This window comes from Cibotium barometz, chromosome 10 (assembly GCF_041138505.1).
Source record: "Cibotium barometz isolate CiBa-2024 chromosome 10, ASM4113850v1, whole genome shotgun sequence".
Lineage (NCBI taxonomy): Eukaryota > Viridiplantae > Streptophyta > Polypodiopsida > Cyatheales > Cibotiaceae > Cibotium > Cibotium barometz.
The window spans coordinates 33451214-33523302 of NC_141055.1; the positions used below are offsets into that span (position 1 = coordinate 33451214).

General features: G+C 41.9%; 1 protein-coding gene across 2 annotated transcripts; it reads right to left on the reverse strand.

Annotated features, from left to right (window-relative positions):
- Nucleotides 1-5765: 5765 nt before the first annotated feature.
- On the reverse strand, nucleotides 5766-35877 carry LOC147634810 (uncharacterized). Of its 2 annotated transcripts, none has more exons than XM_086803988.1 (20): nucleotides 32527-35877; nucleotides 32384-32439; nucleotides 32076-32289; nucleotides 27516-27598; nucleotides 27286-27378; nucleotides 27001-27139; nucleotides 26728-26833; nucleotides 23600-23699; nucleotides 23387-23505; nucleotides 23153-23298; nucleotides 22893-22997; nucleotides 22668-22735; nucleotides 8678-8885; nucleotides 8479-8556; nucleotides 8289-8345; nucleotides 8075-8164; nucleotides 7283-7369; nucleotides 6989-7063; nucleotides 6573-6676; nucleotides 5766-6447 (listed from the first exon to the last, which is right to left on the reverse strand). In XM_086803988.1, the coding sequence occupies exons 1-20, from the start codon at nucleotides 35374-35376 to the stop codon at nucleotides 6366-6368; spliced, it is 4860 nt and encodes a 1619-aa protein (XP_086660114.1). In that variant the 5' UTR covers nucleotides 35377-35877; the 3' UTR covers nucleotides 5766-6365. The 2 variants fall into 2 exon arrangements, with proteins under 2 accessions (XP_086660114.1, XP_086660113.1); XM_086803987.1 differs by having other exon boundaries at nucleotides 8289-8348.
- Nucleotides 35878-72089: the final 36212 nt, after the last annotated feature.

Here is a 72089-nt window from a genome sequence, read left to right on the forward strand (position 1 = left end):
GGTGGATTTACTTTATCTTGGTGAGGAATTTCACAAGGTGCATGGCAAAGGCAAAGGGGTGATGATTGAAGAACTGATTGCCAATGGTACTTGGGATAGAAGACCAACCAATGCTCGTGTGAATTTGGATAACCCAAGGGACAATGATGAATTCAAAGGAGTGAAAGACAAAGTTAACTTTTCCAAGCTTGATGGTGTCCAACGAATATTTTGAAGAATGGGCCAACAAATTGGACATGTACTTCGGGATTAGTCCAAGAAGTGAGAAGGCCAATGTTTACTTCGCCACCTTACATTTGGAAGATTATGCCCATACTTGGTGGCAAAAATTACAAAGTGATGGTTATGTGGTCAATTCTTGGGATGCTTTTAAGGAAGAGATGAGAGAGACCTTCACTTCTACACTTCAAAAGGACAAGCTCATTTGCGAATGGGATGATTTAGAACAAACGAGGACTAGACCCATTGGTGATGGGAAAGCTTCTAATAGGGTGAATAAAAGAAAATTTATTAAAGAGGATCATATCAATGATTTGAGAAGTAAGGACTTATGCTATAAGTGTGGAGAAAAATGGAGCAAAATGCACCCAAAGTCATGCAAAGCAAGGAATACAACACTCAACATGGTGCTCTCTGAAGTTGTTGAGGATGAGCACGAGGACGAAGTAGAGATATTTGATAAGTACATTGACTCTTTGGGTGTGATGAGGGTCATGAGCCCAATGGCGAGTCTCCTTTTGATCTGGGGGGATCAAATGAAGACATCTATGATGATGGATATCCTACAACCATGTGTGTTACGAGAGCAACAAGGTATGATGCAAAGTTGTGCACTCTTTCTTATGATGCTTATGCAGGATGAAAGGGTTCCATGACTCTGAGGATTAATTCCATGATCAATGGAAGAGTTGCTCATGTGCTTGTGATAGCGGTAGCACACATAGCTTTGTGAACAAGCATTCATTGGGAAATTTAAAATTGTATCCCAAAGCCTTGTCCGAATTGCATATGGTGCAAGTGGCTAATGGATCAATTATGGATTGTACAATAACATGCAAGGATGTAAAAGTCATGCTTTATAAGGAATACACATGCCATGTGGATTTGCTTGCATTGGGCATGAGTCCGAATTGCATATGGTGCAAGTGGCTAATGGATCAATTATGGATTGTACAATAACATGCAAGGATGTAAAAGTCATGCTTTATAAGGAATACACATGCCATGTGGATTTGCTTGCATTGGGCATGAGTCCGATTGACATTGTACTTAGATGTGATTGGATGTCCACACTTGGGACCTTCTCAATGAATTTACATAATGGATTCATGAGATTTGTGTGTGGGTATCGAGAGGTTGTATTGCATGGTTCTTGTTTCTCAAAGGTCTCTTTGATGAATGCCACTAAGCTTAAGAAGGAGCTCAAGCACATGGGGTGCATGTATGTACTACAACTTTGTCATCAAGAGAAGGACAATGTAGTAAAGGAAGGTGATTCAAATGAAGGCATGAAAAGACTCTTGGAAGAGCTCAAGAATGTGTTTCAAATGCCTAAGAGTCTACTACCTACTAGGAGAGAAGTGATAGAATGTTGCAATTCTTCGTTTTGTAAATGTCACTTCAAATTTTATGCCGCACATGCAGGACTTACTGGATGATGAAGCCATGCTTGATGCAATTGATGAGGAAAAGGAGTTCCAAGCTTATATGGTATCCCATTTCGTTTTGGAAGCTGGATGAAGTTTATATACGTGCACAGAATTTTACTCTAGAAAGAAAATTTGATAACTTTCATGTATGCTTTTTCAGGAGGACAGCATAATGGATGAAGAGATGAAGTTGCCAAGCAAGTGAAGGAACTTATATACATGGGATAAATTGAACCAAGTCAATCACCATTTGCATCTCTCGTACTTTTGGTGAAAAATAAAGATGGTTCATTTCGAATGTACGTAGATTACCGTGACCTCAACAAGATTACCCGTGAAGAATCGATACCCAATACCTATTGATGACCTCTTAGATGAGTTGAAGGATGCTCTCTGTTTTTCAAAGATAGATTTGAGGTCAGGATACCACCAAATAAGGATGAAAGAAGGGGATGAGTTTAAAACAGCTTTTAGGACAAAAAGAGGGTTGTTTCAATTCATAGTTATGCCATTTGGCCTTTACCCTGCACTTGCTACTTTCCAAGCCTCGATGAACAAGATGTTGCAAACCATTCCCTTACACGTTTGTGTTGGTATTCTTTGATGATATCCTCATCTATAGTAAGACAGAGGATGAGAATATTATGCACGTGAGGAAGGTACTTGAGGTGTTTAGGAGCAATCAATTGTTTGCCAAGGAAATCAACTGCACACTCATGGCAAGTGAAGTTGCTTATCTTAGTCGTATTGTAAGCAAGGATGGCATAATAAGGGTTTATCCCAAGAGAAGGTGGAGTGTGTGAAGAAGTGGCCAAAACCTTAAAGTACCACTCAACTTAGAGGGTTTTTCGGTCTATCCTCTTTCTATAGGAGGTTTATTGAGAAGTATGCTCAAGTGGTAGCACCACTTGAGGTTTATTGAGAAGTATGCTCAAGTGGTAGCACCACTCACTTATAGCCTAAAGATCGACAAAAGCTTTGAAGAGCTGAAAAGATTACTCACTTCCGATCCTATCTTGGTGTGTCTGCATTTCTCAAAGCCATTCACTATTCTTGCGGATGCTTGTGGAAGGGGAATTGGTGTCATTCTTTATCAAGATCATGCTGTCATTGCATTTGAAAACCGAAAGATTAATGAGAAGAAAATATCTATGTATGTATATGAACAAGAAATGATTTCCATATTGCATGTAATCATCGAAACTTGAGATCCACCAAACACGATCAATTTTATTCCACATTGAGTTAGATTTCGAGGATTCGTGAGATTCGAGTTCAGAAATGGCATCACTATCTCTATGAAAGCCGATTCTATGTGAGGAGTGTTCATAGGGTATTCAAGTATTTTATGTCTCAAGCCACTCTCACACCCAAGTAAAGGTGGTTGGCTACACTTCAAGGGCATGATTTTGAGATCACATACACCAAGGGGAAAGAAAATGTGGTGGCAGCTGCACTCTCAAGAATGTGGGCATGGTCGATTTCAAAACCCATTAGTGAGGTGCATAATGATTGGAGTGTAGACATACAAGAGGAGTACTTGTTGGATAAGGAGATGTCTTAGATTTTTCAAAAATTACAGCAAGGTACTCATGAGTTGTCACATTTCCGACTTCAAAATGGTCTCATATACTATAAGGAAAAGGTCTACTTGGTACCTCATTTATCATACTAGCAAAAGGTTTTGGAAGAAATGCATGCAACCCCTATGGCAGATCACTTGGGAATTTCCAAAACCTATGACAAGATTATAAAGAGCTTCTATTAGAAGGGAATGTGGAAGGACATACATGCATTTGTGTCAAAATGTATGCCTTGTTAACTTAACAAATATCCTACTCATAAGCTGAATGGTTTATTGCAACCTTTGCCTTTTCCCGAAGGCATATGACTCACATTTCTATGGACTTTGTTAGGGAATTACCTTCTACAAAGACCACTCAACTTGTGGGAAACATGGCCACTAATAATCTAGTGCATGCTTTACAACAATGCAAGTCGTGCCACTCAACATGTTGAGCACCTCCAAAAGTAAACTCGGCAAACATGGCCACCATGATTGAGAATTTAGAAAATACGCAAAAAGTTTTAAGGGTGTGGCTAGAGCTTCTAACCAACAAAGGCATATACATATGGCAAGATAAGGGTCAAGCTACAAGATTATGTTTCTTGAAGCATAGAAAAGTAGCTCATGTCACAATGTCCAGCAATGAAATGGAGATTACAAAAAAGTGTTAAATTCTTTGAGATAGTGTAACCCTCTTTGGAGTGTAAATTCTTTGTAGCTAAAGCAGGTACACTCTAAGAGGAGATAATCCTTAGAAAAGAGTGGTTTTTTTTGTCACTATGCATCATCAATTGGCAACAGTATATTAGTCCTCATTGGTCAATAATGGTATTGCTTTGTATTGAAGAACCTGCCATGGAACCTATCTCCATGACCACAACTTGAACTTCTAAAGCCTCAACAACCAAATTTGAGCTCCTACCTCATCTTTGATGCTTCAATCCAACACCTCACCTAAAGAAAATAATGCCACATCCACAATAGAAGCCTTGACCTCAAATACCTCATACCTCACCATGGATGACACCTAAAACAAAATGAATCGAAATCCACAATACAAACAAGTTCATTCCAAAGGTATCAACGATCCAACCTCCATTAAGAAATGTAACAATCATGAAGAACCTCTTCACACGGAACATTATAAACATTCAAAGGCAGATAGAGGAGAACCTGTTGCAACCCTCACACTAACATTGCTAGAGGCTCAGGAGAAGGAACCAGAGAAGGGCTAACAAGAAGAGCCAATTTGTGAAGGTAACACTATCACTTAATACACTATCGTGTAATAGAAATGTTTAATAAGAAGACACATTAAATGTAATAAGAAGGTGGTCTCTTGTGCATTGAATGGAAATTAATTGACTTCATGCATTGCACACTTTTTTGCAAGGAATGAGGAGACCTTTCCTTGACTAATCAGTACTCAAACAGGGAGGTGCACCATTCTTGTGGAAAATTTCCTTGACTAATCAGTACTCTACACAAGTTCCAATAGACATCATGCAATGATATGATGATAGCATTTCTAAATTGAGTCGCCAAGGACCCCAAACCTCTGCTATGCTTTCAAGAAACACCAGAAGGTGAAAACCAATTCTCCTGGTAAAGGCTCCATGGTCTTGAGAATAATCGTGAAAGCAAATAAATGGAGATCTTAGATGTTATTACTAGTAGCCATGCGTAGTGGGACTCTTAACAAAGTGGAGTAGATTGTCCCTACATGTCTTGGTACATCTAGCAGGATTTCTTGGCATTGTTCCTACATGCCTTGGTATTTCTAGCAAGATGTGTCGAGAGAGTTGCAACCTAGAACTCTCTCAACACATCTTGCTCCCTTTCATTTCAGTCTGGTTACAACACTGGAATAGAACAAAGCTTTTTTCCCTTGCGCTCTCTTTGTTGTTTGCTTGAGTGACTATATTTATGTTTGCCTTCATGGTGCTAGCTAAATGCATGTTTGAAATGCTCTCTCTATTGTTTTCATGAAAGTCATCATGGTGTATGCTTAATATGAACCATAAAATAGGTTCATGACTAACCAAACAATTTGTCATGCCAATAACAGAACTTACACAAATCAAAACAGCAATTAAAACCCTTTTAAGGCCCACAATAAACAGAAACCTCACATGATTTTGACACTAGGCACAGATCATCCATTGGTGGAGGGGGAAATCCAGAGAGCTTGCACAGAGCGTGACTTTTTAATTGTTTGCACAAGAGATCCCGCATTGTTTACATCGCCAAGGGACGGTTCAACATGTAAATTTGCTTTTCAGCTTGAGTTGAGGGTTTTCAACAAAATGAGCTAGCTCTAGGTAGAGTCAATCGTTCCAACCTAGAGACTATGCCTGTTTCCTAGCTATATACTTGTCTGATATTAAACCTAGTGTGCTTGTTTTCTAGCTACATACTTGTCTGATACTAAACATATACCTTCCAAAAGCATGTATCTGCAATGAGAATTTGCAAAAGCAACTAGCCAAAAGGATCAAAGCACATAAAAAGGATGATAAACTTGAGCTACCTCCTCACGTACAGAATGAGGACACCAAACCAATCACTTCATTCACTAACAATATACAATCCAGTGAGCAACCCTCCCGAATCTGAAGTAAAGAGCTTGAGATCGAAGAATCTCAGACATCAACGAGTCCACCCTTCGAAAGGCAAGCTTAATAATGTACATTTTGCATATGGAGTCCGAAATCTGTATCAAAGAATACAAAATTCTGCGTATAGCTGTCCTATGTTACAATATTACAAGTAAGAGAAATCAATGATGGAATCCTCTCCCTCTAGACAACTCGAAGCAGATTATCCATGCCTTCCAGATGACTAGAAGCAAGAACCCCGTGTAAATCCAAAACTTCTTTGGATCTTTACATCATTACGTATTGAGAATAACAATGAAACCTGTAAATATTACAGAGCACTGGACGCAAACTATTTGAAATAGCCGGCCGCATATATGACAGGGTGTGTAAAAGCCGCACAAAAGCCTCGTTGAAGAATCAACTTCCATCTCTTCCTTTTTTGGGAGGGTATGCATGTATACAAGTTCCTGTTTTCTGCTTTTCACAGCAGTGTACATCAATTGATAATTTAAAACGAGGTGGCAAGCATGATGCCCACAAGGCCAAACCTCAGCACATGAACTTCCTACATGTGTCCACTCCACAAAGGCATGGAACCTCCTTGTTCTCTGGGTCGAATAAGTAATCATAACTTCAAAACCACAACATTTTTTATTTTAGAAAAAATTCAAACGAAAATGTACATTACTAAATTGTCAGGACTCTTTTATAAGAGTTGGTCAGGAGTATTACTTGAATCTAAATGAATATACTTACGTTAATTCTTCTCCTGCCTTCAGAAACCTGCGGGCAATCAGTACAATACAAGTCTCTCCTACTCCATTCATAGAGAAGATCCGGGCATAGCAGTTGGGCGCACACTACAAAATCCAAGGTAATTGTTGGAACTTTTTTTTTTCCAATGCACATAAAACGTCTACACAGCTTTGCCAGTGAGGTGATAGCTCAAGTGGTGAAGGTGTTAGCCTAGGACCTGGAGATCCTAGGTTCAAAACCCCACTAGGTGTTTCATCTCGGCACCATCACCTATGGGTGGATAAAAAAGCGCCTTCGGGCAGTGAAAAATGGTAACTACAGGAGGATCTTGGGCCTAAGGCTAGTCGGAAAAAAGAAACATCTACACAGCTTCATGAATTCTGTGAGTTTTTGAGAGATTTAGATAGTTGTCTCACCGAATGATTGATAAGGCGTGCCACATTGCCTTTGTCAGTTGCATCGATAATAACTTCATCACTTATTTTGAAAAACTGCACAAGTAGCAGAATGTTTATGCATGGCCCGATCAACAGCAATACATCTCAATCAATCTATGGCACCACACAAAAATACCTCCCCCGCTCCCCCAAAACCCAAAACATAAAAAATGGTCAGAGGGCTTGGATAGGTAAGATTGCCCCTGCAAGACTCGTGACAGGAAGCAAAGATGGGTCACCCAGGCATGCCTGTAATAAGAAATTAGCACTTACATAGCAGCCTTTGCCCTGCAGATGGTATCTTTTTTCGCGCAGGTCTGCGATACTCCTCCTCACTAACTCTCCACAATATTCCACAACCTGTCAAAGAACAGCATCATTTGAGACTTTCTTCCAAAAGTGAGGCTGGTTACACAACATTACCACCCATGCAATGAGCAGGTAGTTCAAGCCAGCTAACGCATTTCCCGCCCATGCGACAAGCAGGGAGTTGAAATGGGCTGGGTACACAGCATTTCCCACCCATGGGATGAGCGGGGAGCTTGACCAGGCCGGGTACACAGCATTCCCGGTGGTCGGGCAATTTTGCCCATCCAACTCCCCATCCGCGTTGCATGGGCGGGTAACATTATGTACCCGGTCGTTCAGCCTCCTACTCATCGCATGGCTGGGGAAAGCTGTGTACCCCATGTGAGGAGCAGGGAGCTGGAATGGGCCAGGTGCACAGCAATCGCCACCTATGCGATGAGTGGGAAGTTGAACAGCTGGGTACACAGCTTTTCCAGCCCATGCGATGAGCGGAGAGCTAGAACGGGCTAGGTACACAGCATTCCCTGCCCATGCAATTAGCGGGGGGCCGCGGGGGGGGGGGGGGGGGGGGGGGGGTGGGGACAGGCCAGGTAAACAGCATTCCTCGCCCATGCGATGAGTGGGGAGTTAGAACAGGCCAGGGACACAGCATTCCCCGCCTCATGTACAGGCGGCCTGGATGGGGCCTTGCTGACGGGGAGGGGTGGTCCCGTAACCAGCCTGAATCCTGCATAGCTCCATTATTTTACAGCTTACCATCTCTCCCTCCTGAATAGGATGCCGGGCAAAAAGCCCCCATCCGTGTATAGCAGATCTTCCGCAGCACACTCTGCTCTTTTCAGTTCTCTGTATAGTAAACAAAAACACCGTAATAACAAAAATGTTGTTTAGTCACCATAATGACAAATAATGTTGTTTAGACAGAAAAGGGCTTAAATGAAACATGTCTGATACAGAAGGCTGAAATAACCTGGAGTTGAACCAAACGGTTATGCAAAGATGCCTTCTCTCTAATATGTAGCTCTTCCTGCTGTTAACAACCAACCATCAGAACTGTGAGAAGCTCCAGAGTCACACCTGAATCACCATAGGATTAATGTCCATAAAGAGAACCAGTCTAACCCATATGCAGGTTAGCAAACATAGTAGAAACTGCATACTCTTAAGCTGTTTATCACTTCCAGGGGATGCCAGCTATAGCCTGATACCGTGTGCGCAATAGCTTGTTCTTCTGACTTCTGCAAACATAAGATCAGAAAACTGAAGCTCCATGGATTGCTCTGAGATGATAGTTAATCTTGATCCCAACTCTTCATCATGATGAATGTAGATTAGGAGCTAAGCCACAAGCATCATTACCTTGATACTAGGAAGCTTCATCTGAACACTGTATTCTTGACATCTAGATGCGTGTGATGTCTCACTGGCAAGCAAGTTTTCAGAACTGCTGGACACATCGTTAGTTATAGATAACACTTCGTTGTTGTCTTTGCCCTCCAAATTGTTTCCTACTTGATGTTTCCCCTCAGATGAGGCAAGAAACAGCTTTGCATCGGGGTCAGGAGCTCTGCAGTGAAACCGTTATACAAGGATGGGCACCATCATAAATATTATTGTAGCTTTCAAAATGTTACAACCATAAATATTTCCATTTAAATAATAAAACTATACCCATGGAAAGTTTGGGTTAATTCCAGACCTAACAAAAAACTAAGTGCGATCTTCACTCCACGAGAGTCTACTCATAAAGCTTCAAATCACGTGCTGCGACATCCACTCACTAGAGTCCAAAGGTTCATGCATAACCATATGTCCGCCTTACTAGAAAATCCTTCACAGATAAACCACCGTACTGAGTTTCTGTAGTTCTCCCGAGGTAATGGACAGACTCAGCCATGATGAAGGCTAACACTAAAGAGAGAACACACACACACCCCTGATATATGCCCCTCTCAAGATTCCTGAAACATACAGAATGTGCCATATGGTGCGTACCATATAGGGGGGATGAATTTCCAAAATCTACTATGCCCATTCATGATATTCCTTCTTCTGCCAGTAGCTCAGATTTCTTTACTTGTGTTCCACCTTCCTCTGGGCTCAGCTGTAGACCTTATCAAATTAAGCCTTACATGAACCACTATTCTCTCCCCCTCCCTCCCTCCCTCCCTGCCTGGCTCCCTTGGTTCCTTGTAAAAGTATTACTACTGTCTTGGAACCTCTAAACTATTCTACAACACATTTCCTATGTATCAAGGTTTAAGGTGCTTAATCCTCATCCACATTGCTGGGGGACTCCACCCCACACTAATACTTGTATCAAATTACAAGGCAGAAATCCCTGAATAACAGATTGAGAGAGCTGGATCCCCCTCTAGCCCATAATGTGTGTGTAAACCCCCCCACACACACCCCACCTCTTCTGCACCAACCCTCACTTTTTCTTGCATCCATCGCCTTACTGCAGACCACAGTTGACGTTGTAGTAAGATCCTCCCATGATGCAGCCACATCACCACACCTTAAGTGAGCGGCATCATCTTCATCCACGCTCAGTTATGTTTGGTGACTCCCGTATCAACCTCCTCAGCATATGGCAAACTCTACAAGTAGTAGATACTTCTCCAATGCGGTCTTTTGATCTGCAACATAGCACTCGAGAAGATCCAACATGGCTGAATTTGCAACCTCACTTCGCTCATCCGTTTGTGGGTGATAAGCTGATGACAAGTTCAACTTTGAAGTTTGTGACCATGTTATCAAAGAGAGTCCTCCAAAAGAGGCTCGTAATCTCGAGGTCTCTATCACCTGCAATGGACTTCGGCATACCATACACTTGTGCCAGAAAGATTTTCACCATATGCTCATCAGGTTTAATGGTCTTCTTGATCGTCGGCAAGAAGTGTGCTTGCATGCTAAATCTATCCATAATTGTTGTCCTTGTAGTATCATTCCCCCACTCAGTTTTAGGAAAATCCATGATGAAGTCCATATTCATGCTTTCCCATGACTACGAGCAATGGCTAAAGCAAACCTAGAGCCTCATGCCTATCAAACTTCACTTTCAGACAAGTGATATAAACACGTACATATGTCTCTATGTCCTTGTGCATGCCTAGCCAAAAAAAGTACCGCTCAATAAAGTGTAGTGGGCAAGATGTCTCTATGACCTGCATAAGGAGGAGATGGTACTCATCCATAACCTTTTGCCTCATGTCAGAAACAACACAGGAACTTATCCTTCATGAGATATCCCTCTTTGATCACATATGAGGCATGTGCATAACCAGCCATTAAATCAGCCCATAAATAGCCAAAATCAGCATCCATATGGTACATATCACACAAGACAAACAAGTCCTCATGTGAAGCAACCAAAATTGCAACCACATACAATCTCTTGGACAATGCATCTGCCACTACATTCGTCTTACCTAGAGTGTGCACAATCTGAAAATAAAACACACACAGGAAATTTGGTATCCTCGCCTCTTTCTTAGATAGCTTTGTTTGCGTAAGAAAATGGTGTGGCAGTTTGAAGGGTGGAAAGAGAGTTGGATAGTGGATTTGTTCTTTGGCTGAGTTTGAAGCCATGATCATGGAACAACCAGATGCGTGCTCAAAGCTTCCCTCTTGCATTGTCTTAGTTGATTAGAGGAGACAGCAGTGTGTTGCTTTTGTGGGACACAGCTCTGTGTGGTGTATCGTCACTATCCTCTATGCTAAGAGGTCTTGAGGGTTGCCAAATTGGACATGCAGGTTTATTTTCCTTGATTGGCTTTGTTGTACTTAGTTAAACTTTTCGATTGAAATTGAATAAATAAATACCGAAAGGGGCGCCAAGCTTTGGGGCCAACAGGTGTCGTTTTCCTTTTTGTTCTGGAGCATTCTAGCTCTTGTTCATTTGTTAATTGTCTGGACTACAATTGGATAGGTGATTGCTAGTCTACCGCACTTTGGTTTCTACCAGAGGCCAGTTTCAAGGTTCCGTTGTTGCCAGGACCCATCATCAACTTTTTTAAGGGAGTGAGATCGTGGTTGTCTCGAGGAAGGCCATTGCTGAAAAATTCAGCAACATGTCACACACAGAAGATGAATATTTTTATGATGAAGAGGAAGAGCAAGAGACCTCTCCTGAGAGAAATGAATCTGAGGATATTCTTGCAGGAGAACAAGCTGCAGAAGATGCACAATATGAGGATGTAAAACAGCCAGAAGACATGCCTAGTAAAGAGGAAGATGATGCTCAGTTTAAAAATCGTTTGGCAGGGGTAATGGATGTGTTTATGCAGCTCACTCAAAGTGAGAAATTTGCTGAATTTATGAGATCCGGTTCTGAGCCTAAGAAGAAGAAGAAAGTGCGTTCTAGGAACCCCACCTCAGGGCAAAAGTGGTGCCTTCCCACAGGATCCTTCTTTTGGACAGTTTCCGAACATGCAAAACACTTTTGGTGCAAACTCGCAGAGTTCCTTTTTCGGACAGCCACCTATTCCGTAGCAGTCTATGCATCCAGGCTATTTTGGTGGTGGCTCTGTGTTCCAATCTATGACTGGGGGTTACCCTCAGGGAGGCATGGGTATGCCAGGGAATTTTGGAGCTAATTTTTGGCCTGGTATGCAAGGGAATATGTATGGTGGTATACAACCGGAATGCAAGGAAACATGTATGGGGACTTGCAGCCTGGAATGCAAGGAAACATGTATGGGGGCATGCAGCCCGGTATGCATAATGGTATGTTTGGAAACATGGGAGGAATGTATGGTATGCCAAGTATGGGAACTGGCAATGTTGACCCTATGATGGGCATCAATGCTGGGGGTACCAATCTTGTGAAGCCACTTCCTTACGATAATCTAACGCCTATGGGTAAGGCAAAGGATTATAAGGAAGGGGGAGCTGCAGTGAAATTTGACACGTTCAGCGGGGCCAAAGACAAGCTAAAGGCACTTACCTTTTTACAACAATTTGATGCTACTTTTTCTGGTGGAAATTACACGGAATCCTCTAAGGTGAGAAAAGCTGCGACTTTTCTCAAGGGCAATGCATTGCAGTGGTGGTCAACTCTTCTTTTACAGGGCATAGCACCATCTACTTGGATACAGTTTAAACAGGTGTTCTCTTCCGTATGGCTCACATCTACTTTTGAGGTGGATGTAATGACAGCATGGCACAAGTTGGATGCATCGAAGTGTAAAAATCTTGAGGATTATAATAAGAAGTTTTGGGAAGCTTTACTCCCAGTTACTTCTTATCGTGCACTGCCTTTGTCTGAGCAGGTGGAGAAGTATTGTTGTGGGCTGCCCAAGGAAGTGTGTGACTATTGCATAAAGACTCGAGTAACAAATATGCCGCAAATGATAGAGAGTGCTATGACAGCAAATGCGTTACTCACTGGAGTCTCATCTGGATTAAAAGGAAGTAAAAGCTTAAGCAAGAAATTTGAAAAGTCAGGGCATGCTTCGCGTGATGCAAAAGAGTCTACAGAGAAGCGGTATAAGAAGTTACCAATGCCCAAGAGAACTCCTGAGGAGAGACAGGCTTTGATGGATGCTCGGAAGTGCTTTTTCTGTACTGAGGAGGGACATATGTCTTTTAATTGTCCCAAACGTACATCCCAAAAGGACTCTGACACTAAAGAGGAGCCCAAGTCTAAGAAACCAAAACCTTCTGCAGGATTAGTTCCTGATCTTGTTAGGGAACAGCCAAGTGGTGAAGAGCCTGAGTTGTGCAGGGCATGGGACAAAGTGAGAGATCAGAATGCCTTGATTTTCTTTGACACAGATGCTAGAGTCAACTTTATCTCACCGGATTTGACTGGCCGATTGGGGATCCGCGCAGAGGAGATGGGGCCTTTGTATGAGGCTAATATGGCTTGTCTTGGGTATGTAGAGCCCGTTACCCCTATTATTGGGAAGCTCAGGCTTCATGTGCACGGTTATGTGGACAGTGAGGAGTTCTTTATCATGCCACTTGATGGGTGTGATGTTTTGTTGGGTATGCCATGGTGCGTATAACAGGAAAATTACTTTGACTCATAGAGGGAAAGAGCATATTTTGGATGTACGGCTTAAAGGGGAATCTGTTCCTATTGTATCAGCTTTGGCCATTTCATCAGTAATGAAAAAGCATCTTTCCGCGTACTTGGTTTTTGTAAAGGATACAAAAGATGATGAGTCTAAATCTAATTTGTCTATGTTAGATAAAGACAGGACTGATTTCTTACCTGAGTTCCAGGATTGTTTTTCCGAGTCATTGCCAGGAGAACTTTCTCCGGAAAGGCCAGAAGATCATGCTATTGATCTAATTCTGGGGAGTACCCCACCAAATAGACCGCCGTACCGTCTTAGTGCAGCCCAACAAGAGGAAATTATGAGCCAGGTATAGAAGTTATTAAAAAAGGAGTTGATCCAGCCTAGCTCATCACCCTTTTGCTCACCTGTGCTCTTAGTGCAAAAGAAAGATGGTTCTTGGCGCATGTGTATAGATTACAAGGCGCTAAACAAGAACACCATCAAGAATCGATTCCCTATTCCGAGGATCGATGACATATTGGACCTGTGCTCTTAGTGCAAAAGAAAGATGGTTCTTGGCGCATGTGTATAGATTACAGGACGCTAAACAAGAACACCATCAAGAATCGATTCCCTATTCCGAGGATCGATGACATATTGGACCGCTTATAGGGCTCCACAGTCTTTAGTCGGATAGACTTGAAAAGCATGTATCATTAGATATGCATTAGACCCGAGGATGTGCATAAGACAACATTTCGGACCACTTTTGGGCTATATGCGTTCTTGGTTATGCCCTTTGGTTTGATAAATACTCCTACCACATTTAATAGGATGATGGACAGGATTTTCCGGCCTCAGAGAGCATTTGTGGGCACATTCTTTGATGATATGATTGTGCATTCACGCACAGAGGAGGAGCATAGGAAGCATTTGGCCATTGTGTTTGAAGAACTCCGGAAGCATAGGTTGGTCATTAATGGCAAGAAAAGTGAGTTCTTCTTGGAAGAGATACACTTCTTGGGGCATATCGTGTCTAAACATGGAGTCCGTATGGATCCTTCGAAAGTGGAAGCAATTCTCAATTGGCCATATTTGAGAACCGTGCATGATGTATGCAGCTTTTTGGGATTGTGTTCCTATTACAGGCGGTACATACGGTATTTTGCTGAGATTGCTTCGCCCCTTCATGCTTTAACTAAGAAGGCAACTCCATTTCGATGGGCTGATCGAAAAATTGCAGCCTTTAAAAAGCTTAAAGAAAAGCTTACTTCGGATCCCGTATTGGTATTACCGGATCTCCGAAAGGCTTTTGTTGTCCAGTGTGATGCATGTAAGAACAGAATTGGGGCAGTTCTCATAGAGAAAGGACATGTGATAGCCTATGAGAGTCGTATATTACAGAATGCCAAGAAACATTTACAGGTTTATGAGAAAGAGATGTTGGCTGTAATTCATGCTCTTTCTACATGGAAACACTATTTGCTTGGGACTGATTTCACTGTGCAGACAGATCATCAAACCTTGCGTTATTTCCTCACGCAAACTAAACTTTCTGAGAAGCATATGAGACGGGCCAACTTTTTGTCTATGTTCCACTTTCAGATTGTACATGTGGAAGGCAAAAAGAATGTTGTGGCAGATGCTTTGTCACGCAAGACATAGGTCTCAGCAGTTTCACTTGCTTATCATCATGAGCTTGATGAGATGAAAGAGCAATATGCCCAGGATGAGGATTTCGGAAGGCTTTATGATCAGATGTCTGAGGGTCAACGCATGATCATTATACTCTCAGGGATGGCTTTTTGTCGACGCATGGTAGACTGTGTTACCAGGCAGTTACGACTCAAAGTTATGATTGAAAGTCATGCTCCATCGTATGTAGGTCATAGAGGTATTGACGCCACGGTAAAGGCACTTGAGACTTTCTTTTATTGGCCGACCTTGAGAAGAGATGTTGATGCTTTTGTTAGACAATGCATCGTATGTCAGAAGGTGAAGTTTGACCGTTAAAAGACACTAGGGTTACTTCAGCCTTTACCTATTCCAAAAAGACCATGGGAGAGCATTGCCATGGATTTTATATTTGATCTTCTGAGGAAACAAACAGGGAATGATGGCATTTGGACTAACATATGCAGGTTTAGTAAGCACGCTCATTTCATTCCCGTGCGTAAGACGATCAAAGTTGATCATATGGTGAAGTTGTTCATGGCAAACATCTTCAAGTATCATGGCTTGCCTTCGTCTATCATTAGTGACCATGATCCACGGATGACGAGTTTATTTTGGAGAGGGTTGTTTGACAACATGGATACAACTCTCAAGTTTTCATCATCATTTCATCCACAAACAGATGGTCAATCGAAAGAGGCAAATTCTACAGTGTTAGATCTTCTTAAGTGTTATGTGTCAGAGCACAAGCAATAATGGGAAAAGTATCTTCCTTTGGTGGAGTTTGCTTATAACAACACCGTCCATACCTTGACGGGCAAGGCGCCTTTTGAGATTGTAGGAGGAGGGAAGAAGGTACCACCTATTTTGCACACAAAGGATAAGATCTTTGAGGCTGACCAATATGTGGAGAACATGGATGAAGCTTATCGGAGAGTTAAGTTGGCACTCCAGAAAACTCAGCAAAAGCAAAAGAAAGTAGCAGACCGTCACAGACGTGCATTAGAGTTTGCATTGGGTGATTGGGTTCTTTTGTGATTTGAGAAAGCTAGGCTCAAAAAGATGAAGGGTAAAGAGCGCTTATTCCCTAAGTTAAGCATGCGCTATTATGGACCTTTTCAGATATTGGAAAAGATTGGTGAGGTGGCCTATCGTTTAAAGCTACTAGATCACTGGAGGATTCACAATGCATTTCATGTGAGTCTACTTAGACCTTTCCGTGGGAATGTGCCTGAGGATGTATCAAATGAGACTCAGCCAGAAGTTGAGGAACTTGATGATATTCTTATTCCAGAGCAGATACTGGCACATAAGGAAAGAAAGGTACGAGGTAAAGTTTCCCGTTGCTATCTTGTGAAGTTCAAGAACTATTCATCGATGGATGCGAAGTGGATGGAGGAAGGTGACTTAACAGATTCACCTCCGGTTTTGCAGCTTTATCTCGATGCCTTTGAGTTGGAGCCAACTCTTTACCGCTCATTCAGGTTCAGCAGAGCATGGGTCTAGAGCATTGCCTGATGCTCAAGAGGGGGGTAGCACCTCCACTCCCTTGATACAAACAAGCTCAGATGACATCTAGAGGTTGCTTGGTGCAGCTTTTGTCTCACCCGAAGGTATTGATGACTGACAGTACATCTGTTTATGAGACTTCTATGATATATGTGTACTAGTCACATTGGATGTTGTGGTTGTGTATGGTTCACAATGGTATACAACTTGGACTACTCAGAAGTTGAGGAACTTGATGATGTTCTTATTCCAGAGCAGATACTGGTACATAAGAAAAGAAAGGTATGAGGTAAAGTTTCCCGTTGCTATCTTGTGAAGTTCAAGAACTATTCACCAATGGATGCGAAGTGGATGGAGGAAGGTGACTTAATAGATTCACCTCCGGTTTTGCAGCTTTATCTCGATGCCTTTGAGTTGGAGCCGACTCTTTACGGCTCATTCAGGTTCAGCAGAGCATGGGTCTAGAGCATTGCCTGATGCTCAAGAGGGAGGTAGCACCTCCACTCCCTTGATACAGACAAGCTCAGATGACATCTAGAGGTCGCTTGGTGCAGCTTTTGTCTCACCCAAAGGTACTACTACATCTGTTTATGGGACTTCTATGATATATGTGTACTAGTCACATTGGATGTTGTGGTTGTGTATGGTTCACAGTGGTATACAACTTGGACTACTACTACACCATTGGTTTGCAGTGAATGTTGCTACATATGAATGGCTTAGAGAGATTGGGACGCTCATCTTGCCATATTGTACTTTTCACTTTGGATATCTTGCTATATCACCAGATTGCAATCGAGGACGCTTGCCATTTTTCAAGGAGGGGGTATGTCATGACCCTGTGAAATTGGAACAACACAAGTGTGGGCATGGTGGTCGGTGAGCAAGATAAATTTTTGAAGATTCATACTTGGGTGTCCGGACAAAAAGATAGCATGTGTGGATAACCCCAAGTGTGAAGGGGGACCAAGGTATTAAATTTTATAAGGTTTATAAACCTTGGGTGGCCCTTAGTTTTAAAAAAACTTTAAGGGAGAGCCACTAGGATAATTATGGAGGGGAGGGCTACTCCACTTTTAGAGTACACGCCTCCCTCTCCATCTCTCTCTCTTGCTTTTTGAAAAGAACTAGTCGACTGGCTGCGTGGAGAACAGGTTGGTACACGACGCCTGAAGGAGAGCCGTACAGTACAGCAACTGCAAGTACAGATTGGTACGGACAGGTACGGCCTGGTACAGGTGCTGCAGGGCGACTCGTATGGACACGTACAGCCTGGTACAGGTGCTGCAGGGCGACTCGTACGGACAGGTACGGGCCGCTGTTGCAGTTTTGCAGATGCAAGCGGTTGCAGGTACAGACTGGTACGGACAGGTACAGGCGGCTGCAGCTTTTCTAACACAAACGAGTACATGCGGTGCAGGCCAGCAAGTACAGGCGACTGTTGCAGGGTGGTTGTTGGTTAGTTGGCTCATGCCAGTTGGTGAAGAACCGTACAAGGCAGCTGGTGCAGGCTGAACCCTTCTCTCTCTCTCTCTCTCTCTCTCTCTCTCTCTCTCTTCCCCTTGTGTGAGCTCTGGAGGGCAAAGGCGGGTGGCTACAAATTCAGGACAGCATACTCTATACTCTCAGAGCTGGTGTTTTTGAAGAGGATTGGACTGAGGGACAACAGTGAATCTGCTGAATATCTTTCTCTCTTTCCACTGGCTTATGACTGCTTCAGAGTTGTTTTCTTCTGGCCCTTTGTGAGAGGAGGGGTGTGGCAGTTTGAAGGGTGGAAACAGAGTTGGATAGTGGATTTGTACTTTGGCTAAGTTTGAAGCCATGATCATGGAAGAGCCTCAAGGCTTCCCTCTTGCATTGTCTTGGTTGATTAGAGGAGACAGCAGTATGTTGCTTTTGTGGGACACAGATCTGTGTGTGTATCCTCTATGCTAAGAGGTCTTGAGGGCTGCCAAATTGGACATGCAGGTTTATTTTCCTTGACTGGCTTTGTTGTACTCAGTTAAACTTTTCGATTGAAATTGAATAAAGAAATACCGAAAGGGACGCCAAGCTTTAGGACCAACAGGTGTCGTTTTTCTTTTTGTTCTGGAGCATTCTAGCTCTTGTTCATTTGTTAATTGTCTGGACTACAATTGGATAGGTGACTACTAGTCTACCGCACTTTGGTTTCTACCAGAGGCCGGTTCCACAAACTATCTAATGAACCACCAAAAATATGAGCATAGCTATGTACCTCATGTGCGGATGTCAACTCCGACCAATTCCAGATTGCATCCATCTTTGCAAGGTCCATCCACACACCGTCCTTTCATACAATGTGCCCCTAGTAATGCATCTTGGAGAGGAAAAACTCACTCTTTTTTGCATTGATGTAGAGAGCTTATGCTTACAAAGTTCTTAAAAAACTATGGTCAAATGAGCTCTATGTTTCTCTTCGTGCTTGGAGAATACCAACATGTCATCAAAGAAAAACACGTGAATTTCCAATGCTCATAGAATATGCAATCCATCATAAGATAGAAGGTAGCTAAGGCATTCGTGAGACCGAATGGCATGACCAAATACTCATAAATTCCAGAAGTTGTTCAAAATGTGGTCTTATGTGCATTCGGGGAGACCACACGTACCTGGTGATACCCACTTTTCAAAACAATGTAGCTAAACAAGCCAACCCATCCAATTTATCGAGGATGTCATCTATTCGCCGGATTGGAAATCGGTTCTTGATTATTACTTGTGTAGAGCCCAGTAATCCATGCACATTCAAAAGGAACCAACCATCCTTCAATTTCACTAAAAGCATTGGGGGCAAAATGGCAAAGAACTTGGCTTAACCAAACCCTCCTCTAATAGCTCATTCACTTGCTTCATAATCTCTTCATGCTGTGTAGCACTCATGCGGTATACAAGCCTATTGGGCGACAAGCTACGTGGCACCAAATCTCTTACGTCTCCATAGGCCTAGGATTAGTCTTGACCACAACTGGTCTACTAGGATCTACTAGATGCGAGATTGATGTTGAAGTCAGCGACTTTCAATGCCCCAAAACTCCTGTTGAGGACGTCATTCCACACCACCTAAGGACTATTCTTGCCCATCTTCCTCATCACTCCCTTCAAGAATTGTGTTAGTGGTGTTGCCACCTTTGCATAATTTTGGAGAAACTTCCAATGACTTTACTTGTCCCCATGTCTTTGGAATTGGCCACTCACGGACCTGCCTCACCTTCTCTTGGTCTACACATAAGATCCTGAGTGATGATATGACTCAAATAGAGAAGCTCCATTTTAAAGAAATCACAATTGGATTCCTTGGCGTACAACTTCTCGTGTCTCAATATCTGCAAGATAGTCCTGAGATGTTGGACATGCTCATGCAATGACCCACTGTAAATCAATATGTCATTCAAGAAAACCACTACATACTTTCCTAGATATGGACAAAGTAAATGAGGAAAGTTGCTGGAGCATTCATTAATTCGAAGGGTAAAATCAAAAACTCGTCGCAGCAAAATGTAGTGTATTAGATTCCAGACCAATGTGTTGATGTAGGAGCCCATGCTATTGTTGCTTACCCCCGCCTTTGCCCTGCTGCCCCCCTACCCCCGCCTCAACCCTGCTGCCCCCCGCCCTACTGTCCCTGTTGCCCCCCGCCTTGCTGCCTCACTGCCCCCGCCTTGCTACTCCTCTTCCCCCCGCCTCAACCTTCCTCTCCACCCTATGCTATTCCTTCAGCAGCTGTTTTTAATCGGATTCAAGTCGGCCGCCTACCATTGATTGACCTTATGGCTTTCACCACAGCCAATCCATCTTCACCCCCAAAGGCCAAAAGAATCATCAATTTTTCGCAAGACGACCTCACCTCTCTCCAACACGACATTGACATCAAGGTCCAGACCACCCTTGTCGTGAGGGTTTATGGCTCCTCTTGCTCGCACACCCATGAATGGCTTCTAGCAACTCTCCCTTCGGAGCTGATTGTGCACTTCCAGGATACACGTTTTCTTGGTCGGATGTTACGCAGTCGCATTGTCATGGTACCTCTCTAATTTTGAGGACCAACCTTGGCTTTTCCCCGGAGTGGGAACGAGAGATAAGGTTTGCATCATCAGATTTTCCCTCCCTACCTATGCGAGACGTACCTATATCTCTAAAGGGGGCCCTTCATCGGCCACGAGATCTGGTCGTTCCTACTCTCAGTTCTTATGAGGATTATCTCATGGAACATTCAGGATCTTGGGGGTTTTTTTCCGTGTCGGCGGAAACAAATTGTCAAAACTCAGCTTCACAATGCAGTTACAAGTGGACCTATGGATGTATTCCTTTTGCAAGCGCATAAACTGGATGCTAGCCAGTGTGGAAGATCATGCAAGCTTCTCTCGGGACACACCTTTTGGTCGCCAGCCATCGGTACCAAAGGTTATGTTTGAATTTCTGTTTTAGCTGTGGTTTTGCCTTGCATCATTGGACATGGTGTCATTTTACCCGCGAGAGTGCAGTGGATCCTTCTTATAAACGCATTGGTATGCTTAACCTCTAACCATAGAGGTGAGAGGATTGTCTTTTGGAAATCTCTCACTTAACGTTGATGCCTCATGCTGACCATTGGATTATTGGTGGGGATTTTAACATGGTTAAGATGCCAATGGATAAAAGAGGTGGACATGATGGTGCATTCTCTTGAGAGAGCGTCTTGGAAAAGGTTTATACTCTCCATTCATGGCAGAGATTGTTGGCATGAGGAATCAAGATGACATTCCAAGGAGACCATCCACTCTTCTTTATTCATGGTCTAACATGAGAAGGGATGCAGGATGTATTTATGCACGGTTAGACCGATTTTATGTGGATGATTGGGTGCTTGACAAAGGGGGCCATACTTTTATTGCTATAGACACTTCAAAATCGGATCATTGCCCAGTGGTTTTATGCATTAGAGATCCGAGTCGCCATGGATCAACACCTCATGTACACATCATTATTCATTTGTTCTCAAATACAGAGCTATCACGTCAGATGCTTGATATTTGGAGATCTCGTGATTTCTTGCAGGCCTCGCAAAGCTTGGACTCTGCTCTCTATGATATTAGTGACTTTTATCACATGTGTGCCCTTTCTGAGAAGCAAGGGGGCCTTGGATTTAGAAAGGGCTCTTAGACGTAGACTAGCTGCCTTACAAGAAAGCACGAGAAACATCCTCATGCTCATTGGGTTGCAGACTCTTTACGTACTCTTAGGGTCCTCCGTTGACGAGAAGCGCCTCCAAAAGCCCCTAGTATGGAACGGCCTCATCCACCTTCCTTCTAGCCACCCCCTGGGAGGCCTCACTCATATTCCCTTGGGCCACCTGCGCTCCGTCCCGGTGCAGTCAGTGGACTCTTGGTTACACTTCAAAGAGCGGCCTCCCCCACGAGTAGAGCGACTCACAAGGTTAAGGGGTGAGGGGAACCTTATGCTCAACATTGACTCATCCATTACCCAGAAGGGGCGGATCCCTATATAGCTTCGACTCCCTCCTAAGTGGGTGGCAATCTTCTCTCTCAGCAGCACATCCATCTAGCAACCTTCAGTATCTGAGAAGGGCACCACCTTTGTGATTGGCAGCAATGGCTGTCTGCAGCAAACAAGGGCCCCTTGCAAGGAAAATTGCCGCCCCCCCATACAGCGGTTACGGATAGTCAACTTCCCAACTACAGATGGCATGTTGACCCCTCCTCTCAAAGTAGTCGACGACCCCTCATGGCACCTGTGGCTTTGAAATCAATGCCCCAACTTCTGTAGGATCTGTGTGACAGCCCCAAAACGAAATTTCATAGTTTGAAGCACTTATAAAACATTAAACAATATCTCAAATATACTCGTCTCCTCAAGGTAATCTCTGAGCCCATATAGGATAGCCTAAATTTGCTCCACTCTAGCATCCCCCAGACAGCACCTTCTTGAAAGAGCTAAAAGGCACATGTTCTTCCTGTCAAGTTACATGATTAATATGGCATGCTGCTAAGGATCAGACTTGGTAAGCTGCTATGAATGCCTGCTAGCTCCTACTTTCATGATTTTAAGAATGGCTGCTAGTAATGTCCAAACCTTACTTTGCTGCATCACACAAGTCTTATACACCTTTGACAATATTTACAACTAGAAGTGCACACCTGTGATCCGCACAATAAGTTATCTTCTTGTTCAACCAGCTTCCACCCTTGCTCTTCAGACTGTGCAACTGACAACAGCAGCAAAAGCATCCCCATCATCATAACAGATACATCGCTCACATAAAATATTATTATGGGCATGGGTGAGATGAGTAACTAACAAAAATCCATGTGTTGCATCCCACACAGCCACATTTCTTGTTGAACTTAGACATGTTGAGATACCTCCATACAATAGCCTGCTCTAGCCGCACACATCACGTGGTACGCCGATTGGCACTTGGCACACTGAATACACACTCCATGTATCTGTTTGCACACTGCACAAGCCTGTAAGACAGACAAGCAACAAACCGAAAAAACAGTCATTAGGAGCAATATTTATATTAAATGAGAAAATAAAAGAGACTATGTAAGCACAATATTCTAATGTCAAATCTTAGAACTAATCCTGTTGAGGTGGGACATTACACACTGTAACCAACCTGACGAAAACGAGCAGCATCAATTTTTGTCAAGCCATCAGCAGGCTCCATAGTTACAGCATTCTTAAAAGATACTTCTTCAATAAACCAAGCACAAGTTATGTGCACCCAGAAGCCATATATTGTTGATGGCTTTAATGCCCCACCTGATGTGAAAAGCCGAAATGCCATGAATTCGAAATGCTAAATTGTGAAGAAAAAATCCCAGCAACATGAAAATAGATTTCCTTGTACCTTTCACAGGACAGAGGCAACACTCATGTTCAACATCAGGATTTTCACAAACCCGGCATATAAAGGAGCCATTGGATGACCTCTTTCCATAACACTCCTCGTGAACTGCTATCCCACATCTGCCATGACCCAACATGGTCATAATGACGGATTATGTTTCACCACGAGAAGACACTCCAATTTGTGATGAACAAAATGGATACAAGAGCTTACCTGTTGCAGATGATTATCTTGTTCCACTCATAATCTTCAACCCAGCGACACACGGCACACCTTTCTGCTGTCCAGTTTACCACAACAGGCTCGTACGATGCTACGCAAAGGCTCCAAGGACAATTAGAATGCAGAACCAGAATATCTAGAACACTGCGACCATATGAACATAACTAAGCTGACGGTCTCGGCTAATAAAACAGTCCTTGTGCTCTTAATAGTCACTACAATAATGTCCCTCACAAATATGAGCTTCGCTCCCAGTCCGACAGTCACCTATCGTAGTCAGCAGGAGAGATGATGTTCACATCACCTACGGTCTCCTTCGCGGAGTCCCTCTCCACCAGATTCTCCAAACAATTCCCACTTGCCTTCACCAGCTCGACGTCGGATTGCCGAGTTCTTCCTCTGTGCCTCGTGAGGAACGAGCTCGATTAATGAAGCTTTTGAAGCCTCCCAAGTTCAATGGGAAGATGGACGGAGAAGTCGTAACCAACCGGACCCGCAAGATGGCTCCCACAATGGTAGCAACAGGTGGTTCAGATATTTTTCAGCTCCATTTGGTGCATACAGCTTTGATGGGTGCCGCTCTCTTTTGGTGGAAAAACCACCTTAGGCACCACTGTGTGACTTGTTGGGATGACTTTGTGACTTGCTGGGATGGCTTCCCACTGTTTCTTCAATTCACGCTCCTAATATACGGGAAAAAACTACTTCAAGACCCGCTTTATGCATAAACATAGCGAATCGATAACCAACTATCTTGCTTATTTCTGGAAACTTTTTCTCATGCTCCCAATGACCGTCTAGCGGTCAGTGCAAGTTGAGCAATTTGTGGATGGTTTGAAACCGTATTTGCACGTAGATGTTCGTGCACATCGGCTCGTGACCTTTCAGATGTGCTCCGCCTTGCTACAAACCTCCAGACACGAGAGAGTTCCAGGTTTGGGACTCAACAACAGGGGCAACAGAAAGGAAAAGACAAGGGTAGTCAGCCCAAGGCCAAGGATGGTAAGGACAAGGCAAGTGGGGGAGCCATAGTGACTCGCCTCACCCCTAAAGAGCATTGCATCATGAGGGCTGCTAGACAATGCTTTTATTGTGACTCCATCGAGCACATCGCGATGGATTGTCTGAAGACCTTGAAGGTGCAGTATGAGGAGAAGGCTTCTTCACAATTGGAGGGGCAATCCGAGGAGGCTTCTTCAAAATCAGAGGATGAGTGTGAAGGAGATGCATGTGTGCATGTCTCAGCTTTTTTCATTTCTTGGGTTGAGCATACACCCAACGTGCTTCATTGCTAATGGTCCACAAGTACGAAAAGAGGAAGTTTTCAGCCACGTCTCCGAGGGAGAGTCTTCACAATTGTCATTTGCACTCGGTGGAGAATCTTTGGCTTCAATGGCTTTTCTAGTTTCTCGGGTCGTTCAAGAGGACTCTTCTCACCTACCGTTTGCAATGGGTGGAGTATCTTCAGTGTTTGATGTTATAGAGGCACCACAGGAAGACCTGTCATTAGATTTATCTTGGTCATGGGAGATTGGTGTATCTTCACAGTACACAGATTTCTTGGAGACTGTACCGACAACAACTGGGGTTTTGACTTCGGTGTATCAGCAGATGCATTACTTGGAGTATGTTCCACAGGACATGGGTGGTTTAGACATACACGTGCCAAACAATACTAATGGATACAGATTTGTTGCAAAGTTTCTAAGGAGTGGTTCTTGGTTTTGCTTTCTTTCTTCAAGGTGCATTGGAGACGATGCAAGCAGTTCTTGTGCTCCATCTGAGCCGATGCATTAGTGGCTGGAGTTTGGATAGCAGAGTTTTGAGGCCATTCTCTAGAGTGTTCTTCTCGTAGGCTATTGGAGGATACTCAGAGGTGTGTAGTGTTTTTTCATGGATGGTTCGACAAACCAAGAGTGCTCGATCAGATGGAACTCTTCTTTCTATATCTTGGCACAAGTGTTCTATAGCAAATCTCATCAAATTTAAGAATAATACAAGTCTAAACCACAGATTTGAAGGAGAATACTTGATAAGGTCCATGAGGACACTACATGCTTGCTTGCACATCAGTGGAAGCACAATAAGAATACACCCTAAAACAGATGCAAAAGCATTTGTATCCTTTAATTTATTGCTTTGATGATATAATGTCTTGAAGGTTGGTTCCTTTACACTTGTTCTGATGACAAATATGATGGAAATGGCCCACATGTATATTGCCATAGACATTGTCACATACGTGTGATGGATTGATCACAAATGAGTTTGATACAAACTCATGCTGATTTGCTGCTAGAAATGCAGGAGCAAGGAGCCTGTGAGGTGGGATTTCTATCCGAAGGGACTTGGTGCCTTGAGGATATGCTAGCCCACCCCGAATAGTTTGCCTCTATATGGGGAGGAGGTGCAAGGAGAGGCAAAGCACGGACCCATGGTAGGCACCTTAGGAACGCACTCACGCACCGGGTAGACACGTTAGGCCTTCCCGGGTGCAGGAGAGGTTCCGTGGGTGCCGAGTGCCCTGGGGGTTGCCCTCCCCACCTTGACGGTGATCGGGCCGAACGTGGAGTCGGGACCGAAAACGGTGAAAAAACGGCGGACCGACGGACCGTGCTGTGCCGACGGGGGCCGGTGGATCATGGATGGAAGGCAAGACCTAAGACGAGGCCGAGGGAGCCGAGCCGGGCACGAACGCAAGTGATCGGTGAGACCCACAAGGAAAGCACGCGAGACGCGCTCGACGGGCCGATGGAGCTGTTTCATGAAGCATGGATTGTGAAAGACCGCGTGCGGCAAAGGCGCCTACCCGGTGCATGAGTGCATTCCTAAGGTGCCTACCATGGGTCTGTGCTTTGCCTCTCCTTGCACCTCCTCCCCATATAGAGGCAAACTATTCGGGGCGGGCTAGCATACCCTCAAGGCACCAAGTCCCTTCGGATAGAAATCCCACCTCACAGAGCCCACCCTCATCTACCTACTTAGATGTGAAAGAGCGTGCAAAGCCTCACTTAATTGTCTAAGAGTCAAGTTCTATCCATGAGAATAAGAAAGCATGAAAAGATAAGCAAACAAGGTGGTTTGACTTTTGTTTAATGATTATTACTCATGTATCTTACCTTGTAAACAAGCAGCTAGCTTCCGTTCCCGCTGTCTTGATGGGAGGTTGGAATTTGATTCAGTGTAGGCAAGGCCTGATACACCATGCTCCAGCATGAAATGTAGCTGCCAACCAGCACCACTGCACCACATCAATTTGGATTCTTTGGGAATTTGTTTTTGTGTGTGTGTGTGTGTGTGTGTGTGTGGGGGGGGGGGGGGGGGGGGGGGGGGGGGGGCGCTGGGGGTTGTGTTTAAGGCTTGCCATAACAATGATTTATCTCAATCCCTACCCACGACAAGAGCGTGCTGTTGGAGTTTCTGAGTTTGATGCTTTCTTTCCACTTCTTTTTCCGGCTTCCTGTATGCCGTTCCCATTTTGAAGGCCCCATCATTTGTCCCGTGTTGCAGTATTCACACTCACATAACACCCTGTAACAAATAAGAAAACCATTATTGTCTTTGAGAATTCCCCACAGAAGAACCTGCACAGATAACACACACACACACACACACACACACACACACACACAGACAAAGGCAAAAATGCAAGCATCTCCACAACATTAAGAACTTACTGATGAAATTTGGGAATATATTTCGCTTCCATGCCATAACAGACTACAGCAATTTGATCAGGAACAACCAAATTGGTGCCATCGCTTTTCTTTCTAAACAAAGGGCGAGAGAAAAAGAAGATGATGATGAGCAAACCAGCTTCAAAAGGCAAAAAGCAAGCATTGGGATGATTCAAAACAAAGGGATCTGCTGATACCATCTTGAATCAAAGAAAAAACAATTGCCTTACCCCTCTATGATATGATTTCTTGGTGCCTCGTCAAGCGCAACTTTGCAGTCCATGCAGCTCTTCTCCACTTTGTTCCGTACACCCTAAAAGGACATGTTTCACTCAGATATTTATGAAGAAAATCATGAAGCATACCTCTACTATCAGCTGCAGAGAGAGAGAGAGATTTATTAACGTCTATCGAAGACCCAAAGGGTCTACAAGACCAAAAAGTGTTACAAAGGTCCATGTGTAAATATAAGATCATACATGGAAACGAAAAGTACAAAAATAAAATAGGCACGGCTACTACATGGGCCCTACATGTTTCGCTCAAGATTGCCCGCAAAATAATCCTAGGAATGAATAGTGATGTCAATGAGACCTAGTGTAACCCATTGGATGTCGTCCCCCTCTTCTACAGCATACATGAGGCAATGTCCAACACCCAAGGCAATGCCGCTCCATGTCACGAGTCCCTCTGATTCAGAGATAGCGGGAGGAGGGTCCAGATCTCGGGGGTTGTGGGTATCTAGCTCTTTGGAGGATCTGCTCTCTCTCTCTCTCTCTCTCTCTCTCTCTCATGACACCACGCGTGCAGGTGGACAATACATGTCTAGCCTGAGATTTGTTTACTACCAAAGCTAAACAAGGTTGAAAAACAATATACACAAATATCATAGAGGAAACAATTGAACTGCCTTGGACACTTTTACACAATTTGCACATGCATCCAGATATTGCATTATCACACTGAACCTGGAGACCATTAAGAATGTTCTAAAGTTGTGTTAACAAATGCCTAGAGTGCAAACACACAACTAGTAGGGTGCAGAGAGAGAGATGATGACCAACAAGATATTCAGCACAAGCTTAAAGGGATTGAGTAAGTACAAGATGGTAGTGGAAAGCATAAATTCATTATAGACATAGGTCCTTTTTATAGGAGAGACCCAATTACATATTCTAAAGCATATGCTAAATATGATGCCACCACCATATGCTGCCTTTTGAGAGGTTGTTCCCACACAAGAAACTTACACATACTAGCGGTTGTTCACACACATTGGAACCGCTTTATTTAAGACCTACATTCAGTGCTAGTTTACTCAACCACCTAGCACTTGTTTATTCCTACATTAATCACTATTAATATTTAACATTCCCCCCCATAGTCATAATGTGGCTAGAAAGCCCAACCATCCTAGACTAGGTTTACTTTTTCTTATGTCATCGAAGGTAGAAGAAGCGGAATTTGCAGAGCATCTTTCAGCTTTGCAAGCCTCTTCCGACACTCTTCACTATAGTGCACTGGCTTGTGGCAATAATGACACTTTCCTTTCTTCTTCTTGGTGTCACCTTGTGACGTGTCCACTTTGCCTTTGTCCTTGGAGAAGTAGGCTTGGTCTCCTCTGCTTACACTACCTGGATCTGTTCTTCCTTGTTTGCTCCTCATCGAGAAGTAATCAAACCAGCTCCTCAAAGGACATAAGATTGCCTCCTCTCCATAGAGAGATTCAGAGAATATGGAAACTCTGATAGGACTCAGGTAAGGAGTTAAGAATGGTGGTGACTAACTTTCTGTTATCAACTACCTCATCTATATTCAGCAAATGTTCTTCTACGCCTGTTTCCTTGGTGTAAGATGATCTGCAATGGAATCACCTTTGTTCATGGTCAAGTTGTCTAGCTCCCGCATAAGCAGGTACATGACTCGTGCTTCATTACAAGACTAGAACATGGTCTCGAGGACCACCCAGCAACCCTTGCAAGGCTGCAAAATCGGATGTCAAGCACAACTGAGCGCCTCAGTGAAAGAGCAATCATGGCCATTGCTTGAGCATCACGAGCATCCCACCGTCTTTGATCTTCAGTGGGTCCACGAGGTGGTGCTGAAATGCCTGACACAACTTGAGCCATAGTTTAAGTCCCCCTTGACGCCAAGGAGGTGCTAGGAGTTGGTGCTGCAAGACGAGACTCTTGCCTCGTGACAATCTCCAATAGCCCCTTAGCAATTAGCAAACTCTTCACCATGAAGCTCCATAATGAGTAGTTGGAACCATCAAGCCAATCTTTAGTTGTCATGAATGCACCAAACCTGGAAAGTTCAACGGAAGCTCTTTGCGACATCCTAACAGTGAGAAAAAGAGAGTTACAAGAGTGTGAACACAAGTCACTGGGATATGACAGGATTGAAGGTGCGATCGCCGAAGTATACCAAAAACAGGGTGTTTACTTAAATGAGCTAACACAAGACTTCGGGAGTGTTACACGGAAACAGGAGTGCCTAGATGATATGCACAAGTATAAGAGTGCCTACGGATGCTTCCACTTTACAAAACTTTCCCTTGTGAACAAGAATCCCTAGATATACAGCATAGAGGCTTTGAATTTGACAAAAAGTGTATGAAAAAGAAAGACCCAAAAAATGCATGTACCTCTGTGAAAAAGACATTGGTGTGAGCCGATCCTCTTCTTCCCTCTTTCCCTTAAACACACAAGGCACAGCAAGGCTGAGCTATGAGTTGAGAACAGGGTTGAGCTAGAGCTGTGGACGGACAGTGAGCTGAGGTGGTCTTGAGCTAGCGCACACGCAAGCTGAGTGGAGACGGAACTAAGCACGTGTGTAAGTTGGGCCAAGGCGGAGCACGAGACTAGGCGGCAGTGGCGGTGCGCCGGCTGAGGTGATGTGCACTACAGTGGCACCACCCGTTTGGCTAGCAAGTGTGGGCTGACCACCAGTGGCAGTGGTTGGCTGTGCACTAGCGCCGCCCCTATCGCTAGCGACAGCGGCAGGCTCTAAATCGGCAGCATTGGGCTCAAAGGCGGCGGCGGCGGCGCATGGAGCTTTTCTGGCTGCAACAGCACAAGCTCTGAAACTAAATGTTGACAAATGCCTAGAGTGCAAACACACAACTAGCAGGAAGAAGAGAGAGATGATGATGACCAACAAGATATTTAGCACAAGCTTGAAGGGATTGAGGAAGTACAAGATGTAGTGGAAAGCATAAATTCATTATAGACATAGGTTCTTTTTATCGGAGAGACCCCATTACATATTCTAAAGCATATGCTAAATATGATGCCACCACATATGCCGAATATGACACCACCACATATGCCTTTTAAGAGGTTGTTCCCACACAAGAGACTTATACATACTAGCGGTTGTTCACACACATTGGAACCGCTTTATTTAAGGCCTACATTCAGTGCTAGTTTACCCAACCACCTATAGCACTTGTTTATTCCCACATTAATACTTTTAATATTTAACAAGTTGTACTTGACTCTTAACTGTCAAATAACATAAATGATGATGGAAATACATCACACTCCTAAGATCTCAAGAAACACCTAAAGCGCATTTTCTACTACAAAGAAATGTTAAAAGAGAACAAAGCATTGAAAACCCAGCTCTGTCCCCTCCAATGTGGGATAGGAAAAAGACCACTAAGACTTGAATAACAGCCCAATCTTCTTAACAAGATATGGCTCATGTGCATGCCCTTCTTAAACCTATATTTTGCTATCATTGTTACTATTGTTGTTTAAGGTTTCACATTCTAGCCCCAATCTATGCTAAATCTACTTCAGCTTGAATCACTTGGCCTCTATAGGTGCCCTTGAGGCGGCTATAAGTAGTAAGAATGTCCACGTGGCACCAGCCAAGATGACTGTAGTCTATTCTCCAGACAACCCAAGTTGCACCACAACCTGTCTGAAAAGAAAACGCTAGAGCTGAGAAGGGAAGAAGAAACATAGTGATGAGAACTGGCTGCATTCGCACACCTGTGCTGGGTACGATATGAATTGGATGCTGTGACTCCCATGGCAAGTGCCTCCACCCTACTATAAGATTGGGCAAGGGGAAACAAGAAATCTACAAGCTGCCCCCTCCAACTGCAACTTTCAAGGTTGAAATGCTGATTTGCAATCTGAATCTTCCTCCAAGCTTGAAAATTGGCTGTCTAGACCTACTCTAGCACCTTTGTCAAGTAGCAAAGAGAAACCTACTGTGATACCAAGGTTAGGGTGCACTATGCAAAAGCCAATTCTTTGGACTGCTTCAAGCACATAACAAAGAATACACAGATGAGAGGAAACAAGGACAGCCAAAGACTTTTATACGGTCATTGCTGAATGTATAAAGATTAAAAACATACAAAGAATCCGTGTAGATCTACTAAGAAATGAGCTGTCTATGATGCTCGAAAAGCAATACTGCGAACAAGCCAAAAAACCTTATGTAGAATACCCGATTGGCTTTGTACTTCACATCTTGCATGTGCTAGTCTGCTTGATGATTAAATTGGTGTACACATCACTCATCCGTTGTTTCAGCCCCCCCTTCATTAGTTTCTTAAATATTTCCATCACCTAATCTATCCACCTACTCCAATGTCCATGTTACCAAAGTGCAGCCACATACCAGGTCTGCCAAGGAGACTGTATCATTCAAGGTGGTCTAAACAAGTGACAAAATCTTCCTATTAAGGCCTCTGATCACGACATAACATTTGATCATAATTGTTGATAGATCTCTATAGATCATTTAACTAAGCTGCAATACATACTAACCTTCTTCTCAAGCAGCTCAATCGACTTGGGAAGATCCCACTGGCCAACAGCATCAGGAATGTTAAATACAGGGTTATGAAGCTGTTTTGGGTGTACTGTACGGTGACGATCCTTTGGAAGCTCTTTGCACTGATCAATGCCACATTCCACTAGTATTGCTTCCTCAATAGCCATCTTGAACTCAGTTGGCCTACTGTTTGTCTGCCCCTGGAATCTGCAAGCACCACCCAGAAATCAGTTTGCCAGCAACAGCAAAGGGCTCTCTCTCTTTGTTGATGCATATTATGCAAACACAAGCACATACTCACCTGTCCAGGTTTTCCATAAAAGGAAAGACCGTGCTTCTTTTTACCCAAGCATAATCCTGTTCCAATAGCATTTCAAGCAGTAAACACTTAGTGAGAGCTTCTATAACCCCACAAAAGACTTAAAACAACAAGAGACAACATACCCGCTCTCCTTCCTTTCCAGTTGATGGCCCATAGAACATCACACATAAGCGGTATGGATGGCAAGCCCTAAGCACTGACTCCGGGACATCCTTTGTGGGATCAATGACTTTAGCCGGCCAAACCGCGTCTTTTGGAGCTCCTAGCTTGGCCCATACTATGTCTCCTATATCAAGATTGAATACAAAGGGCAGAGTAGACACATAGATGTTTTTCTCTTCTTCCGATCCTAAACCAGAAATTATCTTGTCAAACCCTGCGGGCTTCGGGCTCTGCCTGTTCCACACTTCAGAACACAGGTCGGTTCGCTGCTTGGATTTTTTCGAAGGCTTTTTGGGAATCCGAACAATACTGGTGGAAGGCCTCTGTTCAGCATCAACATCTGACCTAGAAATCCTGGCTGCAGATGGCCTCTCATCAGCATCAAGATCTGGCTTTTTCATCCTAGTAGGCTGCCTCCGGTCAGCATCAACATCAAGCTTCTCATCACGGGCATTGTACTCTAACTCCAGACTGGAATCTCTGTGCTGACTGTGCTTGAAGCCAGAAACTAGTTGCTCATCATAGGGACTTGAAAACATGTTGCCTTCTGGCACAAATTCAGGACTATTGTCTTCAAAAGAGACCTTAGTCTGATCCACCAATACTGGGGTACTCTTTTCAACTGGCGTCAGGCCTTGCACAGACCGTCTCTTTCGTCTCTTCCAAGGGTCTTCCAGCACAGAATCACAAAATCGTGATGGCAAGGCTTGGGCTCTGCCTCGTCTACTTTGCACTAAAGGGGCTTTTATCTTTGAGGGAGAATTTACAGAAAATTTTTTCACATCTAAGCTATCATCCTCCTCTGCATCATCTTCCTTGCCCTTTGAGGACCCCGAAAACGAGGCCACCTCAGCCATACGATCCTCAATTGTAGCATCCGAATCTTCCTCTGTAATCAACCTCTGTGTCTGTCGATGCAAATCTTCAGAATTGTAACTGTCTCTTTCAGAATGATCCACTTCAGGGCTTCTCAACTGAGCTTCAAAGCCTGAGGCCGCTTGAACAAGCAAATCCAAAGAAGATAGCTCTTCTGTTCTCCTTGTCAACCCAAACTCTGCATCTTCATTTTCTTTTTGCCAACTTGAGCTATGATAGGATAGTTCTTTTACTTTGCCATGAAAACCCCATTTGAATAAGGGCTCTTGAGCTTCCCTACTACAGATAACTTTCTTGGGTACACTCTTCAGTTTGGCTGAAGACTGACCTGAGGTATCATGCCTTCTAACTGCAGAAGAGAAACCTGGGGGTGCCATTGAGGTTGACTGAGCTGCTGCCCCTTTGGCCATCCTACCATGACTCAAAGCACAAATCAAATCCTTGGTAGCTGTTTCAGCAGTGAGCCGTTGACGAGGGCAAAATGCAAACCTTCCCTCATTGGGTACTGATGTCCTCCCACCATCCAGACAGGGCTTTGGTCCAGACTTCTTTGTTGAAGCTGATGTTTCACCCGTATTCTGGCAACTCTCTAAAGCCAGGCCAGAATTCTTTCGCACAACAAACTTGCTCAGCTTGGCAACCTTGGTGGGTCGAGAAGACCCGGTTGAGCTACCCCAAGGGCCATTTACTTTTCTCTTTCTTGGCTTTGGAGTTTGTGGGAGATGTGCACCTGGCAGGAATGCATTTGCCTGGAGCTCCTTTACTGGCATGGAGTGCAAGAATTTCAGCTTCTTTGCCACATGCTCAGCTGACCTTTCAGAAGAATGGAGATCCTTGGAAGCTATCCCATTAGCCAAGGACCTTTCCTGGTGCTGGGAAAGCTCAAATGTTTTTGTCTTGCCCTTCAACAGTATGCCCCCATGTGGAGAATGAAGTTCACTGTGATGGGAATTTATGGGCCAATGCATCTCCTTATCATGTCCATTAGAGGCATGCCATCCATCATGTTCATCAGGTTGCTGGTATTCTCCATAAGCATCTGGATCCCGAGAATGTGTAAGCTTCCGGCCATCCTGTAGGGGCAAGCAAGGTTTCATCAATGGGGACGTGAAGTGATTATGGATTGACAGGTAGGCTGTTTCCCGCAGCAGATTTTGCTTGAGCACTTTTTCTTCGACAATTTCCATGTCAAGGTTACCAGATGCTGCACGCTCTGCAGTCAACACCTTCATTCTGTCATCACGCACAGTAAAGCCTCTTCTCTGATCAGGCTCTCGCCCACCCACAGGGCCAGAACCCTGCGAGACGTGCCATCCATCGTGTTCATCAGGTTGCTGGTCTTGTATATAAGCATCTAGATCCCGAGAACGTGTAAGCTTCCAGCCATCGTGTGGAGGCAAGCAAGGTTCCATCAATGGGGACGTGAAGCGATTATCAATCGACAGGTAGGCTGTTTTCTGGTGTGGCTTTTTCTTGAGCACTTTCTCTTCGACATTTTCCATGTCAGGGTTACCAGATGCTGCACGCTCCTTCGCTCTGTCATCGCGCACAATAAAGCCTCTTCTCTGATCAGGGTCTCGCCCACCTGCAGGGCCAGAGCCCAGCGACAAGCTAAGTAATTTGATTTTCTTCACGTCTGTGTCGGCCTCTTCGTCTGCGCCGTATGCAAAATCCGAGAGATTCTCCCGCTTCGCCGGACCGCCATTGCGCGACTCCGTCGCTGAGACTATCCTGTCGTTCTGAAAGCTCGAGAGGTTCCGCCCAGCGCTTCCAACCCTAATCCTAGCCCCAACCTCTTCCTGCGGAAACCCTAGTTTGCGGCCGTCGATTGAGCTATCTACGGCGCCTGCAAAACTGCGTAACTCTTTCAAGACGGGCTTGTGGGGGTGAGGAGGCGGCATCCCGCGCTCCTCATCTTCTTCGAGAGTCACCATGGGAGCTGGCGCGTGAAGGTCAGCTTTTGGCTGCGACGCGCAAGCGGGAAGGGTCGCCGCAACGTGCACTCATGCGGTCGCATTGGCGAAACGACCCGCGGAATCGCTATAAGGAAGGGCGGCAACGGTATCAAAGAAGAGGAGCCTGTGCTGGCCAGAGCGGACCTTTAAGATTGCAGGCGTAGGGGCCAAGATCTTTTAGGGAAAAACCTTCGCAACCATAGCTATAGCTCGTGCGGAAGAGAAGAAGCGCAAATGAAGACCGCAAAGCAAGCGGCCTTTGAAGAAAAGCTCTGCTCTGCCTTAGCTATGGAAATGGCGAAGGGACGCACTTGTCGCACATAAAAGAAAATGATGGAGGAGGAGGAGGAGGAGGAGGAGGAGGAGGAGAGGGAGGAGGAGGTGACGATGCGCGGAAACGCAAACGCCCTCTGTAGCGTTTTGACAAAGCTCTTGCGATAGCAGATTCAAAGCTCCGCCCAAATAACCTGCGCGCAAGCTAATCCAAAAATAACACAAATCGGCGCAGTTTAATTTCTCCCTTCACTGCAGACAATGACGTGGCGTGTTCAATCTGCGCGTGGAGTGCCACCGCACCCAACGCAATCTTGTCACAACTACGACAGCTCTGCAGTCCTCCACGTCATCCTTTTACCCACAGAATCCGACCTGGCAGCCAAGCTGATACTTTTGAAAGTTATAATTAAACCACAAACCTTTTGTTTTGTCCACGTCATCCTTACGGGGCGTTTCCCGCCCCCCCAAGCTTTCACATTTCTTTTGTTTCCCGAGTTGATTACCCATTTCCTAATTCCAATGCTCTTTATCCTATGATCCATCATTTCCTTGGCCTGAGTCCTGCCTCAAGTGTAGACACCTCATTGACATGTTCAAAGCCGTAGACTCAAAGTATAGACTCCAACTCTCGCCCACCCCCTCCCCTTTGTGGGTGAAAGAATGTGTCTCTTTCGCCCACAAAAAAAAAAAAGCATCACCTAGCTATGAGCCCCTCTCATTTCTAAATTCCCATCAGACACACTCCTAATGGAGATTTTATGCTTGTCACGTTAGAAACCTCTTTTTCAAGGTGTGTGGTGCATCCAAGTGTGTGTGCAAACAAGGGAAATTCCCTATTACCTAGTGGCTTTAGCCCAATGGTTAGTAAGGTAATTATTAGTTCCCCAAGGTCTTGCGTTTGACTCCCAACATTTGTCGTGGTGTGCTCCTAATGGAGTACTAGGCTTGTGTTAAATGCCTCTCCTCCTCCTTCTCTCTCTCTCTCTCTCTCTCTCTCTCTCTCTCTTCTTCGTAATAGAAGATATATCACCAAAATTACTTTACAAATGGCCACATGGCTGCCATGTGATGTACTAGCTTTCCCTCACTAATTACTCCAAACCACATGTGTAGCTCGGAGTACCCTCATTTAATATATAGCCGTGTCATCCTCCACCAAATGAGTTGGCCACAAGGAAGAGACTTGCCACAATAGTAGCCCTTTTATATGACCTATGTGAGCTATCATACCAACTTTTGCATCAAATATGAAGGCATTCCTAGTTAATCAGATATGCCACAAACCTGTCCACCTGAAAAAATGAAAGAAAACTGAATGTTTTGGGCTATCTGGCCCATTTGGAATCTTGCCAAAAATCCAGTCTTTAACCTTTACGGGCCTATCCTATCAATGGAGTCCATACGCGAGAAAGGAAATCCCACACCTTCTTTGCCACACCGGACATGAAATGAAAAGATGAGAGCATGTTTTTGTTAAAACCCTAAAGATCTCTCTAGCTAATAACCATGCATAAACATGCATGAACCAAGCATATACTCAACCCCCGAGCCCAAGGGTGCACACATAAATACAATGAAGTATCACATATCTTACCTTAGTGTCCCATACCACCAAGAGATATGACTTCACTCCAGCATCACTTAGCTCTAGCTTGAAATGGCAAGAGAGTAGACACAATGCTCTATACAAGAGAACATCCCTTGAGAATGCCCCATGTCCCTATTATATAAGAGGGCCCTCAAGTGACTCTTAACTCTCCATTTCCATGTGTGACCCTTGGTTGCCTGACCTTAACCTCAACCCAAGGTTAGACCTTAACCTCAACCCAAGGTTAGACCTAACCCTTACTCCACTAGAACATGCTCCCATGTTCACATGCTTAGGGTGGGTTAGCCTCCTAGTATATGCACATATAATGTGTACATAACAGTTTCCAAGCGTGTAGTACAAAGCACACAATTACCAGAAGCAATCCACCGCTTTCGCAACTGGTCCCCCAATGGTAGGTCTCAAACTAGCATACGCCATAGGAACACCTTCCCTTAATATGGAATCTTAGACCACCAGCCCAGTAAGATTACTTCCTTCCACCAGGCCCTACTCTTTCTGATGTTCCATACCCTATTAGCCTTCTCAGTGATCTAGCGCTTATCTTCTACCATCATATGGTACACTTGATTTGTTGTACGCTGGACAATGTCCTAAGGCTTTCAAAATGCCTAAGCTAACCAAGGTTGTTGATCCTCTCTTGATCCTCCAACTAAGGAATATCACCAAACGGTGTAAATGTTGCCCTCACCTTCTCCCATAACTGTACATATCCACGTGGAACCCGAAAATATTGACAGATTTTTTAAAAAGACAATAAGCGGCCTCTATGTAACAACAAAGCATCCAGAATTCTCGCTAGTCCCAATCGAGAGATTTTATTGAATTTTGGCCACTCAACAAGTTTGTCAGGCCACTCCAAAAGTCGTAAAGTAGCCAACACCTCACCTGCCATAGAATTCAACTGCAACCGCTGATCTGAAGGCTTCCATTTAGTGTGTGCCAACACCTCCTTCCATGAGATCATCAAATGAGAAAGGAGAGGTGAAGCCACCACTCAACCTTATTGGGAGAACCATTTACTACATCCCACCATGTACCATCAATCCTGGTATTACCATGCACAAGTGTGACCTCCTCTCTATAAGGGCCTTAGCCATTACCATCCATGGCTCTTAAGATACACACATATCTTGCAGGTCATCTCCTAGTGACCATATGTAATATCACATCTAATAAAGCTACCCCTCCACTCCTCTTCAGAGTAGTAACATGTTCCCAAGAAATCCACGTCTGTCTTGGCTTATGTCCTGCTCTTTTCCATAGCATAAATCGAATTGGTTGTTGTATCTGATGTGCAAAGCTTTACCTGTCCATGGCAATAAAGGCAATAAAAAAGATAGCATGCTAATCATAATGGATTGTGCCACTTTGATTGGTGCTTTTTTTTTGCGAGCAATTACGACGACCAAGCAGCCTTGTGAAACTGGCGAGCGGTTGAAATCATAACACATGGGTACCTCTCTCTCTCTCTCTCTCTCTCTCTCTCTCTCTCTCTCTCTCTCTCTCTCTCTCTCTCTCTCTCTCTCTCTCTCTCTCTCTCTCTCTCTCTCTCTCTCTATTGACGCATTTTAAATTTTTGCAAGATATTGATAAAAGTCACTTCCATACATGAAAACGTGAATACAAAATCCATGGAAAACAACAGTAAATGTTTTTAGCAACCAATGACACGGTCATCTCTATGACTCATATTCCATGTGAGGCACCAGCACTACTTGAAGTTGTATGATCTTGCTAGTTTATGTTGGGTCGTGGAGGTCCCTCCCAATTCGGATACTGATATGGGTTAGTTATGCTAGGTTGTGGTATACCATAAGGGTATGGCATCATTTCTACTCCTAGTGGTGGTGGATAGTAAGAAAGTTGCCAAGATGTAGAAGTAGCACCATGTGGTACATATGAAGCATGCCCTGGCAACCATTGGGGTTGTCCACGCCAAGGTTCCTCCAACGAAATTTGAGGTTGCATGCTTGCTTGAAAGAATAATTTTCTTGGAGTATTTACCTTGAAACCACGTGGAACCCAGGTCTATGGGCACATCTTGCAAATGAGCCAACTCCTGATTATAGCACATCCAATCATTTTCTATGCTTATAGAATGTCAACAAAGCTCCTTGCATGCCTTAGCCATGACACCGGTCCCTGCAAAGCCATCCAGTACTAGTTTCCCTTCCATTGTGAAAGTACCAAGGAGCCACCTGCCAAATGAAGAAAAACTTAAGATCAATGTCTTACATTGTATCGAATCATTACCAATAAAAAAACACGTCGTGTTTATTCTATACCTTGTAATCTCAATGGGTCGCTCAGTTGCACCCCATAGTCCCCCTAATATGAGTGGCACGCCTTCCTTTTAGGCGGAGTGACTTACTAAGGAGGTCAGTGTAGTGTGTAAACCCGGAGGTCATAGAGCAGATGCATCCTTACCATTCACTCTCATATATATTAGAGGTCGGACGTGTCGAACAAATACCCCAACAATCAACATTACTACCTGCACACTCATGACATACACCTCGTTTGTTTGAATAATAATTTAGAGTTTTCTTTTAATTTCCCAATACTAGAAGAAAAGAAAGTTTTGGTTCATACCTCTTCAAAATCTATCTCATTAGAGCGATAATAGCTCTCTTGCAAACTGAAGATATAAAGTGCATTATAGCAAGATATAAAGAGCGTTGTGCAAAATTATGTGCTCTGGCTATCACCAAAATGATCACCAATGCAAGTGCTTACAAAGGTCCCATCCTCTCTTAAGAACTCATTTGCCAAGAACACATGCAGCCTCAACAAGCTCTTTATTCCAAATGTTCCAGTGAGGGACTAGCGGAGTGTCCTTGTCTATAGGCAACCCTATGGGAAAATTTACCTACACCATTGAACATTGCACTCAAAGTCTATAAAGTGACATAGTCACACAAAGATCTATGCCTATGCCTTTGTAAGTATTTGCAAGTGAAATCAATAAGTGTGACAAAATCTATCCCTATGATTAGTGATGTAGAGTCAGTGCACATGGAACACTCCATGCCTATGCCCAATGTGATAGCATAGAAAGTGCAAACATATGTATGACATTCCATGGTCAGCCAAGTTGAGGAACCAATGCTAGGTGCTACCGTAGCCATAGAGAGTGTAATCATAAGTAGAAGTATATAATTATTCTTTTAACCAATAGTTACCAATCCAAATGCTAAAGGTGACCACCATAGCCATGACAAGTACCTCTCAAAAGCGTGACCAACTAAAGAGGAGATGGAACCAAAGAAGTAGGAGTCAAAAGGAGGAGAATATATACTTGGACATTGTTTTGTGAAACTCGACAAGATGAGGCACATGTGCTGCACGTCAAAAGGATCATCGATGATGAAAAAGACGAGGGGTAATATTGCCATAATGCTGCACGAAGACCGCATGGACAATGATGGAACGTTGCGAGTGAATACGAGCAAAACAAGAAAGCCAACTCCTGCGCTGTTTATAGCATGTGATGTGGCCACAAAGTGCCACATCGTATTGCCGAACATCGGCAATACGACGTGGCACTTTGTGGCCACGTCACATGTTTCCTGCCACCAGTAGAACTGATCGAGTGTGCACGTCGCCCCATCAACTCCGGCAGAATCGTGCAGAGCATAGACGATGATGAGCTCAAAGACACCAAATTAGAGAGCAAAAATGATTGTGAATTATCCTCTACAGCCACATGTCATCACCACATCATATTGCCGATGCTCGGCAATATGATGTGGTAGTCATATTCCACGCCACCCCCAAAATTTTCGAGATCATTGCAACATGCAGCTCTACCAATACGCTTCCTCTGGGTTCATCCACCACTACACTACCCTATTCACCCTAGCCGTCATCTGCTTGCTATTGAATCTTTGGCTCCTCCTCGAGGACGTCTACATTCAGCTCTGGATGTCTCGGTGCTATGGTGGTTTAACTTGAGAATACTATTACAGAATTATGATATGTATAATGTGATTAGTGTCTAATGCATTGGTCAATCACTCTCTTGATTTCATGCTTCTGTTGTGCATAAGGACTATTTATTAAGCTAATCAATGCTTCATTCCATTGCTTCTATAAGAGGGAATCATTCTCATCATTTCTTGGGTTAGTGAAGGATTAACATAAGATTAAGCATATTGGTGTGTGATTAAGGATTTCTATTATTGACTAAGGTTATGCTAAGGTTTATTTAGGATTTACCCACACAAGAGAGTGAATCTCATCATTCTTTTGAATTAATGAAGAATTAACACAAGATTAAGCATATAGGGGTGTGATTAAGGAGTTCTATGGTTGACTAGGTTATGTTCAGCTTGATTTAGGGTATGCTTCAGTCAAATGCATAGTCTTTGGAGAATAGGTCTCGATTATGGCATGCTAATATTCTTTTTAAGTCACCTAATCTTTGATTAGGCATGATTTAAGTGAATCTTGAAGGGATTATGTGAGGCAGTGAAAGCCTTGCAAAGTGGGTTTTTACTTCACAAAATCTGAAAATTTCTTTCTTCTTCTTGCTTGCATTAAGTGCTCAAAGCTATGGAGTGTCTTGGTTGTTTGTTTAAGAGTGTAAAGCATTCATAGTGCTTCTATTTGATCATTCTTGAGGCTCTAGGAATAATCGCTAAGGTGATGAAGAGTTTTCGAAGAATAATTATTTTGTCTAATCATGGATTAAGTTCTATGGATAAAGTAATCAAGTGATAAGTGATTAAGCTTCACTTTGATCATCATTGGTTTCTTGTAGTTATGCAGGCTTACTTATTTCTAAGTTCTTGTAAGCAAATGGTAGCATATTTACAAAGTGTTACTTTTCCTAATCACATGTTTAGATCAAATTGCTTAGATCCATAAGAATCACTAAACTCATGCTTGAAAAAGTTTTTTAACTTAAAAGTAATCCCACTTGTTGATCTTATTTAATCAAGATTAAGTGGCCAACCTTTTTTATCTTATAATCATAGGTTCAAGCTTAAAGCTAGATCAATAATTAAGTGGATAACCTTATTTATCTTATAATCATATGTTCAAGCTTGATGCTAGATCAATCATTAGAATAAGCACGCCTAATTTTTATCTAATTCCTTGTTCCTATAATTTATTGTCTATGCAACCTTTTCTTGAAGGTGTGTAAGTGACTATGTAAGTTAGCTTTCCTTGACCAAGGAAAGCTAACCATGTTAGTAGATGTATGAGAATAATCTATTTAAGGTTAGGACTCCTCTAACCTTTAGCCTTGTTCAATAGAGATTAAGTATAACCTCATAATGTGGATGTTTAGTTTCTCATGTATGTTTCCAACAATCGTCTAGTCGTCGCTCATGATCATTTGGATTAAAAGTAAGAATACCATTTTTGTCAAATCCAATCATTGCGCATATATGAGGTAATGTTATTGCATCAAACATGATTAGTCTTTCTTGTTGTATAAGAAGCATGAGTATGATAGAATGTGGCAAAACCGCTTACATATTGATAGTTATACAACATCTATACTTAATAAGATGGTGATCGAATTGTCTAAAGTTAAGATGCTCAGTACTTTCATGAAGCTTAAGATATGCTATACTAGCCTAAATGATTTCTAGTATGGCAAGTGTTGATAGAAGGTTATCTAGAATAGCAAGATCTAAGAAATCATGCCATCCAAAAGGATGGAGTTCTGGAGTACTCTACACCAAGATCTGAACTTAAGTACTATTGGATAAAAGGGGTGAGAATAATAGTAGTAGTATCAAAGAGGTGGTATAGATCTACATGAAATATAGATGTTATAATAATGTTTGAGTTACCTGAGTTTGTGTTGATTGAGGTTTGTGTGTGTGTGTGTGTGTGTGTGTGTGTGTGTGTGTGTGTTTGATAAAGAGGAGGAACGACAAGATCATAAAATAAAAACAATAAAAGAAAAAAAATATTTTTTGGTAAAAAATAAAAATAAAATTTTAAAACTTTTTTAAACACTGAAGTTAAAATGGTTAACACTAACACTAACCCTAACCCTAATACAAACGATAACGTAAATGAAATTTGGTAATTATTTATTTAGGACCTCCTAACTAGTGTTCTCTCTCTCTCTCTCTCTCTCTCTCTCTCTCTCTCTCTCTCTCTCTCTCTCTCTTTCTTTCTCTCACACATGCACACATCCCTCTCTATCTCTCTTTCTATCTCTATTATGGAGACTCTGCTTATTTTCCCCAACAATGATACACGTGAGATGAGGGTGCCTTTGAGCAATGGCAAAGGCTTTGTAAACAAAGAATTTCTTATTCGAAAATGTTCACCGTTATAGTTCAAGGGTTTAGAGGAGATCACAATCACAATAGATAAAGAGACACTTGTTGCCCTTGTTCCACTTCAAGATATAGAAGGCAAGGAGCTCTACCTTCTTGATGACCTGATATCTCTTACATATGAGGTATGTGTAAGCTCAAAATCCAATTCATCAATTGGTATCTCTAATTATGTGAATATTGAAAGTTCAACAAATTTTGATGAATGCACTACAGAAGACATCTGTATTAGATGCAGTGCCTTTATATGCCCAGTTACCCAACCATGAAGTACTTTCACCCTTGAAACTGAAAAGCACTGTAGAGTTCTTATTGAACATGAGGAAGGAGAACACCTTGACAAAGTTGGTGAGGCATATACCACGGGTGTTTAAGATGAATGAGCTTCCTAGATTCTATGATGGGGATGTAATATTTGAGTTTCCTGCCACCATGGGTTCTGGAGCAGCCATGGATGGCATGGATCATAAGTACGATGGCCACATGTGGACAAAGGTAGCTACATCGAATGGCAACTTTCCGGGGGTGTGTAGGATAAGCCATTGCATTGGTGAAATGCATTGTTTACACACCACATGCCCTTGGTATTTAAACAATGGCTTCCCTAATGACATTAGTTTCAAAGGGTGCATAAAGAAAACTTGTGAAGTTGGTGTCTTAGCCATTAATGATGGAAAGCTCAATCGTCACTATTGTAAAAAGTCAGCTTCTTTGTTGCAAGGCATCTTGTGCGTGTTATGTGTATTATGTCATGCCTAGTGATGATAGTTTAACATGGCTTCTAATACACACTGGAATTCATTCACATTGTGTCCAAGCTGGAACATCAAAGGCATTTCTTGATATAAGACTAAAGCAATGGTTCAAAGAGTAATTAAAGTAGATGTAGGTGCTGGTCGAAGGAAGATGCAGATGTGTGTTGCCAAGGATTTGGTGCTAACTTCATTAGTCCAAGAAGGAGATCAAGGACATGAGCTTGGCGATAAAGAATTAAATAATGGGCTAGAAGAACTCGGCCCCCTAGTTGAGAACAAGTGGTGAGTTAAATTAGAGAAGCATTTGTTAAGGCCATATATACAAAGCAATTAACATTTCATTTCTTTTAGGTTTCGAAGGTCAGTTGCTCACACATGCCAAGGACCACCTAAGTCATCATTTGGCTATGATGACTTGCTCCCTTTGAAGAGGGATTGCAATTATGACTTCTTCCATGGAAGCCAATTTCCAGGTCAAGGGAATGAAACTGAACGTTGTTTTGTTTTCAAGATGTCTACTAAAGGACCGGCCTCAGGTGTTGAATCATCAATAGAATGAGGCGTTCAGGGAATGGTGATATAAGAAGAGTTTGGATCCAATTTAACCACCACTAGATGCATCATGGATTGGGTAACAATGGCTTGTCACGTTTATGATCCAAGGTAGTAATAATGATCCAATTTAACCACCACTAGATGCATCATGGATTGGGTAACAATGGCTTGTCACGTTTATGATCCAAGGTAGTAATAATGGCTTGTCACTAGAAATATTGGCTTTTGAAAAAAAAAGTTTTTTGTTATTAGCTCTTTTAGCATATTGACTTTTAGTTACAGCAGCCTGCAGGAGCTTCTAACTATTGCAACTTGCAAGATGAAAGAGGAGGACAAGACTTCGCAAGTATTGTTTTGGGAGTGCATAAATAATGTCACACAGATTTGAAAAGGCAAACTTATTTGGTTTCATGGTGGTAGATGAAGCCTAAGAAAATTGGAATGCCATTAGAGAAGTGTACAATGAAGGACAAGAAATGAAAGATCAGGAACTCTCTAATGGCATTCCAAGAAAATTGGAATGCCATTAGAGAAGTGTACAATGAAGGACAAGAAATGAAAGGTCGGGAACTCTCATGTTTATTTCATTGGGCACAAAGCCTAAATATACATACCGCAAAGTATGTTATAAAGGCCTTTTAAGGCATGCATAAGAGCATGTGCGAGAAGTGGCAGACTGAGTCAACAAAAAAGGCTGCACTAGCTCAAGGGTGACTTTTCTAACAATGGTGGTGAAGTGGAAATGTAAAAGATTTAGATATACATGCCATGGATCTTTGGCTGAGCTGGTGGGAAGTGCACATTGCACATTGGGGCAATGTAATGATTTCGGTATGTATAAGAACCATTGTCTTTAGAGCCAGTGTCTTTATTGATGTTTCTAATATATCTATAACAACTTGTCAGAGTCTAAACATGGAAGCTGGTTAGCCGGGGAGGGTTTCAAACAAAAAATAACACTCTATAGTGCATGTGTATCAAACATGGCTAATGCTTTATTATAGACTACAAAGAAAAATTCATACACGATAGGCAAGCATATTGGAGCAGGTCTAAGTCTTAAAAAGCTCATTGAGAGGGGAAATGCGCATACTCCAAGCCCAACGTAAGTTGTAAGGACAGTAAAGAGTAGCACTGTAGGCACACCTATGTACAAGGCCCCAACTTCTTTGGAAGGTGATCGGGAATTAGCCCGACACAAGAGACAACAATGTAATGTTATTGATGTGGATGATGATGCTAGTCATAGACCTGAGTACAACGTGCATGTGAAAGATAGACCTGAGTACAACGTCCACATCTTTCACATGAAAATACCCTTTATGGTGAAGATGTGGACACAAGAAATGAATCGAGTGACAATTTAATCATAAATGAAGCACCATACACAAGACATTTTGGGCAATTAGGAGAACTCCAAAGGGAAACAGAGTAAAGTGTTTGGGTTATATAGGTAGTAGTAAGTGTGGTCGCATGATTGTAGGATGTGCAAAAGGAGTACTTGCATTATCATTTTTTTCAACAAGGTCCCATGATATAGGGAAAACTAGTCAAATGATGTGGTTTTGCAATAATGACATTATGCATACATGGGCTGTAAACAAGAACATTGACCATTCCCCACACAATGTGCCGACTATATGGCCAGTGGGCTGAAGGCACAAATCTGATAATTGAGGAGGTAAATGCATTGGTGCTTGCAGGGTATAACTTACAGAGTAAGCCATTGGGAAGAGAGCAACAAACTCCATTGAGCTCAAGTCAACTAGAAGTGCCTAGGGGAGAGACAAACACATTCAAAAATGAAAACATGTTTAGAGATGGTCGTCGCACAAGATACAGAACAAGCATTTCAGAAGAAGCTGCAAAAAGGATCAAGAAAGCACTAGACATAACTGCACAAGTTACACAAGTGTAGGTGTTTCAAACTTCCAAACATAAGGCTTTCACCATTGAGACTTTTGGAGAAGGTTCTCATATGGGAAGTTATGATGTGCATATTAAAATGCATTCATCATGCTTATGTCCAGATGTTTTGGGAAGGGTCAACTAACTAAAACTCTACTTAGCATGTAAGCACTTGTACTTTGTGTACATGAGAGACATGGGATTGAGCCAAAATGAAAATATGTTTATTCACCAACCAATTTTGACAGAAAGGGGGGTAACAGAATGTCTATGTAGAGAACGAACATACCCTAAATTGGTTTAGTGGACAACTCATGTTCCTAATTGGGATGCGTAAAATTGTTTTAGGGTATCATTTTATTGGAACAATTTCAATGGAGTAATTTTATTTGAGCTTGTATCATTTTATTGGAGTAATTTTATTTGCTATTGAAAGAGATAGATGAGAGAGAGAGAGAGAGAGAGAGAGAGAGAGAGAGAGAGAGAGAGAGAGAGAGAGAGAAGAGAAAGATAAAGAGAAAGAGAAAGAGAGAGAGATAGACAAATAGAGAGAGAGAGAGAGAGAGAGAGAGAGAGAGAGAGAGAGAGATAAAAGAGAGAGACGTGGCAATGTTACATGCCATGTTATCACCAATTTGGGGACTTTCTTAATATGCAAAATTGCCCATCATGCTATATATCATTGGAAAGCTATCGAAGAGTAGATTCCAAATTTCCAAACTCCGCTCACTTCTGAGTTGATTTGTAAAAATTTCACTATGAGCCCATTTTTCTAGAGAGAGGAGGTGTGAAAATCCTTAAGGGGCAAAAATGAGAGTCCATATTTTGCCTAATGAAGAGAAAGAGAAAGAGAGAGATAGACAAAGAGAGAGAGAGAGAGAGAGAGAGAGAGAGAGAGAGAGAGAGAGAGAGAGACAGAGACAGATAAAGAGAGAGAATAGACCAAGAGCCCCACGTTATTAAAAAACCTCTCGCCATATTTGGGTTTATGCTCGTCCATAGTTGCTCGCCAAACCCCCCCCCCACTTTGAGCCGAACGAGCCATTAGGAAAATTCTGGACTCAAAAGAGGGCTGTTTCAATAATAATATAATAATAGACACATAGATTGAGTGACATGAAATCTACAAACGATATTCACCGGTGGTGGGACCTCTGTACAAACCCACCTAAAATGTGGAAAAACTCTTATCTTCATGAAATATTAAAAAAAACCATCACCTTGTCTTGAAATGTTTTAAACCATTTTTTTGTCAGCACCTAACACAATAAAAGAATGTTTTCCACATTCCTGTGTTAGACGTGGAGCACTAAAAAATTATTTCCACCACTCCTAGAACTAATGAAGCTTGAATGCTTGGAATAGATAGATACACATTCTCCTGGTTATTCCCTCAACTTGGTTCCACTTTTGAATCTCGAAACATCTTTGGCGCCCAAAAGAACACACCGTCCCTCATTTCTTCTTCCCTCCTTAATCCACAAAAGTGGTTAGCTCAGTCATCCACTTTCTGCTACTTCTTCTTTCTCATACGTTTGTTAATCTGTCATGGCACCCGAAAGTGGACTGAAACGAGCAAGGAGCAGTATCTCATTTGTTGTGTTGTATAATATAAAAGACGAGAACGAAGAATGGATTCCCCAAGTATACAGGAAGTACTCTTGGGTCACTATGCAGCCAGGAAAACGTAGCCACTACCGAGTGAAGGGAAAGGCATCTGAAGACTTGGCCAAACATTGGAAAGGAAGGATCCTTGACTTTAAGATGGCACTAGGAGGGAAAACTGTCAAAGAAGTGTTGATCCAGCATGTATTCATGCAAAAAGAGATCAACATGGGACCATTGGAAGGACTTCCAAGACACAGACCACATTGTAAGTGCTTGTGTTTTGTATTTCAATGTTGCAAATAAGGTGATTGATATACATTTTTCTGCCTTGCACAGATTTGTACCCATCCAATCTTCAGGAGTGGGAGCCTGCACAATACTTGACGGGATTCTTGAATGTCGTACATGGTGAGGTGGGGGAACTTCAATATGAAGGTCGTGCACCAAGTGATCTCGCAAGAAGTAGAACATATTTCTATGACTCATTTTATACCTTGCCCACTCAATCGAGTCGACATGGAAAGTTGAAACGTATTCCTTTGCCTGCACTTGATAGTCCTGAGTGGCCATTGCTTGATAGAGTCATACAGGAAGTGATAGAGTCATACAGGACCAAAATGTTTAATGATATTAAATGTGCTATGAAGCCTAGCATTGGTGCAAGAAATGTCCACTTAAGTTTGTTTATTCCAATTGCATGCTTTGTTAATTTATTTTCTGATTGTAAACAATTGAGAAAAACTAGAACAACTTTTGTGTGCAAAGATATAGATGAAGCCTGGCTTGATCATTTGTTTGACAAAGGTTGGAGAGTGAAATCATCAAAGGGAGATGATTTGATCGAATGTCGATTGAACACCTCCGACATTGCATTTCGGTGAGTGTTATAACATTCAAGTGTATTTTTGTGAAACAGTTACAAAGCTTATTTGATTATACTCAAAAAATTATCCTAATGATATTTTGGAATCAGATACTATATTGCCAGGCAACATCTGTGCATGTCATTTACTTATAGAAGGTGGTGATGGATCAAGAACAACTGGGAAAGCATGGACCAAGATACAAGAGATGGCAGCCACTCTTGCTTGATAGATATAGTTATGATTCGACAAGGTCACCCATCATTGACATTGGAAGTGGAAGAGAATTGGACTCTCGAATATGTTAGGAAGGAATTAGAAGTAGCTATTCAGAATCCTCCAGATCAATTTTGCTTCAAGCTCGATGGTCGGAAGCTAAGTAAAAGAAGAGAGCATCAGATCATTTGTAAAGATGTTGCAGCCCCACATGAATTGGAGGCACTAGAAGATATATGATGTGACCATGTATACGGTGACCATGTATACGGAAGCTAAGTAAAAGAAGAGAGCATCAGATCATTTGTAAAGATGTTGCAGCCCCACATGAATTGGAGGCACTAGAAGATATATGATGTGACCATGTATACGGTGATAATGTATTTTCCATATGCAATAAACTTATCTATTCAGAACATTGCTTTTGTAATGCTTTATTGTTTAAAACAATGTATTGAAGGCAAAAATTTTCCAATTGAATTTTTATGTACACAAAAAGGCCTAAAGTAAGAAAACAAGCAGTGAAGGAACACAGTAGCAAATTTGATCCTCTGATTTTCAAATTAAAAGTGCATTTACAATTGATGTTCTCTCTCCAATAACACTAAATATGTGCAAAAAAATATAAATGTACATGTGTAGCTGCATATTTACAAACAACATGTTACAGAGTGGAGTACATTTGTTGGAAGAAGCAATCCAACAACACATCTATAAGGAAAAAACTATTTATTACTGGAACCCATAGGACTGGGCTTCAGGATGATGGAGCCATGGCTCTTCTCCCAAGTATGGAGCCCATGTAAGAGGCTCAGGGGGGCCTATCCCCCCTCGTGGATTGGGCGGGATGAAGTCCACTGGGCCGTCTGGAGGCATTACTTCTGCGACCTCGATCAATTTCGCAATCGTTTCCTCCCTAAACGTTTGGACGTCTAGGTCCACGTAACGAGACATGGATGAAAACTGCCATCACAATTCATCAAGGCATAAATAAGATCAACATGACAATATACAAGAAGATAAACAAGAGTACGCATGCGTATGGGAGCTGAAAAATGCTTACATCCTCTGAAGGGAGTTGAAAAATGCTCCGTAGTAGCAGCAACAATGCATTAAGTGCAACCCTCCACCCCACAGCTATAACCATCTTCTTGTTTGGGCACACTGACCCTTCGAATGGTCGCTCGATCCAGGGTGTCGATGTCCATGCTTAGGCTCTCATAATCGGCCATTAGTTTCCTGACACCACTGCAAACAAAGACCAATCAATATCCTGATCAATCTGGACTTCTAACTCAAACAATAATATGTATCATAATGATTTTAACTTACAGCAAAACATTACCATGGACACCAGAAGTCGAATTTGCAAGGTAAATAACATTGTCTTGCACATCGACTAGAACAAGACTCCAATGGGAACTGTATCACATCAAAATAGATTTCTATTAGTTTCAAGCCAAAGGAAGCAGCACTATATAACTGGTGTATGGTGATTCGTATAAACATCATGCAAGAGAGATAGAGAGACAAACTCACTTTTCATGATATGCCAAAAAACATACTCGCGCATCGTCCAGCTGGACCTCCTGAAACCAGTTCAGCACATCGAGGTACGGAACTGACTCTACTAGCAACAGTGTTGAGACTAGCAAATCAACCTGGAACACTCGATGCTGTACATCCTCGGGCAATTGCGAAATAACAAAACTTCACAAGGAAACATATCAAGAGTTAGGCATAAACTTTAAGAGCCAAGAATGAAAATTTGTGGGAGGACAGAGAAAAGAGTATACCTTAAAACACATATGAGCACTTTGTCATTGACTTCAGTTCTAGGATCAAACAAAATGTTTATCTCCTCAGCATGAATCGGGAAATAACATCTTTGTCCTCTAATATTATAGGGTACATAGAACTCCGACAACAAAAATTGAAGCGCCTCTCGATTCATAGCGTGGAGTGCGCGAACATTTTCTCTTTTTGTTTGCAATGCAAGCATTGCCACTTGATGTTCCCTTTGAGCGCTTGTCCGAAAATTTGCCCGAGTCTGATGTTCATGTTCTGGAACTCCCTCGGTCACCTCTTCAATTCTCACTTTTTGAACAGGACGGACATCCAAAATTTGCACCATTCAGTAAATGTAACTGGTCTAAGTAACTTATCATATCTAAAACGAAGGGCTACTAGGCTGAAAAAATCTTTGTTCATCACTGTGACCCTGTGTGCATGGGCAGCAAGAACGTAACTATCCAAAAAAAATTCAATCATCCAATCCTCTGAGGCCTCCTGCAAGCAAAACAAGGCCGATGCCTTCCACCTAAACAAAATTCCATTTTGCTCACAAATTCTCCTGGCAAGCCTCTGGAAAGGTAATCTTGGAATAGCAACAGTCGGGTGCTTCGTAAATTTTGTGATTTCTCGTAGCGTTGACGAATGCTCTACGAAATGCATTAGTCTAGGCTGCATTTTGGATAGTCGGGAAGGACTGCTTGATTTCCTTGATCTTGAAGCATTCAGAGTACCCATCTTCTTCCCACTAGATGAGGGACCTGCATTGTCGACGGGTCTAGGTGTATGCCTTACACGAGCCATCTGAAAACGCAAGCAAGTGCAGAAAACTTAGCTATTCTCAGTAGTACACGATTAACAATTCTCTATAAAGCGAGAGAGGGTGGCCAAGAAAGCAATATGCACTTCCTCGCGTTATGGTGAATCCATTCACCATAACGCGAGATGAAGGCCCACCGAAGCACAATAATCCTCCTCGCATTATGGTGAATTAATTGACACCAATAAGAGGTGGATTATCATGAATCCTTTGAGCTTTGATCTTGCGTTATAGTGAATTGATTCACCATAACGCGAGACTAAGGGCCAGTCAAAGCAAAACAATCCTCCTCGCGTTATAGTGAATCGATTTACTACAACGGGAGGAGGATTATCGCGAATCTCTTACCATTCCATCTTGCATTTTGGTGATTCGATTCACCATAACACATGGAGCCATATTGTGATTCAAATGGCCCATCGTCTGCTTTAAGGTGAATCGAATCACCATGGCAGAGGGCAAACAGTTGAAGAAAAAACAATGGAAGAGGGCAAACAGTCGAAGAAAAAACAAAACAATCAAGGAATATACAAGAAACTCACAAAACAATCAAGTAATATACAAAAACTCACATTTCATGCGTGGGAATGGATGGAGACTGTCGTGTAGGAGGTGAATTAATTGACACCAATAAGAGGTGGATTATCGTGAATCCTTTGAGCTTTGATCTTACGTTATAGTGAATTGATTCACCATAACGTGAGACTAAGGGCCAGTCAAAGCAAAACAATCCTCCTCGCGTTATAGTGAATCGATTTACTACAACGGGAGGAGGATTATCACGAATCTCTTACCATTCCATCTTGCATTTTGGTGATTCGATTCACCATAACACATGGAGCCGTATTGAGATTCTAATGGCCCATCGTCTGCTTTAAGGTGAATCGAATCACCATGGCAGAGGGCAAACAGTCGAAGAAAAACAATGGCAGAGGACAAACAGTCGAAGAAAAAACAAAACAATCAAGGAATATACAAGAAACTTACAAAACAATCAAGTAATATACAAAAACTCACATTTCATGCATGGGAATGGATGGAGACTGTCGTGTAGGAGGTGGAATATTGGTTCAGTATTGTGGGGGTAGTCGGAAGTCACCTGGAGGTAAGTAGGAGGACGGACAAGGCGAAATCGATAAGAGGACGAAAAGGTGGCGTGATTAACAGCTTTGACTAGTCTTTAGAGCAGCGAACACATGTGCTGGCGGGCTGCCAGGGCGACTAGGCGGCGCTGACGTGTTGCATAGCATTAAAAAAGGTTTTTAATTGCCTCTCTTTCTTTGATTAGTCTTTATAGCATGTACACGTGTTAGGTACATGGTGGGCTGCCACGTGGCATTCATGGAATGGCGGGTGAAAACGCGACGCTGACGTGTCGCATAGCATTAAAAACGGTTTTTAATTGCCTCTCTAGGATACTCATCTCATTTATTGCCTCTCTTGGAGTTCGTATTCTCATTTATCTCCCCACCAACAACGGCCTTCATCTCCATCAACGACTATCTCCTCCAACCCTCCTTCATCAATCATCCTCCTTCATCCTCCTGTATCAAACGACAAAGACAAACCTCCAACCTCCTTCATCTCCATCAAAGATAACGACAATCTCCTTCATCTCCATCAAAGATAACGACAACCTCCTTCATCTCCATCTCCTGTGACGTTTGTATAGAATTCGTTTTCCTGGTTTTTTTGATCTCTTTTGTGCTTCCTTCTTCTTTTGTTATTTCGTTCTTTTGGTTTCATTCTTGCAGAACTCCTTGCTTTGTCTTTTTATCGCGTTAAGGTGAATTGAAAACCTATGACTCCTCGCATTATGGTGAATTGACTGCGAGGAAGACTATTTTAATTCGTTTGGCACCTCCTCTCTCAGTATGGGTACTTGAGAAGTATCTTTATTTGTAATTCACCATAACGTGAGAGGCGGCACCAAAGGATGAAAAAGTCATCATGTTGCGGCGGTGAATTAATTCACCATAACGCGAGTGAAGGTCCCATAGGAAGCACAATATTCCTCCTCGCATTATGGTGAATCGATTAACCATAACGCGAGAAGAGGTCCTTGACGAAGCTATAATTTTATTTGCGTTAGGGAAAATAGATTCATTGCAACGTGAGGAGGAATACCTGGATTCCTCCTCACGTTATGTTGAATCCATTCACCACACAGAGATTTGGTGTTTAAGACCGATTGTCTCTTGATTCATTGCTTGAACTAATATTTTCCATGTCTTATCTACACCCTTGAATTTAGCCATGGCGCAAGTTCAAGTCGAGTTTGATGTGGAAGAAGAGATTAAAGAAACACCTGCAACTCTGTTGTACGACTTCCTCTACAAATGTGGACATCATGATTTGCACCCTTCGATTTCGTTGATGTTCAATTGCGATTTTTCTCTGGAGGATACATTTTCTAGCCATCTCGGATACTTTGAAGAGGCAAAGCAAGAGTTTGATGAGCTCACAAATGAAGATACAGTGATGATTGATGGGAAAAACCACATTCATTTTAATCTCAAGGTGTCACTGGAGAAGAAGCAGAGGTTAAACAGGGATTGGCACAAGGTACCATGTGATAAGAAGAGAGCTTTGCCATGCCCTTTTCACAAAAGAAAATGCCGCTTGATGGAATACTCTTATGCCTTCTTATGCTTCTTGCACATGAACGTGCAATCAACAGATGAAGAATGTACAGAGCCGCATGTGACAAATGAAAGTGAAGACATGGTTTCTCGTTAAGCTAGTCCCACCGTTGAGGATGTTGCTGAAGAGGAGGACACTCCTCATGTGATTGAGGAGTTCAATGTTGAAGAAGAGAGGAAGCTCAGTTCGACGGCTGATATTGAGGCAGTGAAAGAACAAAACACTGATGTAGGTCAGCTTGTGATTGAATCAGATGACTTCTCCCCCATTCCAATGCCATTACTCCCCTCCTACCAAGTAGGAGATTCAGAGTATATATTACTGACAGACATACAACATGTATTTAACTTAAGGGAGGACCATTGCATAGCTTTCATAGCCCAAAATCTGGAGGTCGATGACAATTTTGTAGATGATGATGGGATAGATAAGTACTTACTAGTGGATAGCCATGTGAAAGACACCGAGTTCCTATCTACTGCAGCAACACTAAAGATGATCTATGCTGATGCCCTTAAATATGAAGGAAAAGATGCCACAGAGGAAGAGCTACAAGAAGTAAGGGAAAGACTGAATATTACCAACATGGGAGGGTGGGATGTGCCAAGTAAGACAGCGGAAACCGTTCCTAGTTCGAGCACTAATTTATGGCAAGACGCCTTGCTTGAAGTAGATGAGAACCAAGAGGTTATTTTCTTTTGTTGTGTTTTCGTACTTTTGTTGCGGATTTGGCTTTATCAACTTTGTCCTGAAATGTTTGGTGATGTTGTTTCTGGCTAATGCTCCTTTATTTTTTCAGTTGGAAATATATGAAGACACATTCCTCAAACGTGCTTCAGACAAGCGTATGGCAGGATTGGGCCACGATTCGACACTAGGAACATATATACATTGCCTAAAATTCCCTCAAATTGTGATATTTCATGCTAGCTTCTCCAAGGACAATGCAAGTTTTCCTCTGATGGCGATAAAGGCTCTATCCAAGTATTTAGGTGGCTATCACTTAAGGCTGAATGCAAACAAGGCAATACTTCTGGAGCGGCAAGCAGTTGTTCGAATTTTTGGGGAGGGACCTGGAGTATATTCGTTGAGATGTAAATATTATTTAACATATGCTGCTTACGACTTGGCATGTGGAATCACAGATCCTAATCTGTTGAGTGATTGCGGGAAGAAGCATCTTCTTAGAACAGCAAGGCCAATGGTCCCTGTTGTGCCATTGATAGAGGATGAAGAAGATGTTGTAGAAACTTCATCAAAAAGGGCTCGGCTGGGGGAAGTCTTTGCTCCAGATTAACAGATTTAGATTGTTACAGTGCTAAGAAGTTTCTTCATATTTCTCAATACTCTTCTTGCTTACCATTAAAAACTATGAAATGTATATATATTGAAAACATTTATATGGGACATAGATGAAAGCTCTTGTTCTTTTAAAATCTTTTACAGTTACATCATTATTTTATAATATGTATTTCAATGATCAATTTTCTTCCACACTCTACCCTGTCTTTGTCGTTGTCTTAGCCATTCAGCATGATTCTGCCTTCCCTGTGAGGAGACATATATTGATCATCTCCGTTCAGCCTGCATCTCTCTTATTGCACATGACACAGCTGATTTAGACTGTTCTTCACACGAGCCCTCACTTGAATCCGCCTATACCACCACTGACATAGTTGCTTCATGGGATTACTTTTCTTCACTCCTCCTCCATGTTGAGTGGCCCTTTGATAGGCACAACGTGCTTGCCAATGAGATCTTTCCATGCCTTGGGTAGACCAAATCCCAAGGCTTCCAAACTCTTCCGCAAAAAAGGTTCCATGTGCATGCAAAATGTGCTACAAATGCTCAACAACAATAAGACATTTAGTATTGTACAATATATTTTGAAAATAAAAACTCAAAGCTGTGGGTATTCAAGTAATAACCATGTATTGTGTCAAGTTTGTCGCACCCCATGCCTTTTCATAGCTAGTGTAGAACTCTGTCACAACTGCCTCAAATTTCTCAACATCCCCATCTTCAAACCTTGCTTTTTGCAACACAAAGGTGCTAGGCGATCAAGTGCCAACCACGCTTTGGCCTTTGCCACTCTTGCTTGTCCTGAAGAGCCTCAATCAGGTACAGCTGCATGAAGCTTCCTCCACACCTCAAAATCTGTACCCAGATGACCTCTCTGGGTATGATTAGATAAGAACTTTCTAGCTTTTGCACCTCCAAAACATGGTTTGCTAGGAACATTTCCGGTCTTCCCTGATCTTCTCAAGTCCTTCTCAATCTTCACTTGACCACAATGTAAACCTGCATCTGAAAGCACTTGCTCTATTTTTTTAATAGTTCTTTCACTCTCTAATGTTGGTTTCATATTCCATGAAAATTCGATGTACATGTAGACTAGTTTCTCAATTACTCTAACCAGCGCATGCAAAACACAAATATAAACTCTGATCAAAGGGATAGCAAGAATTGGATCCCAATTAGGATCCACTCCTGGAGCATCACGATTTGGGGTTTCACGCCTATTACTGATTGCATTTAGGCATTTCCATTCTCTTTGTTTTCCTCCTTTTGAGACACCTCGTTCGGTCATGCAATACAGGCAAGGATACTTGGCCATTGCTCCTTGGGAAATACCAAACATGCATTTCAAGGTTTTAAGATCTGCAGCCAGGTGCCATTGAACCTCATATTCACCATATCCTTCTACATAAAGCTTTTCGCCAAGTGGAAGGAAACTCAGTCTGGTTAAAGTAACACTTTAGAATTTCATGGGTCTCTGTTGGAACCTGTTAACAAGAGGCCAGTTAAATTGTCTACAACATCTAATAGATAGCAACATAATATACTTTTTTTAAAAATGGATAGCACGTCACCTCAAATGCAGCCAGCCACCAAATCTCATTTTCGGATTGTACACTAAGTGCCTCTCATCAGCATTACTGATACTTGCATCCAAAGCTCTATTTATTAAAGTCAAGCTAACCCTTTTCAGCTTCTGTCCTTTGATCACCTCACTCTCATCAAGTTTTAAAACAAATTTCAGCCTTCCATTGCACTCATGTACACTGATGTCATAAAATTTCACCATAGCCATTTGTAATTTTCGAACATCCATAATGAAATTGTTGAACTTTGTAAGCTCTATGATTTTTTGTTTCCCGCTCTTTTTAGTCACTATCAATGTACTAGACACGTGACAAGGCTCTCCAACAAGTTCGACCATTCCCAAGTTGAGAATATTTCGAGCTTTGTTCACGTGAAATGGTTTTGGAATGGGAATTACTGTTTTTTTTCCAAGCTTATAATTGAAACCTTCTTTAACTTTATTAAACAACATCCTGTAAGACTTTGTGCTTATGCCAGCCATGTCACATATACCTTGTGCATCTGCAGGAGTGAATGCTTCACTCACCTTCTGCAAGGATTGCTTTGCTATGTCTGATCAAAGTTTTGCAAACTTAGGATGATGTATTGCTGACTCCACGATGTCTTTTGTCAGAACTTTGCCAAATATATCAGAACCTTGCTCTTTTGGACCCACAACATCTGTGACCATCCTGAAGCAACAACGATAGCTATTTCAATCCATCATTCATCTAACTATACCACCCCCACACCCAATCCCCCATCTCCAAAAAAGGAACTAAAGATGAAAATGAAAAGTGAGTGCTCAAAGAAATTATAGATCCCAATACCTGCAAGCTTTTACACGACGCTTCCATTGGCCACCTCCAACATTGAGTTCTTCCAATGGTTTGATCTGTCTCTTGCGTAATCGAGCACCCAATGGCGTGTCTTTCAAATATTGTAATTTTTTGTTGAACTTTTCAAGTTGTTTTCTAAGGTGTGCATTCTCACTCTCCAATGTGAAATTATTGATTTCTTGAACTGCCAAAATTTCATTCTTCTCTTTAATAGTGTCCTGCATCTTACGAATAGTTTGCCTGCAAATGATCAATCTCTTTTTGTAACCTAGAACAAACTTTTGCTTTGTCCTCATATGAAGCTTGCAAAGCTGTTGTGATCGATGCCAAGTAAAAATTCGCACCTTCAAGCATTTTTATTCTGGCATCTCTATCACTCAAATGTCTTTCAAAGATACTTTGACATTGGCCATACAATCTTTTGCAATATCCAAGCAATCCATTTTCACCCTCACATAAAAACTTGAAGAAACTTGTCAACCCAAAGAATGATGGAGATTGAGAGGAGGTTGGATCTGGTGGGTAAATACTACCATCCAACCATAGGTCCATATTTTTCTTTCCTTCATTTCGAGGCTTAGTAATGTGGGCTTCGCATGTTGGCCTAGACCAATTTCTCTTACAGCAGGGAGCATAATCGGCTTCTACTTGGAAGTGGATGTCCACCATTTTCTTCTTTTGTTTCACAGGTTCCATTGCATTGTTCTGTGCTTTAACAACACCAAAAAGCATCATGAATTCACACTTTAACCAAAAGAAACCAAAGATATTACACTTATCTCCCGTGAAGAAGATTGCTTCATTAAAACCAAAAGACAACATCACTAAATAATACCTCCTTGTCCATCAAACAAACTTGTTGGTATCCTGGATGCACCAAAATGTACACAATACTTGTAAGCACAACTCTCACTTGAAAAAGGTAAGAAATGGGATTGTTATTCATGCACAAGCAGGTATGGCGCATGAAGAACAAATACTTTTCCATCCTTTTTCAAAACTTGCCGCCTTGAGAAGAAGAGAAAATCAAAAACTTCCCGCTCAAAACAATTCAGATTTGGAGTGGTTGTGGTTGTGGAGTCGGGAAGACAATGAGGGAGACAATGCAAGATGATGGGTTGCAGGGACGAAGTTTGGTAAGCAAAGTTGGCTTGGTTCCATTCAAAAGTGTAATGAAGGAAGAGAGTGGTGACTTTTTTCAATAAAATAAGGCACCATAGTGGGAATAAAAAACTATACTTAAGAGGCATTGTTTTGAATTAAAAAACACCCTACATGTCAGTTAATGGAATAAAGAACTAAAAAATGACGCACCTACCCTCCAATATTATATGTGGGTTTATTGGCTTACTTTGTCCACATCACCATCCCAATGGATCTCTTACAAGGCCCCTTTTTGAGTCCAAATTTTCCCTAATGATAGACCAGCCCTGAGATTTCCAATACACAAACTTATCATTTATCCTTGCAAAAATCCATGCCAACAAAGCTTGTGAATCAATATCAACTCCAATCGGATAACCCAAGTGGCGTGTGATACATCCCCTTTGTACGACCTGCCCATTCCATCCCAAACCAAGCAAATCGCTCTTAGTACAACTTATTAGGGCAGATTTCTGCATATTAATGCATAACCTTGAAGCAATACCAAAAGAATTCCATACAGCCATAGCCTTCTGAACATTATCTCTTTGAGCCTTAAGGAACATGAAATAATCATCTGCCACAATGCTTGGCCAATGCTTGGCCAACCATCTGCTCTCCGCTTGGAAGTGTAAGCCATACAACTTCACCGTCCTCCACCAGCTTATCCAGTCGAGATAATATTGGATGTGTAACAATTGCAAACAAGAGATGGCTAAGTGGGCATCCCTACCTGACTGATCTCGTCAAATGAATGGGATCAGTCACCCCACCATTAATCACACACCTAGCCACTGCATGTTGGCTAATAGTATAAATCAAAGAAGACATGTGAGGGCCGAATCCCATAGCCTACATAAGCTGTGAAAGGAAAGACCAACTAACGTAATCATAAGCCTTTTCAATATCTAGTTGAATCATAACCACCTCTTGCCTCGAAGCCCTTGTATAATTAATTCGAATTTGTACATTCAGTATATTATTCAAAATATTCCAACCTTTAACAAATCCATATTGCCTTAGATGAATCAAAGTAGGAAGAAAACACTACAATCTTTTGGCCAACAAGACCTTTGCAAATATGTTATACATGGTCCCCATCAATGTGATTGGTCTCCATTGACGTAGATTAACTGGGGATGGAACTTTAGGCAATAAATGTACAAGCCCAATCTTCCAACTTGCAGGCATGATACCTGTATTCCACACCTCTTGAAAAATAGAAGCATAATAATAGTGCACCTCAATAATGTGCTTTTATGCGAGCATGCAAAACTAGATTCCTCACAACTGCCATAGTGCTCTGACTGTTTTAGAGAAGATGGTAATGGCTGAGGACTTACCAATACTCAAATCAATAATAAGGTGCCTTAGCCAAACATACGCAACTATATCTGTAAACACTGCCTTGTACTCAGCTTCACAGCTAGAAGTGGCCACACTGGGTTTTTTCTTGTAGAGCCATGATATACATGAATCACCAAGGCGAAAGCAAAAACCACTCATGGACACTCGTGTGTCATAACACCTAGCCTAGTCTCAGTCTGTTAATGCATGCAGATGTGATTTATCCCCTTGGGATAACATAACCCAAAGTGCTTGGTGCCCTTTAGGTGACGGAACACTCGTTTGGACAAACTGCCAATGCTTTGTGCCTGGGCTATACATAAATCTGCTTGATATTGAGACCACATACTGAATATCAAGCTTAGTGTTAAATAAAACGATAAGGCATCCAATACCTCCTTGATACAAGCCAACATCAAAAGGATCACCTGCATCTTCAGGACTTAGTTGTAAACTTGGCTCCATAGGTGTAGCCACATGTTTATAGTTGTTAGGATTAAACCTCTTCAACAATGCATCTAAGTATTTCCTCTGCAGCATAACAATGCCATCATTGCGCTACCAAAACTCAATACCCAAATAATAGTGCAATGGTCCAAGAATTGACATATAAAAAGACTTCTCTAAATCAACTGTAAAAGCTAAAATATGATCATTATTGGGGCCTATGAGCAGTATGTCATCAACGTATAACACGATGGCCAATACAACATCCTTAGTCCACTTAATATAGAGGGTAATGTTAGTTGGGTTGTTGCAAAAACTCTGTGCAACCAAGTATGCATGTATTTTTTTGTACTATGCTATGGGAGACTACTTAAGACCATATAAAGCTTTCTTCAATTTGCATACTTTTGATTCGTGACTTTTCTAAATAAAACCATGAAGCTAAGATACATAGACCTCGTCATGCAAATCTCCATTCAAAAAAACAGTTTCGATATCCAACTGACGTACATTCTAACCTTTATGTGCTGTAAATGCAATGATAGTCATACGACATGTGGGTACAAAGACTTCACCACAATCAATGCCTTTGTCTTGTGCATAACCCTTTGTAATAAGCCTAGCTTTGTATCACTTAACACTACCATCTGCTCTACGTTTGAGCTTATAAACCCATTTCATCCCAATGGCCTTCTTGCCAATAGGCAAGTCTACATCCCATGTATTATTTTTTAGTATCGAATCATATACTTAGATTGCATAGAACTCATCTAACTTTTAGATTCTTTTGCTTCATCAAAGGAGATAGGTTCCTCTTTATCACATAAATTGGCAATAAGAGCATAACTTGCATCAACTGAGATGCATGATGAGAGCCTACATGTGTTCTGCTAGGCAAAAGAGTGGCCAATTTGCTATCATGTAGTGTTTGCACGAGCCATTTTGGTATACTTTCAGACTCCTTGATTTCCCTTCTTTCCTTATTATTAACTGCATCATCCACATTTGCGGCCTCATTATCAACAGGCTAATTTGTAGGTTGAAAAACATGTTGATTTATAACCTGTGTGGGCTTATTTTCAACATTTCTTTAATTACCCAAATTCTCTACATCAATGTGACTTGCATTGAACAATGGAAGGAGAGTGACGAATATGTCTTGCGAACATATATTTTGCTATTTTTTACATGAAAGACATCTAGGTTATCTCTGAATGCACTCAGAAATCACCAAACCCTTTCAATCCTTCAAATGGAGGACTCTACCAAACCCTTACAATCATTTAAATGGGCCATTAGAATCAGGAGCCAGTAGTAATTCCATTTCAACACCCTCAATGGTCTCAATTCTAGCTTCTTCCCCTGCCTAATGCTGTGTGTGTGTGTGTGTGTGTGTGAGAGAGAGAGAGAGAGAGAGAGAGAGAGAGAGAGCCGATAACCAAAACCTCTTTGCAAACTTCCATCATTACCAAGCTTCGCCAATTATGGATGGAGCCGGCGAGAAGAGGTCGGGGAGGTGCAGTGCGCGGCGGTGTGTGGCGGTATAGCACTAAAGGGTCTATGACATGTAGTTTGTACGTCGTCTTATATATAGGGGACGGATCTCTCATCGACACGCTCCATGTTGATATATTGCACAGGAAAGCCAATTGCTCACTCAGTCATGGACTGTGCTTACACGTCGCCGCATATGCAGGCAGGTCCCTCTAACCGTGGGAGAAACGATATGCTTCATCGTCGTTGCCTTGTGGTATCCAGCTCCTCGTGGGAATTAGGGTCCATCCCTGTGTGACGCTGGCTGGCAGAGGATTCACCTTTGCCAGTGAGGAGAAGGTGAAGCAGAGCGTTGACAATCTGTGCCATGACCATTGTGAGGAAAAACGATTACAGATGGGGTCGTGTTGGAGGCAACCAAGTACCCTAGAAACCATATCTCATGGCGAGATTAGGTGATTGTCTAGGGCTAGTAATACTGGCTTTCATCTTACATGCACCCTAGAGACACTCCTCACATAACCCGATTTGTAGTGAAATTTTTTTTTTGGTGAAATTTAGCAATCCCGAGCTTTCATCTTACATACACTCTAGAGACAGTGCTCACATAACCCGATTTGTAGTGAAATTTTTTCTCGTGAAATTTAGAAATTTTGGTTGGAATTCAATGTTGCCTTTAATTTTAAGAGATGAAATTTGTACATTTTAGTTATAAATCCCGGCATTTGTATGTGATTTTCAAGTCTACATCCAGTTAAGCAATTGCACAACAGATGCTTCACACAAATCAAAAGGGATGAGAGTTTACACAAATTTCAACTCACAAAAGCACACAACTCCATAGTTTTATTAATCGAGGACTTAAGACATAAATCACTCACATAGAGTAAGGTCCTTCTTCTCTTACAACTCTACATACCATAAAGGCTTCAACAAGAGCATCACAACTCTCCCAAAATTATGAAGAATTTTCTTAATTAACTTCTAGATTCCTAAATCATCTTCCCCTCCCTATATTCACTTTAATCACACAAACTATTGACTCTACTTATACTTGATGTGATCACTTACATTTGACTCTTTACCTTAGAATCCAGGCACTTCAAATTTGTATTCAATCAATGATTAAAAATAAGGTGATCATTGATTGATCACCTGAATTTTGTCACTCCCACGTGAATAAGCATTCATAGCTCACAAGCTGTGCTTATCAATTACAAAAAGTGGATGCAACATCATTTTCACTCACACACCAATCACACCAACTTTGCCACACTAGGGTATAGTTCTAATTATACTAAGATGATCACATATATTAAAACATTAAGATGATCACACAGTTTTAAAAAAATGATCATAAAAATCAAAACACCATGTAACAATTATCAATGAAGTTATGACATGGACTATGTCAAAGAAGAACCACCAAAGTTAAAAAAAACTTCCAGTAGAGCACTGATCACCATAAAATTACCATCTCACACAAATAATATCAATGAATTGGGTATTGACATCCACCCGTCTGCTTTGACTAAGAAGCACACGGGCTATGTCAAAGAAGAACCACCAAAATTTAAAAAATCTTCCCCTAGAGCACTGATCACCATAAAATTACCATTTCACACACAAATGAATTAGTAGATGTTGTCGTCCATCCATGTGCTCCGAGTAAGAAGCACACGAATTATATCAATGAAGAATCATCAAATTTTTTTTTAAAAAATCCACTAGAGCACTGATCACCATAAAATTACCATCTCACATAGAGAATGTCAATGAATTGGTTATCGCCCACCTATGTGCTCCAAGTTAGGAAACTTGATGGGGATCTAGATAAATTCTAGGTGGAAGATGTCTTGTTTACAAGAGCACTTGAACACAATGAACTGGATGATGAACAAAGGCTGCTAAACTAGTCTATATATAGTGCCCAAGAAGATGTCTTGCTTACAAGAGAGCTTGAGCACAATGAACTCGATGACGAACAAAGGTTGCCAAACTAGTTTGCCTAGGTCCGGTATGGATGTAGGTCAGTCATGTCGACCAACTGACGACTTGGTAGTACAAAAAGGTCGACCTACCATATCATTCAATTGGGACCATATTAGACTATAACACAAGCCCGAAGGAATTACACATAACTCCCACCGCCATGTGAGGCCGTTTGCTCACTAATGCCCACACAAGCATGTATCCTACTTGGTCGGCAAAGTGCCAGGTAGGATGCAAAGTGCCAATTTTATATAAGCCCCCTCCTACTTGGTAGTCTACATAAGCCGTCTCCTAGCCGTCTGGCCACATTTGGCCACCATCCCCACTGTGCAAACTAGGGAACTATTAGGTGCTCGAGCTTAGTGAAAAAATGAAGATTCCATCTAACTCTTGCAAGACCTCAATCCCTAAACAAAATGCATAAGCCTAAGGTTTATCATTTCAAACTCTAAACTCAAAAATCTCCTGTGTCTACTATATCTTCTCTTCATGGCTCCCCAATCATAATGAGATTGTCCACCACATATAGGACAATGATCATGTACCCAGGTATGTTTGCTATATCTTCTCTTCATGGTTCAACAATTATAATGAGGTCATCCATATATAAGACCTTGACCTACGCAAAGAACTATGCAAATTTGCATCTAGATTCGCATATGAAGGAAGTCACATATACGATTTAAAGGGGTTTGGGGGGCTGTCGAACCATGTTTCCCAAAAATTATTAGTGCACATGGCAAAAAACGCTTTTCACATATCGAGATTGGAATGGGATAGAGTGTTTTGCATGTTACTAGGATGCCCAGACTGAATGAACATGCTTGATCAATGAATAAAAGAGTACTAGCGACAAAAGCATTGAACATAGACAATACAAATATAGCTGATACTTAGCCTTTGATCATTCAATTCACTACCAACCCCACAAGGAGGTCATCAATTCAAAGGTGATTGTTAAGTAAAAGGTGAAATATGAATGTCTATGCTTTTTCACCTGAATATTCATGGATTATTATACGATAATTTTTGTTTGTAAAAGCCTTAAAAAGTACATTGAATGCTAGAATTTCATAAGAATTCCTTGGAAAGACCAATACTTACAAAGAAAGCATATATCCATTGGTACCATGCCCAAGGGGACTGTTTTAGGCCATATATTGTGCCTTCAGAAGTTTGCACAGTTTGTTTTTTGAGCCAGGTATCTCAAACTCGTGTGCCCTCTTCCCCACTTTATTTTTTGAGTTGAGTATCTCGGGTGACTCTGCTACATAAAATTCCTCCTTGAGATGGCCATTTAGAAATGCTAACTTTACATCCACTTGCAATACCAGCCACTTACCATGAGCAGCCAAGGCTAGTACTATATGAATAGTGGTCAATCTAGCTATGGGGGCGAATGTCTCCTAAAAGTGAAACACTTTGACTTGTGCAAACCCCTTTGCCATAAGCATTACCTTATACTTATCTTGTAATTATTCAATGTACTCGTGTACTTGGCCTTCCAAAGCCACCTGGTGCTAATAACTTTCCACTTTGGAAGACGATCCATAAGCTCCCAAGTGTGGTTTCTCATAATTGAGTCATACTCTGACTGTATGGCCCCCTCCAATTTGGATTTACTAATGTTTCCTCCAAGCTGGCTGGCTCCTATACTTTCATTACCTTAGCTATATCAAGGCCATATTGACAATGTCAATGGAGGCCCTCTTCTACTCCTCTATTCTCTTGGATTTGCAAATAGTTGTTGGCTCCTTCTACTATGATTATCGGTGGAGCTTTCCCATCTGAGAGCTGCTTTAGAGCCATTTAGAATATGTCCCATTCTATGCTATTGTGGGCTTATCTCCTTCCTTATCTCTGATGAATATGTCTCTTGAGGAGTCGGTACAATCATTAATGGTTGTGTCTGCTAGGCTACTACTTCGTTGAAGGATATTATGGATGGGGCCTTCTCCTCCACCTATTGATGAGGTTATTTTTTAAACGCACCACATCACCTACTGTTTTACATCCTAGTCGTATAGTTGGTAACCCTTCGGCTCCATACTGTACCCCAAGAAGATATACATGTTGCTCTTGGAAATGAGTTTGGAACATGCACTAAACAGTCACAACCAAATGCCACTAAAGGTTTCTTACCAAAATAAGCTTCTTGAGGTGTAATGCACTCCACTGCCTTTGTGTAACTCTTGTTGAGGATATGCAATGTAGTGTTAATTGCCTTGGCCCAAAAAGAATTTGGCATTCCTTTCCTTTGAAGCATACTTTGTGCCATCTCCACAATTGTGCTAATCTTCTGATCTACAAAAACACCAATTTGTTGTAGAGTAACTTTCAAATCTCTCTTGAGTCCTACCATAGTATAGAAATCTCAAGGTAGATTGCGATGCCAGATAGGTCACTTCACCGAATCCTACTTATGGAGGATCTCATGCATAGAGCCCTACATTTGTCAGTCCATGCATCCAAAGGAGCCATGATTGAGGTTTGGCACCTAATCACCAATGATGACCTCAAATCCAATGGGGCTAAATTTGATGACATAATCATCCTACAATGGGTGCCCCTAGCCTATGTGCTCACCTTCCTCACTCACCAAAGGGCCCGAGACAACCACAATAAGGTGTACATCACCATCCTCGCCAAAGCTACTAAAGTCCATCCAGCTACCTAACTAGCCCGAAGCCTTTACCATATTGCTCTAGAGCTCTTGTAAGAACTTGGCAGTAGGCAAGGTACATTGCGTACACATGCTCACAAAGAACCTATGTCATGCTAATGATAAAGAGATTCTTGCTTTACCTTGCAAGAACTTGGTAGGCAAGGTACATTGCATACACATGCTCACAAAGAACCTATGTCATGCTAATGATAAAGAGATTCTTGCTTTACCTTGCAAGAACTTGGTAGGCAAGGTACATTGCATACACATGCTCACAAAGATCATTTGTCATGCCATTGACAGAAATATTCCTGCCCGCGTGCCTCTCGTAGCCTATTCATGCCTCTTGTGGGTGCCCCATTCTACCGACACCCCTAAGCCCCAACCTCTTCTGAAGAAACCCCATTCTACCGACACCCCTAAGCCTCAACCTCTTCTAAAGAAACTCAAATCGGAGCCATACAATAATCCATCAATTTCTTCCCCAAAGCTCGTAGATAGGAATCTTTGACCAGCTACTCATTGTTGGCCCTAGCCCCCAACCGTCAACTCAACTGTGACCTCAACCTCCTACGTCCACCCAAGAAGAAGAAACTCCTCTTGGCTCTAGTGATGTGTTTGAGCCTTAAGTCTTCTTCTTCACAAGAATAATTAGCAATAAAAGATTAGAATATGTAACCACAAAAACTTGCCATCTCGAGGAGGTCAACCAATAACTAAGTACAGATAGGAGCTCTCCATCGAAAGGGATCTGCATATTTTCTTAGGTAAATAACTTTAATGTTATTATTAAAAACGCATAAGCTAAATGCTAAGCACATGCAAATTTGTGTACCTTCAACTTGAGCAGCAGAGTCGGTGACAAATGTAAAGGATCATGTCATCCTAATCCTATTTAAAGTACGTGTGCCAATGTGTATATAGAGGCTAAAATGAAAAGCATTATAAGTACATAAATTTCTCAAACTTAATCTACAGCACATAGATAGCCAACAAAATAGACTGCCTATAATCTCGACTTAACTTGTACCTACTTAATATATACAATCCATAAGAACTTTGGATTTTCAAAGACAAAGAGCCCTATAATCATACAATCACGATATTCAACTAACCTTGGTCAATAGATGTTGTATCTTCTTCAATAGGAGTACAGAATGACCTCCAAAAAGCTATATAAATAGTTCTCAATGCAACCGTGCCCCATAGGCTCAGAGTTAATAGGCTTTTAGTAGCCAAAAAGAACACATCAATATAGAATGGGCTCTTAAAGCTTACAACCCCATATAGATTTAAACAAAAAAATCACTCAAGATCACCAAGCATCACATCCAAAAAGTTAAAATAAACATAGATACGTCAAGCTATAATAAAACACTCACACTCAAGATCAGCACGAATCACGTCCAAAAAGTCAAAATAAACATAGATACATCAAGAGTATGCTTGTTACTATCCCTTATGCTTATGTATGTACTAAAGAACACTATCTCCTTCACAAAGAATAATCATCAAAAAAAGGTTATAATATTAACTCGTAAATTTTGCCATGAATAGAGCTCAACCAATAAATGAATAGGGACAAGAGCTCTCCATAGAAAGGGATCTGCATAATTTCTTAGGTAAAGCACTTTAGTGTTATTGAAGACACATATGCAACACCCTTAGCACTTTTACAACTATGCATCTTCCACCCGAGCAGAGGAGTCAGTGAGAAACATAAAAATACATAACATCCTTCCTTCTGTAAGCCTAGATACTTGATTAATATTTTGATCTTGATTAACTACTACTCTTTTTTTAGAAGTTTGTAGTGTCTGATTCTAGCCTTGATTATTAAACTTAGATTGATCCCTACATTTACTTACTCCTCTGCTACACAAATATATTATCCAAGCGTATGTAGTGTCAATGTGACAACCCCTAAATTTGTGCATATCTTGGCACATTTTTATGGTGTACATTGGTAATTATCAAGAATTTTGTCTATTAAAATAATTTATTTGATGAGAATTTTTATAAAAATCCATCATAAATTGGCATAACAAATATAGCAAGTCCACACAAATTTTAAAAGCCATGGTCAAATAATATTTGTGTGTGAGTTTTCTCAATTTTTGGAAGGTTTGAGAATACTTTTTAAAGTTCTTTATTTGAAAAAATGCAAGGTCTTTGTACCTTGGGCCAAAATATGCACTCAATTTTTAATAATATCAAAAAAGGTTAAGAGGGGAGGTTATGCACGACTCCTTCATGTGCATGCTTCTTTGTCTTTTTTTCTCTCTTAGTTGGCACAACTCGTGCTCTTAGTGATGCTTTTAGGGTGGCACACCCATCAAGGAGATGTATACAAAGTGTTCCTTCTAGATGTCATGCCTCTTCTAAATGGATTCTAACAAGTGATGCTTTTAGGGTGGCACCCATCAAGGATATGTATACAAAGTGTTCCTTCTAGATGTCATACCTCTTCTACTAGATATTGAGACATTATGAATGGTGCTTCCGGGTACTAGCATTCATTGAGAGGGGTGTTTTATTACAAGTGACATCTTGCCCCCCCTGCCCCCCTCTCTCCCTCCTTCTATCTCCAGTTTTACTTGGAAGTTGGCTCCATTATTTTGTGACTACTTCCTTGCCAACATCGCACCCCTTCCTCAACGTTCTCCTAATCTCACTATGTTCCACTCGTTCTAACTCCTCGACCATTCAACAAATTTCTTTCCCGAAAATCACTACTCCGTTCCCACCCAAGTATGTGCATGCAAATACATACACACACATGCAAAATCCCTACTATGTGCCCACCCAAGTGTGTACATGGATATACACACACATGCATGCAAACACGTGCACACACGTTTGTGTGGGCATTCACATGCACGTAGGTATAAACGTGCTCACACACACACATGCAAGAGGCTTGTGGAGGCTTAAGATGACCAAGAATAGTCTCACACACGCACACACACTGAGGCTTGGGAAGGCTTAAGATGACCAAACATAGTCTCATTTAGCTATAATCACAAATAAGAAAAATAATAAAGAAAGACCTATAAAACCCATGATGGATGGGGCTTACAAGGGCTTTCTTGTCTTATGTAATGCTCTCCATTTTGAAGTTTTTTTTTGGCTTTTGCAAAAGGGTTCATTTCTTTAATCGCGCTCCTTATCGGGTGACGAGGGAGGAGTGAGTATCGAACTCGTGTCCTTAGCTATCCTTAGAACTTAGTGTTGTTGGTAGGCTATTTTCCTCACCCCTTCTAATCTTCCAATGTTATGCTTGTTTTTTCTTCAATTGTGTTAGCATGCATTCCTTGTCATTTAAATATGGTGCCTTTAAAGTTGCTTGAACTATATAGAGAGTTGCCAAGCTTGGTTCTCTTGTTATGGTTAACGAGTAGCCTCATCTGTCTTCGACAGATAGGGGTTAAGGAAAATTTCACTCAAATGCTCAAATAGAGCTCCTCCACCATCCATGGATTGGAATGTGAACATTTTCCCTATTCATATTGGGCAACACATCTCCCTACCGTCTTCTCATCAATCTCATAAATAACCTAACCATCCAATGCTAATGTCATAATAACCTTACCATCCATCAATCTCATATTTTCCCTTTTCATATTGGGCCACACATGTCCCTACCGCTTCTCATCAATCTCATAATAACCTTACCATCCAATGCCAATGTCCCACCAAAGCTTACACTTTGGGAAACGAATAAAAGGTATCATAACATCAATGATTGCAACTTGAAATTATGAATGACAAAAATGATAATTAGAATCATGAATGAACATTATACACAAAAATAATAATACATTTGAAAACTATATGAAAATGTGGTGCCCAAAATGCTTTACATACAAAAGTCCCCATAAGCCATATAATGGTCACCAAAAAATCTCATGAATATAATAGACTATACTAAAATGTGGTAACCAAAAAGTTTCACATATGAAGGTCATCATAACCTATATAAGCACCACTAAAAAAACTCATATACACCAACCCCATAAGCTATTATTATAGTGGTCACCGATAAAATCTCATGAATATAATAGACTACATTGAAATTTGGTAACCAAAACATTTCACATACAAAGGTCATCATAACCTATATAAGGAACACTAAAAAAACTCATATACAATGACCCCAAAGTGGAAGATATAATACATCTAAATAGAATTAGATGGTGCCACAGAATCTTGGTGTGCTATAGACGTAGAGCCTCTTTCGTCAAAAAGGGTGACATCGACTCCTATACTCAAAATTGCCAGCTCTATTCTCAAATTCACATGTACCCAGGTAATACAAAAAAAACCATTAATAAACTTTGGATTTTTGAGATAAAAGAGCTTTGTAATCATACAATCATAATATTTAACATACCTTGATCAATAGACAAAGAACGTTCAAGGATAGGCGTATGGGTAAGCCTAAAAAAGCTATACATATAGTCATCATTATGACCATGCCCAATAGCTCTTGATAGCCGAAGTAAGACACACTGATGCAATTTGGGCTACAAGGACCTAGAACCCAAT

What these genes read in the sequence shown, in the direction of transcription:
- LOC147634810 (XM_086803987.1), bottom strand. Translation starts at nt 35,376, where the DNA reads ATGGTGACTCTCGAAGAAGATGAGGAGCGCGGGATGCCGCCTCCTCAC. An exon ending in CTGGAAAGGAAGGAGAGCGG is followed by an intron (nt 32,440 to 32,526) that starts GTATGTTGTCTC and finishes CTATTGGAACAG; the next exon opens with GATTATGCTTGGGTAAAAAG. An exon ending in CTATTCAGGAGGGAGAGATG is followed by an intron (nt 7,370 to 8,074) that starts GTAAGCTGTAAA and finishes GTTCTTTGACAG; the next exon opens with GTTGTGGAATATTGTGGAGA.